Consider the following 60,948-nt stretch of genomic DNA (forward strand, 5'->3'; position numbering starts at 1 on the left):
AACTGTTTGGGGTTGAGACCCAAGTCATGAACGAGGTATTGTCTGTTGCTACACCATCTGGGAGTATATCATTATGTAGTAAGGTGTTAGCAAACAGCTTAGTGATAATGCAAGGAAGGCTTCTACCGGTGAATTCTATGGTATACGACATGTTGGGGTTCTATGTCATTCTGGGGATGGAATGGTTGTTCTCCAGTTATGTTGTGATCGACTATCATAGGAAGGTAGTAGTGTTCAGACCTCCTGGGGAGCAAGAGTATGAGTTTGTAGGATCGTGTGTGTGTTCGACACCACAGATTCTATCAGCATTACAGGTGAGGAGGCTACTTTTGGATGGATGTTAGGGGTACCTAGCTTGTGTGAAGGAATTATCGCAGGGTGAGTTGAGACTCAAGGATATTCGGGTAGTCAGCGAGTTCCTGGATGTGTTTCCAGATGATTTACTAAGTTTACCTTTGGATCGTGAGGTGGAGTTTGCGATAAAGTTGTTGCCTGGCAAGGCACTGATCTCTAAAACTCCGTACCGAATGGCTACAATGGAACTTCAGGAATTGAAGGAGCATTTGTAGGAATTACTGGACAAGGTCTTCATCCAACTGAGTCTTTCGCCCTAGGGAGCTCCAGTACTATTTGTGAAGAAGAAGGACGGATCGATGTGTATGTGTATTGATTACCGTGAGATCAACAAGGTGATTGTAAAGAACCGTTACCCGTTGCCTCACATAAATGATCTCTTTGACCAGTTACAGGGAACGCAGGTCTGTTTAAAGATCGACCTACGGCTAGGGTATCATCAGGTGAGGGTTAGGTGTGAGGATGTAGCAAAGACCACTTTCCAAATCAAAGACGGCCACTATGAGTTCTTGGTTATGCCGTTTGGGTTGACCAATGCACCGACAGTGTTAATGGATTTGATGAGCAGGGTTTTCCATGAGTACCTGGATCAGTTCGTGGTGGTGTTCATTGATGACATTCTGGTATATTTGAGGAGTCCGGAAGAGCATGAAAATCATCTGAGGTTGGTGCTACAGATTCTGCGGGAAAGGAAGCTGTACGCCAAGCTGAAGAAGTGTGAGTTCTCATTGAATTAGATCGCGTTCTTAGGTTATGTGGTGTCTAAGGGTAGTACCTCAGTTGATCCTAGCAAGATTGAAGCTGTGGTTGACTGGACGAGACCAAAGAGTGTGTAGGAGATTTGGAGTTTTCTGGGACTAGCGGCTTATTATCGTCGGTTCCTAGAGGGTTTCTCTAAATTATCTGGACCTCTGACACATTTGACCAGGAAGGGGGTGAAGTTTCACTGGACTAGTGATTGCGAGCAGTGCTTTCTTGAGTTGAAACACTGGCTGGTTACTGCTCCAGTATTGACCATTCCTTCAGGGGATGATGGTTTTGTGATCTATAGCGATGCGTCCCTGAAAGGTTTGGGATGTGTGCTTATGTAACAGGGTAAGGTAGTAGCTTATGCTTCTCGACAACTTAAGGAATATGATAAGAATTACCCTACGCATGACCTAGAGTTAGCTACTATTATTTATGCCCTGAAGATCTAGCGACACTACCTGTACGGTGTTCAATGTGAAATTTTCACTAACCACAAAAGGCCTCAAATACTTTTTCATGTAGAAGGAGCTGAATATGAGGCAGAGGCGGTGGCTAAAGTTGATCAAGGACTATGATTGCACAATTAGTTATCACCTGGGAAAGGCTAATGTGGTAGCAGATGCGTTGAGTCGGAAGTCAGAGCATGCGGCTGTATATGTAGTTGCATCTCAGCATCATGTCAGACGGGATCTAGAAAGCCTTGGCATGGAGTTGCTGTCTAGTGATCATCAGGCTTTCGTTGTTAGTTTAGTGGTCCAGCTAACTTTGTTTGAGCGTATAAAGGCCGCGCAGGCTAGTGATGAGGAGTTAACAGAGGTTATGGAAAAGGTATAACAGGGATTGCCTACAGAGTTTAACATCTCTAAAGGAGGTGTGTTGAGGTTTGGGACCAGCCTGATTGTTCCAAGCGACGATGAGATCAGAAGGGCAATTCTGGAGGAAGCGCATCGTTCTTTGTATACAGTACATCCGAGTAGTACGAAGATGTATTGAGATTTGCATAAGTCCTTCTGGTGGAGTGGTATGAAGAGGGAGATTGCTCGGTTCGTGGAGCAGTGTCTGACTTATCAGTGGTGAAAGTTGAGCATTAAAAGGCGGCGGGGCCGTTGCAGCCTTTGCCTATTCCGGTGTGGAAATAGGAGTACATTTCCATGGACTTTGTAACCGAATTGCCGCCAGCGCTTCACGGGCAGAATGCTATTTGGGTAATTATGGATAGGTTGACGAAATCTGCTCACTTTGTACCGATGAGAGTTAGCTACCCTTTGAGTAGGCTAGTGGACCTATATGTGCATGAGATAGTGAGAATGCATGGAGTACTGGTGTCCATTGTTTCAGATCGAAATCTGAGGTTTACTTCTCGATTCTAGAAGAGCTTGCAGGAAGCATTGGGGATGAAGCTTACTTTTAGTACAGCGTTCCACCCCCAGACTGATGGACAGTCAAAGAGGAGGATACAGATCTTGGAGGATATGTTACGCGCTTGCGTGTTAGACTTCGGTCGTAGCTGGTTACAGTTTATGCCACTAGTAGAGTTTTCCTATAACAATAGCTTCCAGCCTAGTATCAAAATGGCACCGTTCGAGGCTTTGTATGGTTAGAGGTGTTAATCTCCTTTGTATTGGGATGAGGTTGGTGAATGTCAGGTGTTAGGACCTGAACTTGTGCAGTAAGCGTCTGAGAAGGTGGGTTTGATCCAGGAGGGGATCAAATCAGCTCAGAGTCGGTAGAAGAGTTATGCAGATGTTTATCACCATGAGTTAGAGTTCGAGGTGGGGGGTAAGGTATTTCTGCGCATCGCTCCCGAGGTACATCGGACCATTCGAGGTTCTCGAGCGAGTGGTTCCAGTAGCCTACAGGATTGCACTACCCCCAGCACTCTTGAGGGTCCACGATATGTTTCACGTATCCTTGTTGAGAAGGTACGTGTTAGATCCTTCACATTATATCAGTTATGATGAGTTGGAAATTGGGGATACTTTAGCGTATGAGGAGATACCTATTCAGGTTTTGGACCATAAAGTTCAAAAGCTTCGTACTAATGAAATACCGTTAGTGAAGGTATTGTGGTAAAACCACGAGGTTAAGGAAGGTTCTTGGGAACTGGAAACGAAAATACGTCGGAAGTATCCACAGTTGTTTTGAGTACTTGTACGTCATCCTGCTTTGGGTTGGGTTAGGTGGTGAGTCGTCAGGAGTGTGTATATTGTGAACTCCTAAGACAATTTATGTTACCACGGTATTCCTCCACCATAAGTGAGGATATGTATATATGTGTTATAATGGGCCTATGTTGTAGTAGTCACTAGTTTTTTTCTCTAGAGTTGAGTATGTGTGAGTGTTTAATTGTATGTATGAGTTCGTGAATGAGAAATTGCAAATTTTGAGGATGAAATTTTTGTAAGGAGGGGAGGTTGTAAGAACCCGAACCGTGATTGGTGGGTTTAATTAAATAAGAGAGGGGTAAAATTTGGAATTTGAGCAGGCTTCATCGACGAAGCCAGATTTCGTTGACAAAGTTCAAAGGCTTGTTGACGAGGAGAAGCCGAGGGATTTTGGGAAACTGGAGATCTCAGGCTCGTCGATAGGCCACCGTCTCGTCGACGAAGTCACCATTCATCGACAAGGGCGGCCGGGTCAAAGGTGTTATAAAAGATATTTTTGGGTTTCTTAGTTGCTAAGTTAGCAACTTTTCTCTCCCTCTCTCTCTTTAGAACTCATCCTACTCTCTCTCTCTCTCTCTCTCTCTAGATTTCTTCTCCATTCGTCACTGGAATCGACGATCTGACGTTACCACGAGGATCAGGGAAGGATTCTCTACAAAACCTATGGATTAGAATCCCATTTCGGAGATTTTCAGGTTTCAGCTTAACATCAAGGTAAGGCTCAGTTTTCTTTACTGATTTGATATTTTGATAGAGGACGGAGTCATGAGTATTTTTTGTACTTTGTTTTGTAGATTTTGAGAACTTTGTTCGCTGTTTAGGAGCCGTAGAGTTCGGGATCGTTCTTTTGGGGGAAAGGTAAGGGAATACAATTTATATTGGTTATTTTTGAAATCGGACTTGGTAGAATAGTTGTTCACTGTCCTGTGTGCGGTTTGGTTATTCATTTGGGGGAATCTAATGGATAAAATTATGGGTTTTTCATGTTACAGTTTTGGGAAAAAGAGGGTATTGGGTTGCATCCCTGGTTTTGTTGAAAACCGTTGGTATATTGTGATTTATACTATGTATTATGGATGGTCATGCCTTGACTTTGTTTTAAACTATATATGATTGGAAAACATGATTTTCGGATTACCAAATGGGTGTGGTATGTTTGATTATATAAGCATGCATGGATGTGTTATGTTGAAATGCAATAGGAACTGGGTTCCAAATTGTTCCAGGTACTGAAAGAGTGTCCGACTCTATCTCCAAGGGTGTGTTTATCACCTACCATGTAGGCAAGAGTGTCCAGCTTTATATCCGAGGGCGTGAGCCTATTTCAGTTGATCATCGAAGGGTGTGGATCCACCAGTTAGCATCGGTACGATGCCATGGGAGTCTCGGACTAGCCATGTGCCGGTGGCGCCATGTTTCGCAGGTTGGCTACGAGCCAATGTCGTATGTTGCGGACCAACTTCAGACCAAGGGGTGTGACAACACCGTGTAGATTATGAGTTTGCATATGCGTGTATGTGCGTGTATGCACTGTACTAGAACTGTACTGTGAGAATACTGGAATTGCATTAACTATGTTTATTTGTTGTCATGATAACACTCGAATGCCACACACTAATATAACTTGTGTTTGCCTTACTGAGATGTGTCTCACCCTTATTGTACGTACATTTTTTCAGGTCCTTTGAGTAACCGAAACTAGCATCGTAGAGTTGGAAGCGTAGTGGCCAGTGTACTGCGGGTAGCGCTTAGGTAAGTGCTAGGACTTTTGTTTGCGAGTTACCGTTTTGGGGTATGTTGGCACTCAGATGTACGTTTTGTATGTATGGAGTTAGGACTCTGTTTTGTTTTGTATAGACTCTGGTATGGTGTAGTACATGTATAGAATGACCTTTTTCCACTTTGTATATGATTTGTGTATGGATGCGTATAAGGTGCGTGGTAACCCCATGGGGTCGGACCCTTATTCATTGTGTTGTATCCCTTTTCTGGGTTTGGGGTGTGACAAAGGTCATTGCATATGCTTCTCGACAACTCAAGGAGTATGAGAAGAATTATCGTACACACAATTTGGAACTGACAGCTGTGGTATTTGCACTAAAGATCAGGAGACACTATCTGTATGGTGAAAGGTGTGAGATTTTCACATACCATAAAAGTCTCAAATACTTCTTCAAGCAAAAGGAATCAAACATGAGACAAAGAAGATGGTTATAATTAATCAAAGATTATGATTGCACCATCAACTATAACCTGGGAAAAGTCAATGTGGTAGCAGATGCATTAAGTCGAAAGTCATTGAATGCATCAGTCTCAGCAATGGTGACCCAACATCAAATCAGGATGGACCTAGAAAGATTTGGTGTGAAAATAGTGGAGGGAAATCATTAAAGCTCTCATTGCTAATCTGGTAATCCAACAGACCTTATTGGAAAAGATTAAGGCTGCACAGATGGAAGATGCAGAGCTAGTGAAGATTATGGGTAAGGCACAGAGTGGACTGAAAGCAGACTTTAACATCTCTGACGATGGAGTTTTGAGATTCCAAGCCAGATTGTGCGTGCCCAATGACAAAGATGTCTAAGGAACAATCTTGGAAGAAACTCATTGATCTCTTTATATAGTGCATTTGGGAAGCATGAAAATGTATCGAGACTTGAGAGAGTCTTTTTGGTGGAATAACATGAAAAGGGAGATTGTATAATTCGTGGAACAGTGTTTTACTTGTCAACAAGTAATGACTGAACATCAGAGACTAGTAGGACCACTGCAACCACTCCACATTCCCGAGTGGAAATGAGAGCACATCTCCATGGATTTTGTAATTGGGTTACCTCCAGCACTCCATAGACAAAATGTCATATGGGTGATTGTTGATCGTCTAACAAGATCACTCACTTTATTCCAATCAAAGTTAACTACTCTATGACCAAGCTTGCTAAGTTGTATGTTCAAGAGATAGTTAGATTACATGGCGTACCCGTGTCTATCATATCAGATCAAGATCCACAATTCACATCACAATTTTGGAAGAGTTTGCAAAGAGCCTTGGGATCTTGACTTACTTTTAGCATGACATTTCATCCTCAAGTTGATGGACATTCGAAGAGAACCATTCAGATATTGGAGGTATGTTGAGAGCCCGTGTATTGGATTTCAAAGGAAGTTGGATTCAGTATCTGTCGTTAGTTGAGTTCGCCTATAACAATAATTATTAGTCCAACATAGAGATGGCACTGTATGAAGCATTATATGGTCGAGTGTTGATAACCATTATATTGGGATGAGGTTTGAGAATGACAACTTTTAGGACTCAAGATTATACAAAGGACCTCTGAGAAAATTAAGCTCATCCAAGACAAAATAAAAATCGCTCAAATTCGGCAAAGGAGATATGCAGATACTCATCAGCGTGAGTTGGAATTTGAAGTGGGGGATAATATATTTTTAAAAGTTGCTCCAATGAAACGAATCATGAGGTTTTGGAAAAAGGGCAAACTAAGCCCCATGTATATTGGATCATTCAAGGTATTGGAGAAGATTGGTCCAGTCGTTTACAAAATTGCCCTACCTCCTGCACTGTCAAGAATTCATGATGTATTTCACGTCTCAATGTTAAAGAAGTACGTTCCAGACCCTTCTCATGTGATAATCTATGAGTCGTTAAAATTTAGTGATACTCTATCTTATGAAGAGGTACCAATCCACATTTTAGACAAGAAAGATCAGGAATTACGCATAAAGAAGATTCCATTTGTAAAGGTGCTCTAGCGCAACCATGACAGTAAGGAAGCATTATGGGAACTAGAAGCAAAAATACGCCAGAAATACCCACATCTTTTCGATAATAGTAGGATCGAATAAAAGCACAACATTATACAAGATACTTATTTTAATTTTAGTAAATTTCAAGGACGAAATTTTTATAAGGATGGGAGGATATATAACCCCAAAAATGTATAATAATAATAATAATGGTTATCAAAACGAAAGTGTTTCTCTATTTGGATCTTTGATTCGATGTTTGATGCTTAAGAAAGACCTTGTCTAAGCGAGTGCTTAGAGACCATTGCGGTTCAGTCGCTCCCTCGAGGTCGGTTTGGTCAAAATGGAATTTCATATGATAAACAGGGTAGACACCGCTTGTACACATAAATAAGTACATATACATAAAATAATATTTTGACTGACATAATTTGTAATAATAATAATAATAATAATAATAATAATAATAATAATATAGGTATCCTATGCGGGGCCCACATTACCGTGGCCCACGTGAGTCATGAAGCCATGTGGGGTCCACATGAGTTCCGAAGTTATGTAGGGCCCATAAAACCGTGTGAGACCTATTGGAGGTATGTAAGTAGGATCCACTTGAGTCTCAAAGTTGCATGGGGCCAACAAGACCATGTGAGGCCCACATGAGTTTTTGAAATTCAAACTTAATTCTTTTTCATATATATATATATACTAAAGTATAGCTTAAAAATAATAACAATGATAATAATAATAATGATTTCAAAAAATAATAATAATAATAATAATAATATTATTATTATTAATTAATTAATTAATTAAGTAAATTAATCTAAAATTAATTAAATGGGAGTGTCAACAAGCACTCCCATTTTCCCACATGATCCCCATTCCCATCCCATGCCCATTCCTTTATTTTTCAAAAAAAATTATAATTTCACCCCTTTTCTCACACTTTTACAAATTTTATTTTCTTTTCCAAAATTTTCCTATAAATAGGAAGTTCTCAACCTTCATTTTTTACAAAAAAAATTTCAAAGGAAGAGAAGGATTAGTGAGTGAAAGAATTAGTGGTGGAGGGAGAATTTTTGTTATAATTAAATATCTCACTCACTCACTCCTTCCAATTTCATTTTTTTGAGATATTCATGATGATCGTATCAAAAGGTTAACTAAGAGGTAAGTAAATTTAATTATATTAGATTTTTATTTAAAATTTATACTTGAATTTATTTGTAAGTAAATTTCGATTATGTTAGTTTCATAAAATTCTGTTGAATTTATTTTTACTCATATCTAATTATACCAGTTTTAACTTTAATATACTTGCATTTATTTTTGAGTTAAGAAATGTTTTAAATTTATCAAGTATTTTACAACATTAATTTCTATTTAAGAAAATATTTTTAACACAAAAATCGTGTGGTATGAGTTTATTTTTATGTTGCATATTTTATGAAAATATGAATAAAGATGACCTGAGTTTATTTTTATGCTACATATTTCATAAAAATATGAATAAAAATGAGACTTTCATGATATTATTTTAATTGTATAAATTACATAATAAGATGTTTTCAAAACCCCTTTATGGCTCAGATGATACACAAATTACGAATGTTCAGTACCATAGCTTAAAATTTAAATGGATCAAAGTGCACCCACATTGTTTACAAAGTGGTTATGTATGGTAGTGAATTTCTCTTAAGTGCACACCTGGTTCCAGACAAAGACTTAATGAGGAAAATCTCACTTAATGATTATGTATATTGATTTAGTTTGGCTAGCCAATTAGTTAAGTCCAGTATTCGGATCACACAACCCAGTAATGGGGGCAAACATGACTTATGGTTAACAGGCCTAAGAGTAGTTTTTACAATATATATTTATACATATTTAATTACGTGTACAGAGTTATTGATGATTTAAAAAAAAAGTATATGTTTATATAAATAGAGTCATTCTTGTGCCTACATGATGATTTAAAGGAAATGTATAAGGAAAATTATATATATGTATATAATTAATTTTTTTTTTTTAATTTTAAAGTTAAAACTTTAATTTAACAATCATAGTATATGGTTATTAAATTTTACTGTTATAGTTGATGGTAAAAGTTTTAGGTAGAAATTTTTAAATTTACATTTATTTTAAAAGCAGATTTGAAGTTATAATATTAAATATTAGTTTACGAAATTATAAAAACTCATTTTGGCCGCACACTAATAATAATTTTATTTACTTACTGAGTGTCGTCTCACCCCAATCGTATTTTATATTTCAGATAACTCTGAAGGACATCGAAAATCAGGCATAGCAAGCATGCGGGTGGGAATAGAAAAAAAAAAAAAAACTTGATTAGTAATATTAGTATGATGACAGATGATTATGTTTGTGTAATTTTTCTTCTTTTGGAATAAATGATTGTAATATGGTTAATTAGCGCTCTAGTTTAATAATATTCGAGTTTATTTACTTCCACTGTAAATCAATGGTAAAAAGTAAACATTCTAGATCCTTTGGGGTTTAGGGTATTACAGTGCCTTTCCAAATCCATCCGGATCAGATGCTTAATTTTTGCTGCTGACAATGCTACTATCATGGACTTTTGCTTAGTGCATCAGACACCACATTTGTTTTACCTGGATGGTAACTGATGGTGCAGTCATAATCCTTGATGAGTTCTAACCATATTCTTTGTCGCATATTCAACTCCTTCTGTGTGAAAATGTACTTTAAACTTTTATGATCTGAAAATATTTCACATTTATTTCCATACAGATAATGCCTCCAAATTTTCAGTGCATGACTACTGCAGTCAATTCTAAATCATGGGTGGGATAATTCTGTTGGAATTGGTGTGATTCCAAAAGGGGGGGTGAATTGGGAATTTAAAACTTTTCGGCTAATTTAAAACATTTTGTTGATTCACCACAGTTCATATCTCATTCAACATATATACGTGTATGTAAAGTGAGTTTAACAATAATAGAAAACATACATGTGTGCTGTATCTTATTTAAATCAAATGTGTGCATAAGAATAATTTTGACATTAAATAAGCATTCATACAAATGCTGAAATTAAAGTGCAAAAATTTAAATAAGATAGAGGGAGTGACACTAGATTTGTTTTCAAGGTTCGACCAAACCAGCTTACATCCCCGCCTTAGGCATACCCCCCAAGGATTCCACTATACTTGCTTACTTAACCGAGCGGAGTAAAAGCCTTTTACATCCTCTCCTTACGAGGCGAGGAAAACCCCAGCTCAATTACTAGGTTGAGTCGAACTAGTCTCACTTACGGGGCTTAGATTCCCTAGTTCAACTCCGGGCTGAACCGAACCAGTCTCACTTACGGGGTTGAGACTCCCCAGTTCATTTAGCAGGATGAACCCAACCATTACAATAAAATCATTTTTGTACATGAAAGTGCTTCTGAAAATACAAGCTGAGATGTACATGTTTAAGTTCAAATAAATGCATTCTAATATGATATGCAATAATGTTCAGTAGAGTAAGGGTACTTATCTAAATAGTATTTTGCAATCTTTGAAAAGAATGTATATAATAAAGAGCTTCAAAGATTTAAACCCTACAACAGATTTTCTCCAAATAATAATTTTCAATAACGAACCGGAGAACCTAGGGTTTTAGTTTCAAATAAGTTTGCAGAACAAAACAAAATACAAGCATTTTAAAGCTATATGTGCAAATCAAAATGAATGCCCAAACTAAAATATTCTCTTCAAAAAGTTTTTCAAAATTAGGAGTGGAATATAATGGAGAGCATAAAAATAACCCTATAAAAGATTTTGCAATAAACAAGTTTTGGGGGAACTTTGATAAGGATAAAAATTAGAGAGAAAATAGGCTAATCAAAGTTGCTAATCTTGGCTTATGAAGGGGTATATATAAACTTAGGGAAATTTTTGACAATTGGGGACACGTTGGGTATTATTAAAAAGATTTGACATAAGTTTAGGAAATTAACCCGATTTTAAGCCCAATTAACTTCAATAAAAATAATTTAACCCGATAAGGTTCGGGTGGCTGAACTGAGGTTCGATCGCCTGAACAGACTCATCAAAGAAAGCTTTTAAAACAGTTCGGTAGCTCGAGTATAGGTTCGGTAGCCCGAACAAAAGTCAGAAACATTCGTTCGTAGGTTCGGGTGCCCAGTGCTAAGTTCGGTTAACCGAACCAACATGTTCAGTCACCCGAGGCATATTTGAATGTGGGGTTCAGGTCCCCAGTTGGTGAAAAGGTATCTGACATGTGTTCAGTCGCCCGGGGACGCTCAGTTCAATTTGGTTCGGTTACCCAAACTAAGTCAAACTTTTGTGTTCGGTCGCCCGAAAGCCATTTGATTTTTACCTAAGGTCATTTTCTTTGTACAAAAATTTCCCTAATGATATGAGAACTATGTTCGAGCTTTGTGCACTTAAGTGTGGGAACCTAAGGTCTATCTAAGGCCAAAAACCTAGCATGGGTCCCTAAGGTCATTTGATTGCCTATGGTCAATCTACGATCATCTGAGCATTCAAAAGATATCATGCAACATGTATGCATTTTTACAAACCAAATAATAAAAATAAATGCAATACAAATTAAGATCAAAATGTCTTCTTCTCTTGCTCTTCATTTTCAATGGAATTTACTATGAGTGTGTGAGTTTTATGTCCCTGATGGCTTCCATTTTGCGGTATCTTATGTTCGTGCTAAAATGACAACCTGTTCAAACACTAAACGCACACATAAAATACTGGTGGTTTGTCAGCATCAAAACAAAGATTAGACTAAAAAGGCCAATAAATTCTTTTCATATTCTTTCAATTGTCTAGAGTCATATGCTACTACTCTACCCTGGTGCATCAATACACATCCGAACCCCCTCAAAGACACATCACAGCAGAACATGTCGCCATCACCTTCTGATGGAATAGTCAATACTGGTTCTATAATGAGCCTCTACTTCAAATCCTGGAAGCTTTACTCGCAACTGTCATCTCATTCAAATCTGACATTCTTTCTAGTTAGTCGTGTCAGAGACCCTAATAATGCTGAGAATCCTTCTACAAATCGACGGTAATAACCTGACAGTCCCAAAGAAATTCCTGACTTCCTGTACATTCCTCGACCTGACCCAATTCACTGCTGCCTCTATCTTACTAGGATCTACAGAAATTTCATCCCCTGATATAACATGCCCCAGAAATGCAACTTTCTCTAACTAGAATTCATATTTTCTAAACTTGACATACAATTTCTTTTCCTTGAGCATCTGAAGTACTAACTTTAAGTGCGTCTCATGCTCCTAAAACCTTTTCGAGTAGACCAGTATGTCATCAATGAAAATCACAACGAACTGGTCTAAATACTGGTGAAAGATTCTATTCATCAAATCCATGAATACAGTAAGAGCATTCGTCAGATCAAATAGCATAACTAGAAATTCATAATGCCCATACATGGTCCTAAAAGTTGTCTTTGAGATGTCTTCACTTTTAACTTTCACCTGGTGATAGTTTGACCTGAGGTCGATCTTAGAATAGACCCATGTACCCTGAAGCTGATCAAATAAGTGATCTATACGGGGTAAGGGATACCTGTTCTTAATTGTTACTTTGTTTATTTTTCTATAATGTATACACATCCTCATAGACCCATCCTTCTTTTTCAAAAATAAAACTGGAGTTCTCCAAGGTGATACATTAGGTCTGATAAACCCTTTATTCAATAAATCCTGCAACTAATCCTTTTAATTCACTCAATTCTGCTGGAGCCATTTGGTAAGGAGCTCTAGAGATACGCGCTGTCCCAGAAAGTAAGTTGATAGTAAAATCTATCTCACGGTTAGGAGGCAACCTAAGTAGTTCCCTTGGAAAAACTTCCGAAAACTTCTTAACCACTGAAATAACCTACACTAACTGTGGCGAGGTGCACACACGTGATCCTACGAATCCAAATTCCTACTCACTCATGGGTCTAAAGATTACTTCTCTTTAATAGCAACAATGCTGACATAATTAGCTGCCAGCCAATCCATGCCCAATATCATGTGGAACCTCCCCATAAGCCTAACACCACAAGGTCGACTAATAAATCTTTCTCCTAAATGCCCACTGGATAATCCTTCTACAACCCATTGCTAATCCAATCGACATAATTACTAACAACTTTACATCTAACAACTGTATCTCAATCCCAAATAATTAAACATATACCAATAATACAAACGAATGAGTGGTACCTAAGTCAAATAAAAAATAATAGCTTATATGGTAAAATAATAGGAGTACCTGCCACAATGTCTCTGACAGCCTTAGCATCTCCCGATGTCGACGGGTAAACCCAATATTTCGCTGCTGACCTCCATGGGGCACCTGGGTATTACCCCGAAGCTATCTAGGAGCGAATGCTCTAATATGATATGCACGACAGACTCGTGATACATGACCCGGTCTACCACATTGGTAGCAGACCTTCTTCCCTACTCGGCATTCTCCTAGATGTCTTTTCCAACATATCAAGCAAACAGGATAGGTCTGCCCACCTTGAACCTTACAGCTCCCAGTCTCCTACCTCTGACCACCGCTAGGTCCACCTATCCTCCTTGGACCTCGACTGGGTTTCGCCTAAAACCCAGGAGGTGTAGGCCTCTTCTTCTGATTCAATTCCATAAAATCCTCTGCCTGAGCATCCCGAATAGAAGGGAAAATGTATTGCTCATAGAAAATTTCTTTAAAACGATTCCACGTCAATTTCACTAATACCAACTTTTGCTTCACAAGTATCTTCACCGACATCTACCAACGCTTGGCCTCCCCAGTCATGTTAAAAGCAGCATACAACACCTTCTGTTCATCTACATAGCAAAGAATTGCCAATATACCCTCCATCTCTTAGATCCACTCCTTCGCAGTAATTGTATCAGCTCTTCCTGTAAAAGTTGGGGGATCCATACTAGTAAACTGCTCGATAGAGCAGTCCGAATCATCTATTGACCAATATTGTGCCCCAGGATTCTGCACAATTCCAATCATAACCTATTGACCAATACTACACAGCATATTTTTAGAGTAGCTGCCACCAATGCTAAAAGCCCCTGCATTGCCACTACCTCCAGCATTCATGTTGCTGCTACCAGGGTCCATCCTAAAAAGACAATAATCATGACTTAAGGACTGAACCCTTATAATTTACATATCTAATCAAAACTCATATTTTTCCTTTTAACTTGACATTCTTATCCTAATTTAAGATTCAATCTCACACTTTAGAAACACAACCCGACAATAGTTTACTATGTCTTTCTTGAAATCGTCACCCAAGAAAGACACAAAAACCACCACAGAAGTCCTACCTCCAACTACAAAACAAAACCTCAAATCCTTTTCCTATACTTTAGTATTGTTTCTGGTGCTCTCCAGAGTCTATAGAACCTAACAACTTAGGCTCTAATGCAAAACTATAATGACCTGCCTATTTTACCATATAATTTTTTCCACATAACAGCATTTATAATAATCCTAATATCCTTCTAAAACTAAACTAATCATGATCAACCTGGACTCGTCGTTACCGAGGATATACCTATCATAATTCTATGGTACCTAGGCAACGGAAAACATAAAATCTCATACATACCATAAAACACCAAAATCATACTAGAGTTCTACTAAATTTGTTATATATATACAGTCATCCATAAAAGACCAAAAATTATTCCTAGGGTATCAATCTAAAAATCCATTTGACCCTAACTCACTCACTTACCCTATAGACAGGGTAGCTCAATCCACTTTTACTGCTGCGGGGCTCTATCCGCCCTCCTACCTAGATTTCTTGAAATGTTTGTATGGCTGGGGTGAGACACCTCTCAGTAAGGGCAATAATTTAATATCAGTGTGTGGCAACATGAGTATTTTTCGTAATATACTTATAAACAGTACATAATTCATAATAGGTATAAATAGTTGCATCATATTTGAATAAAACATGATTTAACATAACATAGTTTAATATACTAAATTCCTGTGATGGAAAATCATTTTATATAAACATATCATACTTAAATTGTTACCCACAATAGATAGATAGTTAGTTATCGTCATGTCTTACCCTCCACATGACAGGGTTATGTGACGCGAAGGCTAGACCTAGTAATGACTGGTCGATCATACTAAGTCAATATCGGTTATAGTGTAAGTACAATGGGCCTGTTCCACATGTGCCGAACTACTAGGGGAATGATGACACTCCCATGAAGCCATATCGACTACCATCTCCCACACTCTATATAAGATATATGGTAGCACTAACATAAATGTAAACGTAAACATACAGCTACGGTATCGTGCTTCGTGAAACTAAACCAAGCTATCCGAGTTGTGATAACATATAATACATTTCATGATATTGAACATAACAGTTTTATATATCAGGGTAAAACATAACATGATAATATTTTCTTGAAACTTAATATAGCATGCATAATTACAACATTTTATGTTGTCATATCATAACGTAAAAATCATAATACTGGTGCCGACATAACATGATGTACTTGTACATGAAAATCTTGCACTTGTTATCATAATATTCTTAAACCATAGTTTTTGTACTGTTTGTATGGTTTTCTTGAAAACTGCTATAACATGCTTATCTTGGGAAAATCATAATATTTCAACATAACATAAATTTCATGAAAATATTATACTCATGCCACACAAATGTTCATAGCCTTATAAACTCATAATTTATCTTGAAATCATATTTCCATATAAAATGTGTTAAAATCATTTCCTTGTTCAACTGCAGTATTCCCAAACATAATTCTATATCATACACATTTTCCTGAAAATAAATGTTGTTTAATTCATAATAATTTCATGAAAATACTAACTTAATTTATCCCCTTACTTGACTTACTAAGAAGCCCACAATTTGAACCAAGCCTACACCCATGTGTTACCCTAGCTCAACATCCTAAAATTACATTTTTTTTTTTCAACAAAACGTTAGTATTATTCTATCTAAAACATTCTCCTCAGTCTAGAAACACCAAATACCTTATAAAACTTAAAATAACCAACTTACCCTGATTTTGGGATGGTGCCCAAGTTGGCCTAACCAACAGACTACTCTAGCAGACTTGAAAAGAATCTTCTTAGGAGTAGCGTGGCGGCTTCTGATCGTCGAACTAGCAAAGGATGAAACCAAAAATCTAGAGAGAAGGAAGGAGGAATAGGTTTAAAGAGAGAGATAAGGATTTTGCATGAAAATCTCGTTGAAAAATTGAATTTTGCATATTTATACAGGCGGCTTCGTCGATGAGACACGCCACCTCGTTGACGAGTCCAGGTGGGAATTTCGTCGACGAACTCCTAACCTTAGTCGATGAATTTTAGGCTCTACTATAACGTCTCTCAGTATTTTCCCATCGACGAGACACACGGCTTCATTGACGAAGTAAAGAAGGTGGTTTGTCGACAAAGAGAACAAATTCATCAATGAACCCTGCTTAATCTCCCTTAAATTTATCCTTCTTCTCAATTATTTAATTATTACAATTTTTGGGTTTTTACAGAAGTATTCGTGGTAATCACAACGGAAATCATAGGAGTCATGGTGGTTGGACTGGACAAGAAAATTTGACTAAGTTGTCAAGTGATGATGCATCTACTGAGGTACCTTTAACCAATGGACCATTTTCTGCACAAGAAATGCAAAATCTACGTCAATATCTAGCTTGAGATGTGAACTCGAGTATAGCTCCTTCTACAGCCTCAACTAACCCATCTTAATCTCCCTTAAATTTATCCTTCTTCTCAATTATTTAATTATTACAATTTTTGGATCTTTACATAAGTAGTCGAGGTAATCACAACGGAAATCATGGGAGTCATGGTGGTTGGACTAGACAAGAAAATTTGGCTAAGTTGTCAAGTGATGATGCATCTACTGAGGTACCTTTAACCAATGGACCACTTTCTGCAAAAGAAATGCAAAATCTACGTCAATATCTAGCTTGAGATGTGAACTCAAGTATAGCTCCTTCTATAGGTATTACACACCATGCACTTAACTATAGTAGTGTGTCTACTGGACCTCCTTGGGTTATTGATCCAAGTGCCTCAAACCACATGACAAGCCAGTCTAATAATTTTATGTCCTACTCATCATGTTATGATAGGAATGAAGTTTGTATAGCTTATGGCACCTTTACCTATGTTTCTGGTAATGGCACACACCGCACACCCAACCTTAGTCTTTCCTCCATCCTCCATGTCCCAAGTTTTCCCACTAATTTGTTGTCCATTAGTTCTATTACTAAAGATCTTAATTGTCATGTTGACTTTCACCCAAATAAATGTTATTTTCAGGAGTTGATCAAGAGAAGGATAGTTGGAGTTGGTAAAGTGCATGATGGCCTCTACTACCTCAAAAACAAACCAATGAAGAATTGTAACGACTTGTCTAATTTCCACATATGTATATATATATATATATATTTACATATTAACCTGCCAATAATCATAACTACCACATACATAATCCACACAAACTTGTGGGTGCTGGGAAATAAACCTGTCATATGAACCTGACACCCTAGCAGCGGAAGGCTACAACATATACATATCAAATAGTCCAACAAATACAATACCAGAGTTATACAAAAAATCTATCATATTCAAATACACATCCCAACATGAACATAAAGTTCCCTAGGATCACTATCCCAAAATCCATCTGACCCTAGTGGAACGACTTACCCTTCTGGCAGGGTAGATCAAACAACCACTCTCGATGCGGAGCTCTATTCACTCCCCTACCTAGATTCCTTGAAATATTTTAGAGCTAGGATGAGACACTTCTTAGTAAGGGAAATAAACTAATATCAGTATGTGGCAACATGGGTATTTCAAGTGTCATAAGCATACAATGTACATAAATCATATATGAGAAATCTGTCTGATAAATATTGAATAAACATATTTGAAAGTAGCATACATGTCATGCTATATATATGTACATGTTAAACATCTTAAATAACTGCATAATACGTGAAATAAATCTCAGGATGGATAGCTAGTGTAGTGACCTGGAAAATAGTAGTATTTAAATAATATAAGGGAGGAAAATGGGAACATGAACAGCAGGAGGTAGGAAGCGTTCGTCAACGACATTGCATTTTTGAGATAATAACGATTTCAGGAAACTACTAGGTTTCATCGACGAATAGAGGATTTCATCGACGAAGGTCTTTAGGAACTCGTTGACGAAGTCCCTTCTCATCGACGAGAAAATACCGAAAGAGGCTTTTGGGCTACTCTGAATTTCATCGACGAAGGGTAAGATTCATCGACGAATTTACTAAACGACTCGTCAACGAGGTGACATGTCTCGTCAATGAATCTGGCCCTATAAATAGTGAAAACTCGGATTTTTAACCCATTTTCAGTGCTCTCTCTCTCTCCTACGGTCTCTCTCCCTTCTCTCTTCGATTTCGGCTCCGCCAGTCGCCGGATCAACGATCTGAAGCCACCACGACGCTCCTGGAGAAGTTCTCAGCAAGTTTGCCGGAGTGGATCGTTGATGAAACGAAGTTGGATTTCATCCCAAATTCAGGGTAAGGCCTTTTAGTCCTTTTTTGGCTTTATGACAATTATAAGAAATGATTTGGCAGAGAAATACTGATATTCTGTTCTGAAAAATGTTGTTTTCAAGATGTTATGTAGGAGACCCTACGGGTGTTAGGCTAGTAAACCATAGGGGCTTTTCAGCAGTCAGGTAAGGGAAATATGCTATGTTAGGAAATTTTGAAATATTATACAGTTTATTAAATTATGAAAATTATGTATTAAAGTACGGTGTGGCTTGAGAATATGAATATAGTATGGAGATATGTTTTATGAATTTTAGTATCATGATTTTATGAATTTCAGTACCATGATTATACGAATTCTAGTACTATAATTATACGAATCTCAGTACTATGATTATACGAATTTCAGTATTATGATTATGCAGTTTCAGTGTTATGATTATACAGTTCTCAGTATTATGACGTATGAAATACAATATTGTTTATGCAGTATCATGGTTATTACAATTATTTCAGAATCATGATAAATCAGATAGTTGTATATAGAGATATATTATATAGTATCAGACACTGTTGGACTATGCAGTTACAGAGCATGGTATCGTTGCTATAGATATTATGTTATGTTATGAGTGCAACCACCTATTTAGATTATACGTGGTAGTACTTTGACCACCTAGGCCCTTGACGTGGACAAGCTCCCCATCAGATATGGGTTGAGGTGGGTAGATCAGACCGATGGAGTATAGTGATTTACCCTAGTCGGCCAGCCAGTGTAGATCCTGCCTACGGTCCACACAACCCTGTCATGAGGGGTTAAATCATAACACACAGTTATCCACAGGGAAAGTTTTTAGTTACTATTACGTATGTACAGATTTACAGAAATAGGGAACATACTTATGTACACTAGAAGTATTTTGAATAGTAACCTACAATACTGTTATATTAAGTAACATAGTAAGGGTGGTGGATTTTATCACTTGTACTGTATTTACATATTCAGTTATACATGATTATATGAAAACCGATTTTCATAATATTGTAACTCATTTGCCACACACTAGTAATATCATATTTCGTCTTACTGAGTGTTGGCTCATCCCAGTGTTGAATCATTTTTCAGGTGATCCAGGTAGGCGTGCAGACCAGACTCGCAGATAAAGGGGCCACAGTACTGCCCTATCAGTAGAGAGTGAGTATATTTTTTGGGATTGCTTTTGTATAGCCCTCACTAGTTGAGGATATTTTGGAAATAGTAATATATGTAAATTATGGGAAATCTGTTAGCACTTTGGTATTGTATGTAATTATATATGGATATGTATCTTTGATTTCTGCTTCTTGCTACCTAGGCTAATGATTAGGTTTACCCTCAGTATGATATCAAAGCATGTAGAATATCATAGTATAAAAAAATAAAATAAAAAACTCAGTTAATTAAGCAGGTCGTTACAGCTAGCTGATGCCATGTGTTGTCCCCACATGACTAGGTTGTGCGGCCTGAAGGGGGTACCTAGCACTGGCTAGCTGACCATGCTAGATCAATATAAGTTTGTAAGTACGATGAGCTCGCCCCACCCTGGTTCGGACTGCTAGGGGGATGTCTACAGCTCTACACTAAAGACACATTGACTGCCAATCTCCCACAACCCCTTGCGGCATGTGGTAGCACTAACATAATCTGAATACATATATAGCTACAGTACCGTGCTCTAAAAACTGAACTAAACTAAGTCGTCCGGGTTCTGATATCATATATTATATTTAATATGCTGAACATAACTGTTTCACCATAATATCTAACATAATAATATTTTTATAAAAATAACATATCTTTTATTACGGCCCTTGTGCCGACATTTCATATCATAATAATATTTTCATAAAAATAACATATCTTTCATTACGGCCCTTGCGCCGACATTTCATATCATAATAATATTTTCATAAAAACAACATATCTTTCATTACAACCCTTGCACCGACATTTCATATCATACCATATAAATTAATGGCCCTTACGCGATTTTATATAAACTATAGCCCTTGCACCATTTCACATAAATTACGACCCTTGCGTTGTTTCATAAATTACGGCGCTTGCGTCATTTCATAAATTATGGCCCTTGCGTCGGTTTATAAATTACGGCCTTTGCACCGTTTCATATATTACAAAAAATATAATTCTTGTATTGTTTTAACCATTTCCCAAAAGCAATAATAGCATGAAGGTTCTGAAAACATAACATTTTACCATCACATAAATTATAAGATTTTATATCCATGCCACACATATTAGACCATTTTTCCTAATAATATATATATATGGACATTCTCTATAAATAGTAGTAATTTTTCCAAACATAATTTCATATCATACATAATTTTTAGAATAAAATGTTGTAGAATAATAAGTATTTCCATGAAAATTCTGACTTAATTTATTCCCTTACCTAGTTTCTTGAACTACGCCAACAGGAATCCCAATCTAATGCCTGCGACGCTCACTCGAATCCTAAATCAAGAATCCTAATTCCATTAAATCAATCCTAAATAAGATACTATTTTAATATTTCCTAAGCTCATAAATTTCAAATAAATAATCATACCCTCAAATATAACAAATTTACCTAATTTTTTAAATCTCAATCTTGCTTTCAAATGGGGCCTAGAAAACCCTAATTGAAAATTTACTCATATCAAAATGACGACGATCACGACTAGGACCCCGTAGTGGTGCCTAATCGTCGATTTAATGGTAAATTTAAGGAGAAATTAAGGATTTTGAGGAAATATACATTTTTCCTAAGAGTGGTGCCTACTTCGCTCCCACGACAAATCCGCTCCAGTAGAAATGTCGGTGGTGAAGTTAGGGATCCAACAGCACCTTCCGTTTCCCGATCGACTGAATATCCGCCGAGAAATTGAGAAGAGAAGGGAGAGAGACGGAGGAGTGACGTGAGGTGAGAGAGAGCGTACGGAAGCAGAGAGTGAGCTGAGAGTCACAGGAGTTGAATCCAATTTCAAATTGGATTGAAGAATGCTTCTTCAGGAAGCTTTACATTAATAAATAAATATTATATTATATACTTATATATATATATATATATATATATCATTTATCCTTATATATATTTATACATATATATAACCATCATATTACTTTAGTTTAATTAATTCAATTTAATAATAATAATAATTTATTTATTTATTTATAATTTAATTTAATTTATATATATATATACACTCCCAAGCATATCATTTTTTGAGGCGTTACATTCTTCCCTCGTTATAAAAATTTCGTCCTCAAAATTTGTTGAATACAACCCCAAGTCAATTCTATCATTAACCTAACAAGTTTGGAGTTAATTTTGTAAACAAATCTATTATAACTGATAACTAACATAAATTGATGGATTATGCATCATATTCTAATACACCTTATTTCTGCACCAACACTCAACTGCTTCAATTCCCATCTCCAGTCTTCCAAAGATCTAACACCAACATTTCTTGTTTAGCATATAACTGATGCTCTCATAATGTTTGTGTACTTAATCTCATATATTGTTCATGCTCTTCTTGAGCCTTTGAATATCCTAAAAATCATCCATAAAAATTATAATGAATTGATCCAAGTATAGCTGAATAATTTGATTCATTATATCCATAAAAATACAAGGTGCATAGATAACCCCAATTGGTAACACCAGGAACTTATAGCGACCTTTTTGTGTACTCAGTTCTGTCTTTGGGATGTGTAATTCCCAATTCTTAATTGCTGAAAATTAGATTTCAAATTAATCTTCAAAAATTTTGGGATTTTACCAATTAATCAAATAATCCACCAATCCCTAGAAGTCGATACCAATTCCTAATGTAACATAATTTGACTTCCAATGATTTTTGCATAGCCTCGAGGTCCCATTATGTTTATTAGTGAATAACATAGGTGCAACCTATGATGATATACTAGATCGAACAAATTTCTTGTTGTAAAAATCTTCTAGTTGCACCTTAGGTTGCCTTAGTTCAGTTAATGTCATTCTAAATGAAGTAGTTGACATAGGCTCTGTTCCTAGCACCAAATCAATATTAACTTCAATCTCCTTTTGGGTGTAACCCCGATAAATCATTTGGGAAGAATACCTTAAAATTCATCACCTATGGATGAAGAAGTTTAGGATTCGTTAACTCATATGTTTCTTTCATTACTACTACAAACCCCAAACATGTGCCCAAATTCTATCCTTCCCTAAGCACTCAAGACGTCAAGTATGAAAGCATATTAGTTAGAAAGAAAACTCTCACTCCATTTGGATTTCTGGATACTATTTTATTTTAAAAGCAAACAACTAGGTGTATGATCAATAGATGACCACCAATAGTTAGCCTCATCTTTAACCAGAGAACTTGCAATAAGGACTCATACTCATCAAGGATCATACCTGTTGGGACATCTCAGACCAGGATGCATAATCATTTGTCTGTCATATCAAATATATAAAAGTACTTCAAAACTCTTATCATAACTTTGTAATTCGTTTGAGTAAAAATTATATGAACTCCCAAACATTCCCTAGAAATCTAATCATCCAATTTCTTTTCAATATCAACTAATGCACAGGCTTACACTTTTAATCAAGGTAAGGTATCATTTTCCTACCAAATTGGTTTCTAGAGTTTCAAACAGCTTAAGGCTCAACTTTCAACCTATGGTGGCACACATTGAATATCAAAGCATACTTGAAAAATATCCTCAATGATGAACACGAATTGCAATTATGGAAAGTCTAAGTCTGATACTAGCCAACCCCGATCTTACTCTAGTAGCTGGACAAATATGCAATACACATGTGTCTTGATTTTTTTTTTTTTGGTATGAAATACAATACTAATGAAGTTGTTTAGTTAGCTATGATCGAATATTGTCTGGCAGCACAAATCTTGTGTGGAATGGACCAAAAAGGAAAGGATGACGTTTATTTGTACCAAAGAGTTGCTAATGGTAGAAAGATCAGATTCTGAGGATGACTTCAAAAGCCACACTCAATCATAGACAACAATAAAAGACTTCACATTAGGTTGTATTCAAATCAAATCCCAATTGAGCCGATGCTTAAGAGGTTAAATTGGTATCCCACTGTCAAATAAGATTCTCATAGGATAAAACAAAAAGATAAAGCTCTAGGTCCTAACATTTATGGTTTCTTTCTGGATAGTAGATTGCTAAAGGTCTAAGCATCATTATGATTTTTATTTTAGGTAAGTTGCTAAAGATGATTCTATTACGTGTTATTTGATTCACAGAATCCTTCAGGTTAAAAGTATTTAAAACATCTTATATCACTGTATAATACGTGAAATAAATTTCAGGATGGATAGCTAACTGATGTCATGTATTACCCCCACATGACTAGATTGTGCGGCCTGAAGGCGGGGCCTAGCACTGGCTAACCGACCATGCCAGATCAATATAAGTCTGTAAGTACGATGGGTCCGCCCCACCCTGGCCCGAACTGCCAGGGGGACGTCTACAACTCTACACTGAAGCCACATCGACTGCCAATCTCCCACAACCCCTTGCGGCATGTGGTAGCACTAACATAATTTGAATACATATATAGCTACAGTACCGTGCTCCTGAAGACTGAACTAAACTAAGTCATTCAGGTTTTGATATCATATACTATATTTCATATGCTGAACATAACTGTTTCACCATAATATCTAACATAATAATATTTTTATAAAAATAACATATCTTTCATTACAGACCTTGCGCCGACATTTCATATCATTATAATATTTTCATAAAAGTAACATATCTTTCATTACGGCCATTGCGCCGACATTTCATATCATAATAATATTTTCATAAAAAATAACATATCTTTCATTACAGCCCTTGTGATGACATTTCATATCATACCATATAAATTTATGGCCTTTACGCGATTTTATATAAACTATGGCCCTTGCGCCATTTCACATAAATTATGACCCTTGCACCATTTCATAAATTACGGCCCTTACATCATTTCATAAATTACGGCCCTTGCGCCATTTTATAAATTACGGCCCTTGCACCGTTTCATAAATTGCGAAAAATATAATTCTTGTACTATTTTAGCCATTTCCCGAAAATAATAATAGCATGAAGGTTCTGAAAACATAACATTTTACCATTACATAAATCATAAGATTTTATAAACATGCCACACAAATTAGACCATTTTCCTTGATAATATATATATATATATATATATATATATATATATATATATATGAACATTCCTTATAAACAGCACTAATTTTTCCAAACATAATTTTATATCATACATAATTTTTGAGATAAAATGTTGTAGAATAATAAGTATTTCCATGAAAATTCTGACTTAATTTATTCCCTTACCAAGTTTCTTGAACTCCGCCAACAGGAATCCCAAACTGATACTTGCGGCGCTCACCCGGGAATCAAGAATTCTAATTCCATTAAATCAACTCTAAATAAAATATTATTTTAATATTTCTTAAGCCCATAAATTCTAAAAAAAATAATTATACCCTCAAATATAACCAATTTACCTAATTTTTCAAATCTCACTCTCGCTTTGGAGTGGGGTCTAAAAAATCCCAATTGGAAATTTACTCACACCAAAATAACGACAATCACAATTAGGACCTCGTAGTGGTGTCTGATCGTCGATTTAACGGTAGATTTAAGGAGAAATTAAGAATTTAGAGGAAATATACCTTTCTCCAAGAGTGATGCCTACGCCGCTCCCATGACAAATTCGCTCTAGTAGAAATGTCGGTGGTAGAGTTAGAAATCCAACGGCACCTTCCATTTCTCGATCGACTGAATATCCGCCGAAAAATTGAGAAGAGAAGTGAGAGAGACAGAGGAGTGACGTGAGGTGAGAGAGAGCGTATAGAGGGAAGCAGAGAGTGAACTTAGAGGCGTAGGAGTTGAATCCAATTTCAAATTGGATTGAAGAAAGCTTCTTCAAGAAGCTTTACATTAATAAAGAAATATTTTATTATATACTTATATATATATATATATTATTTATCCTTATATATATATATGTATATATTTATACATATATATAACCATCATATTACTTTAGTTTAATTAATTCAATTTAATGATAATTAATTAATTAATTAATTTTTAATTTAATTAATTAATTAATATATATTTACACTCTCAAGCATATCATTTTCTGAGGTGTTACAAGAATGGTCCTGAGTTGGATAGTTGGATGGTCTAACTACGTCATCTTCCTCTAACATGGCTCTTCAAGAATTGCTACTTCAGCACCATCGGCTTGGACATATATCTTTCATAACTCTTTCTCATTTATTTCCCTTGTACCATGCACATTGTGATAAGAAGAAATTGGTTTGTGATGCTTGTGAGTTTGCCAAGCATACTAGAGGCACTTATTTTGCTCTTGGTTCTCATAGTAAGAAACCATTTGATATTATTTTTTTTTATGTTTGCGGTCCTTCCAATGTTACTTCTCTTTCGAGGCGTCGTTGGTTTGTCACTTTTATTGATTGTCGTAGTCGTGTTACTTGTCTGATCTATATTTATTGAAAAGTATAGATGAGGTGTTTTCTTGTTTTGTGAAGTTTCACAAGATGATTTCCACTTAATATGATGCCAAAATAAAAGTACTTAGAGATTTATGGTATACTCTATCAGACAATATGTGTTCACACACTTGCTTAAAATGGGATTGCTGAACGAAAGAATCGATATTTGCTAGAAGTGGCCCGCTCACTTCTTTTTTCCATGAATGTACCAATTTTTTTTATGGAGTGAGGCTATACTAACTGTTGCTTATTTGATTAACCGGATGCCACTTCAGGCCTTACAGTTTCAGACACCTGTTCAATGCTTGACAAGAGATACTACTTTTGTTGTGCCTCTTAAAATATTTATATGTGTGTTTTGTTCGAGATCACATACCCAATGTAAGAAAATTGGATCCCCGAGCTCTGAAGTGTGTGTTTGTAGGCTACTCTACTACTCAGAAAGGATATCGGTGTAACTATCCTACTGAGAATCGGATATTAGTCAACATGGATGTCACCTTTCGAGAATCGGAGGCATACTATAGTAACTGATTTATAGATGACTCTACTAGTTCACCTATTGAATATTATAAATTTCTTGCCTCTCCTAATTCTTCTTCTAGTGCATTAGTCGAGAGGGGGAGACTGGTTCTAGTTAGGGGGAGTCAGTTGATAATAATGAGAAGTTAAAAAACCTGACTGATGGCTCTTTTGATAGTGATGATAGAGATAATATAATTCAGGGGGAGTCTTTGTAGATTGTTCCAGTCATGCACTCTTCAACTCCAACTTTACCAACCCCAACTCCTTCACCTATGGATGATCCGAGATCTCCTTCCTCTACTCCATCTTCTTCTTCTCCTTTTGTGACTGATTGTAATATTTCATCTATTTCCTCTCCATTTATCTCTGATTTGGATAAACCAGCTGCTTTGAGAAAAGGTATTCGTACTCGTAATCCTCCTATAAGATATGTACATGGTATAGGAAATTTTGTGTCCTATGAGTCTCTCTCTCTCCTGAATATAGTTGTTTTCTAGCTGCATTATCTGTTTTTACAGTCCCTTCCAATTGGAGGAATGCTATGGCTGATCCAAGATGGAAGGCAGCAATGCTTGAGGAAATGGGAGCTTTGATCAAGAACAAGACGTGGAAGCTTGTCTCTCTGCCTATGGGAAAACAACTAGTTGGGTGTCGATGGATCTTTACGGTAAAGCAAACACTTGAAGGAAAGATAGAAAGGTATAAGGCTCGATTGGTAGCCAAAGGATATACTCAGATGTATGGGATTGATTATAAGGAGACTTTTGCCCCTGTGGCAAAGCTTAACTATGTGCATACTCTCATTTCCTATGCAGTCAATTGTGGTTGGGATCATTTTCAGCTTGATCTCAAGAATGCCTTTTTGCATGGAAATTTGTAGGAAGACGTTTATATGAAGATTCCACCTTGTTTTTCTGGCCCTTCTACTGCTAACAAAGTGTGCAGGCTATGCTGCTCTTTGTATGGCTTGAAGCAATCTTCAAGGGTTTGGTTTGATCATTTTAGACTAGTTATCCTTTCCATGAATCACCAACTGAGTAATGCTGATCATACTCTATTCTTTCAACACAACCGGGGGAGTTAACTATCTTGGTCGTGTATGTAGATGATATTGTGGTAATAAGTGATGGTCTCACTGAAAGCACATGTTTGAAGGACGGACTTTCAAAAGAATTTGAAGTGAAGGACCTTGGAAAACTTTGCTATTTTCTTGGAATTGAAGTTGCTAGGTCTTCACGAGGTATTTTCTTATCCCAAAGTAAGTACGTGTTAGACCTTAAGATTGAGATTGGTATGTTGGATTGTTGTCCTGTTGCTACACCATTTGAACAAAATCATCGCATTATTGCTGATTTTGGCACCCCAGTTGATCGTGAGCAGTACCAACATCTAGTAAGGAGATTAATTTATCTTTTCCATACACAGCTCGAGATTGCTTATGCGGTTAGTGTTGTTAGTTGATACATGCATGATCCACGTACACGTCACGAAAAAGCAATTAATCGTATCTTAAGGTTTCTGAAGGGCTCACCTAGACATGGTTTATTGTTCTTCAAGCATTGTCACCTGAAGGTGGAAGCATACACTAATGCTGACTAGGGTGGATCATTGGATGATCGTAGATCCACCTCTGGTTATTGTACTTATGTTTGTGGTTACTTGGTTACCTGGTGTAGCAAAAAACAAGATAAGATGTTGTTGCGCGTTCCAATGCTGAAGTTGAATACTGAGCTATGGCTCAAGGTGTGTGTGAGTTGTTGTGGTTACAACAATTGCTCAGCGAATTATGACTTCTCCCACCTTCTCCTTGGCTTTTTTTTTTTTTTGTGACAATAAGGCAGCAATTAACATTGCTAATAATCCATTGCAGCATGAAGGATGAAGCATATTGAGATTGATCACCACTTCATCAAAGATAAATTGGATAGACAACAGATTTGCATTCCTTGTGTCCGCTCCTGCGATCCATTTGCTGATATCTTGAGCAAAGGACTTTATTCTACTGTGTTTTCTTCTATTTATAGCAAGATGGGTCTCTATAATATCTTTTGCCCATCTTGAGGGGGAGTGTTGGATGAATAGTTAGTGTGTATAGTTAGTCCCACATTGGTTAGGCGTTAGAAATCCTCCCCATTCCTTCACCTATAAATAAGGCCTTACATTGTATGAAAGAGTCAAGGAAGAAATATTAAGAAATTTAATATTTCACTTTCAACACATTTAATACAATACATTGCATTTGTAAGAAATCTGTGGGTGTTGTTCATCATAGTGGCAATGGAAGATGTAATTGCAGAGTAAGGTGCAAGAGGTTAATGTATTTTAGAGACTAAATTGATCTTCTCTCCATTTGAAAGGAAGTTGAGATATAGTTCATAGGAGAAAAGGAAGTAGTATGATTGCTCTCTTTGAAAATCTGTCTTCTAAATGATTCTGTTCAGTATAATAAATGTATTTAAATTCTGGATCAAACATTCATATCGCTATACCATTCAAATCCTCCTCTCACATCAGACATTGTGTGAAACAAATCCAATGATTTCCTACAGTACAAATTACATAGGGAAAAGAAAGAAGAAAAGAGCCTGGAGAAACTGGAAAACACAAAGGTAAAGGTATTCAGTTTCAGCTCCATGCCAAATAAACAAATCAATGTTGATACCCCAGAGACAGTAAACTTAGCATTGCAACTGCCAAAAGAGATAGACCCATGTTAGCAACAAGGCCAGTACAGGTGGAACGGTGTGTTTCAGCAGGCGCAGGAGCAAGCACAGGCTCTGAGCCATTGATGACAGCAGTCACAAGAGGCAGAGGTGGGTCTACAACGTCTGAAACATCTAGTGAGGGCAGGGGAGCTGATGCTGGTTCCAGTGCATCTTGTGGAGCCAAAGCAAGCAGAGAACCCGTTTCTACTGGGATTAAAGGATACTCGCTGTCCACATCGAGGTCAGAACATTTGGTTGCTGAAATGATGCCCAGAGAAATTGGAAATTTTGTTATTGACAAATATTTCATATATTAAGCTAGTGAAAAGTAAACTCAGAATGAAGATCTATCTTCATTTCTACATTCATCTTCATGTAAATTGAATTGCTGCATACAAGTTCGGGTTGAAAGACTTGAAAATAATGAAGGGTGTTCAAGGACTTACACAAATATGCATTTGCAGTTGCTGGATATTCGGTCACAACACCATCAACCTGGAGACCCTGAATAAGTGTAGCAAGCTCCACTAGAGGATCTGAGAAGTAGTCCATAGCTAAAGTGACAAACTCATTCCTGAGAACTGAGACATATACAGAGATGTTTGCAGCATGCATTTCTTTGGTGACAGTGGTATTAGCAGAGGTGAAGGAGTTGGAGGTTTCAACCAGGGAGTTTCTGGACAGAGTAACCGCATCGGCATATTGCTTGATCATCTCCACAGGCCTCTTGGGGGCATCACTTATGGCCTCTTTAATTGACAATACTCTTCTGTAACTCGAAACATTCTTGAACACAGACAACACCGAAGTGTCATCCGACTGGATCAAGACCTTTTGGGTGGACTGTTTGTCGAAGGTGGCATTGCTCAAGGCTTTTGTAACTGCATCTGTTACGCTAAGACCCTTCTTCGACGCGAGGTAGGCAGCATTCTGAGAATGCAGTAGTGTGGATCAGAGGGTCAGAATTATTCCATTTGTCAAGCTAAAACTTCAAATATAAATGGAGCATTATGGACAAAGGAAAACAAGCAAATTGATCTGGGATTGTCACAATGGTAAGAGTTTTGCTATCCGTTACAAAAGAATAATGAGAAAATTTTGACAAGTGGGGGAAATCTCATAATTTGTTGGAAGTAGTTGATTTTTTCACTATATGTGTGTGTGTGTGTGTGTGTGTATGTGTGTATGCTGCGGAGAGTATATATATGCCGTGGAGAGCAAGTTAAAATTTAAGTCTACCTCTATGTTGATCAAAATTCCAGGAACTGCCTTGGCCTTGGCGAAATCCAGGAACTCAGCGAATGTCCAGAATTTACCCTTATTCTTGTATGCTGGATTTCTTTGCAAGTTGCTATTTGGGATAGGACTTGTTAGTTGAGCTGAAAATGAAAAGATCAATGTTAGAGCTGTGTTAAGGGATAAATACATAAACTTGCATAAAATCAAATCAATGAAAAAAAAAAAGTAGTTTACGTGTAAGAGTCTGAATCTCGCTTGATTTGAGATTGAATGAGAATATTCCACTGTTCTGTTGAATTTCAGGGATCGTGGCTGATCGAGCCATGAACGCTATCGCACTTGCACTGGCTAATACATCGGGCGAACTTAAACAGAAGGGAACTCCATCTTGTGACATTTGGACCGAGCAATCTATAATGTCTGCCCCATCATCAACCGCTTGCTGATAAGCAAGATCAGTGCTGGCCGCAAAAACCCCACTTGCTCCATTGTGAGATATGACCAACACATTCCCTGAAAAGTACTGCAGAATTAATTATCGTTGGAGGTTGTAGCATTATGCCCAGCACTTGTGTTGCTTAATTCATTTGAGATATATATATATATATATATATATATATATATGTGTGTGTGTGTGTGTGTGTGTGTGTGTGTGTGTGTGTGTGTGTGTGTGTGTGTGTCTCTGTGTGTGTGTGTGTGTGTGTGTGTGTGTGATTTTGAGAGGTAAAATCTTACATTTCTTCAGCCTGGTAGCATTCTTGTTATGGGCTAGGCATCCTGCACCAGAAGAATGATGGTCCATTGATAAGGATACTCTTTTTGAATAATACCAAGAGTGCGTCTCATTTTTTACAGTTAATCAAAGTAAAATTTTGTTTTTTTGTTTTTTTTTTTTTTTTTTTGTCAAAAATCTCACCAATGGCTTCTGATGCTGTGGGAGAGAAATCTGAAAGCACTCCATCAACAGAAAACTGGGAATTACCCACAAACTGCAGATACTCAGCTGTTGGGTCATAACTGTAGTTATAACTTGCAGGAAGGTCATTCGCAAATCCATAGGCATAGACTTCAAGTCCTTGCTTGTGGGCATCAGTCACCAGAGCAGTGGAAGTTTCCAAATATAGGCCGTTATTGACAGGCCATATGAACTCTTTGGGGACAAGAATCCCAGAGGCAAATGACTTGATTGAAGCCAGATTTTTCAACAGAAGCCCATATGTCTGGTTGGTTGTGGGTTCAGCATCATCCTTTTGCAGAAACTTGAAGATTAGCTTTGTTCTTGCTTTGTTCACCTTCCCATTCATATTCCTCAAGAACCCAATCTCAGGAGATGACAGGAAATCCATGAGCATATATCGCTGAGCCTTTTGTAGGAATAATGCTGTGCTGAGTTTGTGTTGGGTATAAAACATGTCATACTGCAATAGATTAAGCTCAGAACAAACACCAAAGACCCATCATAAACAAACTCACAATATTCAATACTAGTGCATAACTAGTAAGTCATGCAGCGGCACAGTTATTGGAGTCCTCATGGAAAAAGAAGCCTACCAAATGCTGCTTTTGTGGGTGTGTATGAGAGAGAGAGAGAGAGAGAGAGAGAGAGAGAGACCTCAACATTGAGCCAAAATTTATCGGGTTTAACTCCAGCTGCATCCCCCACTGTTGTTGGTGGCATTGTACCATCGAACAAACTTGTTCGAGAGTATATAGATTGAACCACTACATGGAAGAAATGACAAAAATCACTTTAGCCTCAGCGGAATTTTTCATGGTGCAGACTCTCTTCTCTTCACTAAATTTTTTTTTTATTATTTATTGATTTTTTGTTTGTATGCATTATGGTGGCCTTTGGTAATTGCCTAATTGGGAATCGAATCAAAATCAGAATTGTTAATTCTACTTCCTAACTTTTAGTAATCTAATTTCAATTCCAATTTTGAATCAAATTTCTCTTTTGGCCCCCTTTTGATTCCTTACATCTAGTTTAAAATCAATATTAGTCACCATATGCTTATATCCAAGTATATATTTACCTATGCACTCACACAAGTATGCATAACATATCTATATATATACATATATTCATGTACATATGCATTTGTATGTGCATACATATATACAAAAGTGTTTACATACTATGTTCATATATGAACATACATACATATTGCTATTGCTATTATAAAAAAATTGCTATTGTAACATCAACAAATATAAATATATAATAATAAGTATTAATAACATTATTATTATCACAAATTTAAAATATAATTATCTACATATTTTTGTTAATATTTATTATAGTAATAATTAGTACATAAATATTACTGATATGTTAAAGCACTAATTATGTTCCTAATATAAAATATTAATATTTATATAATTATTAATTATGTTAATAAAATTTAATGACATTATAATCCAGCTACTTTATAGTAAAATAGAATGCCATTATTGTGGTATTTTTTATTATATTATTATACACAAAATTTCAAATACTTTAGCAAGATAAAATCTTATATTATTACTTAAAATTAATAAATTGCATAATCATAAAATAATAGTTTCAAATATAAAATATAATGTAGTATTGGTAATATAGCAATAATAAAGCATAATGATAGTGAGAAATAACATAGAATATGACACGCAAAAAATAATTATAAAGTACATGATGGTAATGGTATTATTATTAACATAAATTAATTATTATATAATTAAATATAATAATATAAAAATTATTAATTTATAATATTATTATCTTATATTAAATTACATAATTTTTTGTATTATGAAGTAGCAAAGTTGACAAATTAAATTGATTCCTATCTTGTATCTAGAAGAGGCAAAAACAAAACATGTGATTCCATTTTCAATTCTAGTCGATTTTGATTTTGATTCAATTCTAATTCCAATTGCGAACAAAACTTTACTTAATGTGTTTATTTCGATGAAGACTTTTGAATATACCATAAACAATTTTGATACATACTTCTTGTTCCATTTGCTTGCTAATCAAATAGGGGAAAAGTTTTGAAATCTAAAGTTCCCCGTAAAATAAGTCAAGCAGCACTTATTTTATAAAAATGAGTAGCAAGCACGAGATTTTTGTAAGACCTTCTGCTCAGTATTTATTTTCAAACATGACCATAAAAATAGTATTTGTCACTTTTAACACCTTTTCAATTATCCAAATGTTTGCGAATAAGGAAGGAATGGAATGAAAATTTTAATCGAAAACATGTGAAATCAAGTAACAAATTCAATTCCATTTCTCTTGATTTCTCTCGATTTCATTCCATTCATATGTACCAAATATATAGTAAGTACTTGTTATCAATACTTTTCCAAATAATTACTATTTTCCAAATAAATCCTTTTCCATAAGAAATGATCAAATAAAAGTAGCCCAAACCATCTCGTAAGTACTACGCAGATATGTTTTTCTTTGTTTGACTTTGGAAAAAGAAACCCCCAAAAGGGAACACCCAATATATATATATATATATATATATATATATATATATATATATATATATGGAGAGAGAGAGAGGGGGGGGGAAGGAGAGAAAAAAATCTTTTGATATATATATATATATATATATATAAAGAGAGAGAGAGAGAGAGAGAGAGAGGTGGAAGTGGGGAAGGGGAGGATTGTTTTAAGAAGACTTACAAGTGACCTGGTTGAAGAGCTGATCAGATGTGAAGTCCAAAGCAAACCAGCCTTGCATATCCTGCCCATTTACATTGTATCTTCTGGATCCCTTTGGGTAGACATCAGCTATGGTTGTTGAATTCTCCAACCTTATAGCTGACTGGCAAAATCCCTCACCATCTTTGCTCAGTTGCAGGTCACAGTACAAAGCTGTGCCTGCCAAACTAAGGGTCTTGGTCAGCTCATTGGCAAGGGAGCTGGATTCCGGAAACACCCCCGATAACCCGCCCCGCGCTATTACAATGGGCTCATCCCCTGCAGTTTTTTACAATGCAAAAGAATTCCCACCATGTAAATAAGTATAAATATATGTTTCCTGCTTTTTTTTTGATGATCATGAATTGTTGAAGACAATATGAAAATTTGCATATATGTTAGTTACCATTTAGAGTCTGCCATGGTGATGAGGCTGCCCTTGAATCCTTCAGTGCCAAGGTTGAGTGGATCAACAAGGAAACCAACAACAAACACCTGGTGATCATCTTCTTCCCCTCCTGCAATTTTTTCCCAAAGACAAAATTGGGTTTCACTGAATCATCATCTGACAGAAGGGAAATTAAAAACAGCTAGCAACCAGCATTTCTCAATCCATATTCGATATCTGTATTTATTATCACTTTCATGTTAATTAAGGCAGCCAAAAATGCATCCTTTTAATGGGCATCACCATGAAGAACGTAACACCTTTTAAAAAAAAAGTTCAGTTCATCCTAAAAATAAGGGAAGAGAAATTAACATCTCAACCCAATGTTCAGAAAGTAAATCCACCATGTCCTCTTTCTTTCCCTGTTTGGGTTTTGGTTGGGGTATGCCCATAACCTCAAATTAATGATTCTTTCATCACATGAAATGAACACAAATAAAATTTTTCACATAGAGGAAAAGAAGAAAGAAGAAAAAACTTACTTGAATCAAGAAAGATATGATTTATCAGCAAACATCCCCTATGAAGTTTATCCAAAACAAAAGAGGAAACTCTCAAGAGAATGCAATGGAGGGAGGGGAAGAAAGAGAGAGATGTTTGCTTTGTTTTTTGGGGGGGAATAACTCCTACACATTTAATGTATTACCATTTACCAATGGTCGATCATAAATTGCGGTTTCAAGACAAGAGAGAGATGGACAACTCAGACCCCCCACCTAAACAGTCCAACGGTTTTTTGAAATCCCAATTAAGTTCTGCTATAATATTTATTGGCTATGATTCATCAATTTATTAGGTAATTTAGGCTTTTGGGTTAATAGTATATTTGATCATGTATGTATAAATATTAAATAATGTTTGGTTGTGAAGGGCATTCTATGATTATGATGAATAAAAAAGTACATAAATGGGCAATGAAATGTTTTGTTGAATGTGATTAAAATGGAGCCAAAAGCTATAGATCGAGTCGAACCCAAAATCCCAAAAAAATAGAAAGGAACATAGAGACTTAGGTACCCTCCCATAATATTGTTTCTCTATTTATGATTTTCATAAAAATAATATGTGAAAGTTAATTATCACAAATTAGGAGGAAGAATAAACTGCGTTACGTTCAAATCCAAGACCTAAATCCGAATTTTCAAACACAATCCCGTAGCAAATAGTCATAAGTTAGGAGGGGTGAGTTATTTGTTTGGCAAGAATTTTTTTTCTGAGAGAAAATCACATATTTTAATTCATTATATGGAAAGAAATCAAGGTAATAAAATAAAATAAATTCATTAATTGTACTCGCCAGGCGGAAGATACATCTATCAATAAATTTATATGGCATTCAATATATTCAAAAGGAAAGAAGAAAGATAAGGAATCAAAGTTTTATACATGTATACATAATCATTCGCCAGGAAAGAAGAAGAAGAAGGAGTCTTACCCTGAGGCAGTAGATGAATCCTGAAAGATGAACAATCTGTGGCCTGCAAAAAATGAAATAAAGGGCCTTTGATGAAACTGAGAAAGCAGATGTATGTCTATAAGAGTATGAATGCGATCCAGAGTTCTGCACTGGTAAAAGAAACCCAATTCCAAAATACCAGCCTTTCTCTGGATTTGAGCAAAACCAAGTTTCTAAAAGCAGGCAAGCACTAGAACGCTTCTGGTCACAACTTTGAACCAAATAAATGCAAACTTTCCATATATACATAGAGGCCAGTTGCCATGCATGAGAGAGAGAGAGAGAGAGAGAGAGATGACGAAAAAGCTAGCCTAGAATCAAGTGGGATCCACTCTGTATCCACACCATTCCCAATGAAAATTAACATCACACAAAAATTAAATCAAAGTTGAGAAAGAAAGGGGTAGACTTCAAATATTTGCCTATTTTATTTTAACTTCGTGCTTTATATTTATTTTTTAATTTATTAAGCGATAAATTTTGTAAGTAAAAAGGCAAAAGCGAGGAAAGGAAATATCTGTCATTTGGTTGTGCAAAGAATGAGACATAATTGTCAATAACACATTAAAAATAAATGTAATTTATACTGCACTCCGTGTTGCTTATAGATAATGACAAATAAATTTTAATTTTCAATTTTTGAAAAATTATATGAGACTATTTTGAGGAAAGTATGTATGTGGGGCTTGGAGTGCTATTAATATTATGGTAAATCATATTCTCTTTTGCCCTTAAAAAATATTTTCATGGAAAATTTAAGGTTCTTAAGCGCATAATAAAATAATTAACTTTACATTAGGTTCATTCATCTCTCTCCCTTGTTCTCATTCTAATTAAATGACCGGTGAAATTAATTTCTATTTTTTAAGAAATGGTAAATATTTATCTTGAAGATATTAATTAGCCGCGTGTTTAGATTTTTGTACACAATAAGAAATAACTCAAACACATCTCCCATGTCAGAGCCGCATTTTTAGATTAGTTCTTTTAATTACTTACATAATATAGAAAAGTATGAATAGTGCAAATCATTTTACCGAAAGGACGACCCGGTGCACAAAACTCTCACGCATGCAGAGTTCAGAGAAGGAATAGACTTTGATGGGTCTACAATATACAGTCTTACCTTACATTTCTTTGAGAAATAAATTTCTATTTTTTATATATAGAAATATGATTAGTATAAATTATTTAGAGACAACTTTTAAAAGTAAGACCAATTATTCTTAAAAAAAATGTAAATTTAATCAAAATTATATAAAATTACATATAGAATCTGGACTTTACAAAAGTTAATATTCGAACTTAAGAAAAAAAATTCTAGTTAGCGAAAAAAAATAGACAAACAATATATATATATCACACACATACCCACAAACATACATACATACATACATACATACATATATATATATATATATAGTAGAAATATCCTTATATTTTACATATATAACGAAATACTCCGAAGAAAATAAATTTAACTAGAATTGCATAAAATTACATTTAGAAAATCTATCAAGTTAAACGTTTAAATCTAAACAAGGAAACTCCATTGTCTAAAAAATGAAAAAAATTACTAGTTTTTGTGTGTACGCTTGTGTCCTTTATAAAAGCATAGATGGTGTAAATCATTGTAACAAAAATATTATTTGTTTCTTAAAACTTAGATAAAGAGTTTCTGAAATGAACAAAATTCAATAAAATTTAGATTAAATTATGTGTAAATTTTTGGCTTTTAAGTAGGTTGAGATTTGTACTTAAAAATTCCATTTGACTAAAAAATATAAAATTAATGTAATGATATTTCAAAATGCTAATAAAAGGTATATTTGAAAATAAAATAAATAAAATAAATAAATTCATATAATTTCTTTTAAAATTATGATGAAGTATCGAATACCTTTTTTAGATAAATAATGACATAACGCCTAAAGATAAATTTAGAAATAAAATTGTAGGATTAGAAGTACTCTCTAAATAATTTAAATTAATTTTAAATTTTAAAAACTCATTAATTGGTCATTAAGTAAACATTATATATATATATATATATAATAATAATAATAATAATAATAATAATAATAATAATAATAATAATAAAGAGTCATTGGATCTATTTTACAATTTTAAATTACTATAACTTAATATTTTTTCTTCCATAATAATCAATTTGTAAATTTCAATTTGTTTTAAATATTGATCTTAGAACAATAAAATTTCTTCCTAATTAAATAATTATGATTATATATAATATTTATTTTTATATATTTATAAAATATTTTAATAAATTTTTTAGACAAAATTACCTTAATAATTAAAATTAAGGAAGTTTACAGAATGAACATTGCAAAAATGCTAGTAAGGAGAAAAAATATTTTAAAAAAAAAATCCATTGGACTACAAGAATAAAAAAGGGATAAAAATTTTAAAAATTAAATGATTAATTCTATAAAATAAAAATACAATGTATCATAAATAAAATAGCATATATACATTGTACTATCCAAAAAAAACTTAATTCAAAGAAATAATTTAACTGAACAAATTAAATAATTTTTTTATTTATTCATAAAATTTAATGCATTTTGTACATAGTGAGCATCAATTATATTTAAAACTTCACTATAAGTCCAACAGTCTTACGACTATTTGATTCTTGCAATCAAAAAGTCATTAAAAAATTAGATGAAGTGGGATTAGTCATGACCGGGCGGGCTTGGGATTTCCTTTCACGAGGTGAGCCTAATCCTAGCATCCCAGGTTTGATTCCTACGGCGGGCTCCTGATTTACGTCCTCGTGGTGGTGTGGGGTAGTCATCACGGGGCGTGGGATTAGTCATGACCAGTGCGGTGGACCATAAAACGGACGTCGTTGACGGTCGTGGACACCCGGCGATATTCAAAAAAAAATTAGATGAAGTGAAATTAAAAAAAAAAAAAATCATGAAAATATATTTTTATTATTTTAGTTAACAGATGTTAGCTTGGTTACCCCTTTAATTGTCTTGGGGGGGGGGGTGCAAGCGTTGTTTCTAAAGTTTAGGGAGTCATTTGCGACAAACAATATTACTAGTAATACGTGTATGCCCATTGATAGCAAGAAAGAGAATTATATAGAATTGTTAGCCATTTGGGAGGTGAATAATTCCAAATTTATTACCTGAATTAATGATTTTGTTGATCAGTCCATTGGTATGCAGTTAGCTAAATTTTCTACAGCTAAACAGGTTTGAGATCATTTAGCAAAATTATATACGCAATCTAATTTTGCTTAAAGATATCAATGAGAGATGGATATTAAAGCAGCAAGACAAGGAGATCAAAGTATTCAAAAATGTTACGCTCTTTAGATAAGTTTTTGGGAATAATTGGCACTAACTAAACCTACATATCTTAGTTTGAATAAGTTTTACTGCACTTATAGAGAGGAACAACGACTTATTTAGTTTTTTATGGCATTTCGAGATGAATTTGAGGCACTTTATGGTTCTATCCTTCATTAAAGCCCTCTTCTATAGGTTGATTCAGTTGTTAGTAAACTAATGGTAGAGAAAGTGCATCTCAAGTCACATGTAGGTAAAGGTCTTCTCTCAGTTCCTACTCAGATTGTTTCGACTGTCTCATCTAAGTAATCTTCCAATGGTCAAAATCAACATCAAAAAGTTGTCATTGATGAATGTAGTTTTTGCAAGCAGAATGGTCATTGGAAAACTCAATGTCCATTATTATTAAGGGACAATAACAGACTTCGAAGCCTAGGTATTATCATACTACAGAGCAGTTGCAAAAGCTTCTTTCTACATCAAAGTCTAATGCCCTATCTACTTATCCCTTCATAGGTTTTTCCTCCTCATCCTCTTCAGGTATATCTCCTTCCACTTGGATATTTGATTTAGGTTCTACTCATCATATGTCAAATGATATCTCAATATTTATATCAATATCTTCTACATTGACACCTTCATCTGTTTTGGCTACCAATGGTACTCTAATGTCATTGGTAGGTACCGGTTCCATCATTTCATCTTGTTTGTGTCTTTCTAATGTTTATTGTATTCCTCAACTTTCATTGAATTTTATTTCTATTAGTCAACTATGTGATTCTAGATAGTGTGTTTACTTTACTCCTCTTCATCTTCCAATCAAGTGGACCCTACATCTTCTTATTATCCAACCCGACTTTGTAAGTCCCATTCTCATCTTAATTCATATGTTCTTACGTCTAATTCTTGTTATTCTTCTAGTTTTGCAACTCTTTTAGTTTCTCTTCATTCCCATTGTGAGCTTGCTTCCTATAAGGAGGCAACTCTTGACCCTTTTTGGCAATAGGCTATGAATGATTAACTTGCTGTTTTGTATAAGATCAGCACGTGGGAGTTGGTACCTCTTCCTCCTGGTAAAACGGTAATAGGGATGTCTCTAGGTCCACAAGATCAAAACTAAGTCTGATGGTTCTCTTGAAAGATATAAGGCTCGTTTGGTTGCAAAAAGGTTTACTCAAAAAGTTGGTTTTGATTATGAGGACACATCCACACCAGTTGCTAAGATGACATACATACGTACTTTGATTGCAGTAGCTTTTATTAACCAGTGGAACCTCTTACAGTTAGATGTAAAGAATGTCTTCCTAAACAGAGATCTCAAAGAGGAAGTTTATATGTCTCCAACCTTTGTGTTCCTCATCATTCAGGGGAGGTCTGTAGACTAAGAAAAACTTTGAATGGTCTTAAATAAGTTCCCAGGGCTTGATTTGAGAAGTTCTTTGAAGTGCTTTGTTCTTTTGGCTTCCGCTCAAATGATCATGATTCCGCCTTGTTTACTCGTTCTACATCTGTTGGGCATATTATTCTCCTTCTTTATATAGATGATATGATTTTAACTGGGGATGATACATATGAGATTGCAAATTTGAAATCAGTGCTGCACCACCACTTTGAAATGAAATGTTAGGAACCCCTGAGATACTTTCTTGGCATTGAGGTAGCCTATTATCCTAAAGGTTATCCCCTCCCTCATTCTAAATATGCAACAGATGTCATTCAAATAGTTCGTCTTACTGATACTCGAACTATAGAAATTCCTCTTAAACTTGGTGTTCATTATACCTCTTTTGATAGGGTTCCATTGGCGAATCCAACTCTATACCGTACTATTGTTAGCAATTTGGTTTACTCTCCATCACTCAACCTGATATTACATATACGGTTCATATTTTCAATCAATTTGTTTCCTCTCCCACAATGATCGATTGGGTTGTTGTTCTCCAAATTTTATGTTATATTAGATCGACATTGTATCATAGTATATTACTCTCTTCTACATATCTTTAGAACTTCGTGCTTATTTTGATACTGATTGGGCTAGAGGTCCTATAGACCGCAAGTCCACGACTGGTTTTTGTATTTTTCTTGATGATTCTCTCATTTCCTAGAAAAAGCAAGAAGCAATTTGTAGTTTCTTATTCTTTTACTGAGGCTGAGTATCATGTCATGGTTTCAACTACTATTGAAATAGTTTAATTGCGTTGGTTACTTGCTGACATGGATGTCTTTCTTGCTGAACCCACTCCTACGTATTGTGACAACACCAATGCTATTCAAATTGCTCATAATTCTATCTTTCATGAATGCACTAAGCATATTGAAATTGTTTGTCATCTCACACGTTATCATCTTCGCCTTACTACTATCTCTCTCCCATTCATTTCCTTTACTATGCAGTTGGCTTCTTCACAAAGTCTCACACTATTTGTCGTTTTAAGTTTCTACTTGGCAAACTCTCGATGCTTCTCGGTGCGCCATCGTGAGTTTTAGGGAAGATGTTAGATAATATCCTATATAGTTAAGAGGCACTTTAGTCTTTGTATCATTATTAGGATTAGATTTATTCATTAATTCAATTGTATAGCATAAAGGCAAAGTATTCTTTGGCCTCTTGTGTGACAACTCTCTCTCTCTCTCTTTGTATTGGATCATAAATGCTTTCAGTTTGGTTTTGACTTTTTTAAATTAGGCAAAAGATTGAACCGATTTTGTTACTTTACCCAAATGATAAAATAGATAAAGGTTTGACTATTTAATTGACGCGGTCATCTAAATTTAGAAATTTAGTAATAAGAATATCTTTTTATATTAAAAGATAAATGAATTTAATTTGAAATTAATTTTATAAATTTTTAAATATATTTATTTATGTTAAAAAATAATAATCATCTACACTACACGGGTCTCTTTACTAGTCTAAACTATGTAGTGGTGTTTTTTTAATTTGGCAATACATATGCAGATCCCATTTTATCTTTTTTCCTAACATGATATTTTCCAAATTTTATAAACAATTTTAATTTTGGAAAATAAAAATGAGCTAAGGTTGCCTTTTTTGTGATTTTTTAGAAAAATAAAAATAGAAATAATACTATTTTTTTAAGCGTGCCCTAATTATTTGGCACTATATATGGTTCCGTATAATGTAGGGACTAAGGAGAGTCTCATAGGAGATAGGAATTAATTATCATGTATTAATGATAAGAAATCATTTTTAATTAAGTAGAATTTGAATATGGCACAGCTAAGCAATTATTTATGTTACAAGGCATTGGCTGTATACAGTGCCTGTTGCAATGTTGGTTTTAATTCTTAAAAAATCAATTAATTTTTTATGTTTTATATTTTATATTTTATCCATTTTGAAATTTGATTAATTTTTTTAAGTCTAATAATTATTTTTTTTCATGTTAAATTATCATAAGTTGTTAGACAGGTACAATTAAATGACGATAATTTTTTTAATGATACGTTGCTCAATAAATAAAATAAATCTTTTTTTTATAATATGAAACACTAAATAAAATAAAGTTACCCGTATTGTCAATCGCTTTAAAAAATTAAAATAAATAGTGTCAATATATAGTTAAAAGGGAAATTGAAGCAAATTATGTGGCCCTACAATTTTGTCATCCCTAAGATTTTTTTATGATTGTTAGATGTTTTGAGGGCATCGGTGACCTAAATGTATGTCTGTATGCCTTTTTTGAGAGAGGGTAAGTAGAAAATTATTAATGAAATATATCTATGTAAAAATATTAGCTTCATGATATTATTAAATTCTATCTAGTTTGAAATGAAGCAAGACTAATATTATTTTACTCGATTTGATTTCAAATTAATGAGAGACCAATTTTAGAAATTGCTAGAAAAAATATAGCGAAAAAATGAATGAAATTTGTTCAAACTTGTTTATTGCTCAACCACACATCATCGAGTTTGACCTTAACATTAAGTTTAATTTAAAGACATAATTGTTAGGAAGACCTATTAATAATATGCAAATTATGTCTTTTGAGACTTAAAAAATATGGAGGAAAAGAAATATATATATATATATATATATATATATATATACAAAGGAATTTTTTTTTCCATGCTTGCTTATCGAGGAAAATAATGAGGGAAAATATAATATTTATAACTAATCAATAAATAAAATTTTAATCTTGCACATAATTAACATCTATTTTTTTATAATTTTAACATATTATAATAAAATTTTAATATAATTTAATATAGAGATAAAATAAAATGGAAAATAAATTTTTTTTCCTTTCTTTTATTAAAAAAAAGTCCTCAATTGAAACAAAAAAATCGTTCTCGGCATGAGAAATCAAAAAAAAAAATTGAAAGAAATAACCATTTGCATTTTCTTTGAGAATGTCATGTTATACAAGAGTCATAATCATAAATCAAACGACTCACATTTGATTATCAAAAATAATTAAACTTTTTTAGATTTTTAAATTTATTATAATTAACAGATTCTATAAACAATAAAAAATATTGTTCATTTTATACAAATAAAAAATATTATGTATTTTAAGGCAAAGATGGTATTCAGGTGTGAAGAATAATTAAGGGTTGGTTGGCTCCATATCAGCACCAGTACCCCTAAGAGAAGCAAGCGCTTCTAAACTGCTTAGTGGGGAATAAAAGCTTTCCACTGCTATCAAAGAAAAAGAACTTATCCTAAAAAAATTCATGTAAATTCAAATTTTGAAATATTAGATGTCCACATTTAGAACTCTTGGTAATTCTATATAATATGTGTCTTTGGATTCTCTAGGAATGAAAAAATAGAGTAAAACATATTGGACCTATGAAAAAATAGAGTAAAAGATACTGGCCACTTTTAAGATTTGGTGAAAAGATATTGATTTGGTCTGAAATTTGACAAAGAAGACATTAACCTCCCTTAAGGTTTTAAAAATTTTAGGGACCTCCCTTAAGATTTGTCAAAAGAATAGAAACATCTTCTTATATTTTGTAAAAAATGAGTTTTTTTTAGAGAAGATTTGTGTCTTTTTGTTAAATCTAAGCGAAGGCCTCTGACATTTTTGAAACCTCATGATATAGGTAAATAGTCACGAAATTCCCAATCACTTGTGAGAAACAAAATAGAAGAAAACACACACCAAAAGAAAAATAATCACACGCATAAGACAATATTTACACGGTTTGGTAAATTTTGCCTACGTCCATAAAGTTGTAAAGATTTCACTATTATGAGTGAAAAATACGGTGTGTGGCGTCTCTCAAAAACTGCATCAAAATACATAAAATAAAATAAAATAAAAACCTTAATCACCAAAAACAACAGTTTTTATATATCCTCCGCTCCATGGACTAAACCTGAGTAAGAAATCTCCCATTAAAAAATCATGCAACTAGGCTCCACAAAGCTTAACAAATCTCCCACTTAGAGACTAGTTCAATCACCAACATCAACCGCAATCCTCCAAAAGAACAATCCCTCATCCCTGCAACTCATCTTCCTCTCCTTAAGCTAAAAGACCAATTGAAGTTGCACACAGTTTCAACTTCTCAATAGTGACACCCTTAGTCAACATGTCTGTCAGGTTCTTAGATCCACAAATTTTCTCAAGAATTACCAGCTTATCTTCAAAACGGTAATGGATAAAGTGGTATTTTGTCTATATATGCTTCGACTTTGAATGAAAAATCAAATTTTTAGCTAGAAAAATTGAACTCTAACTATCATTGTGTAGAATGCTCATCTCCTGCTTCCTACCCAATTCATCTAAGAAGCCATGTAGCCAAATAATCTCCTTTCCAGCTTTAGTTGTTGTGACATAATCAGCTTCTATAGTAGACAAAGTAACAATCTTTTGTAGATTTGAAGCCCAAGTTGTAACACCCCGACCCCGAAGGGCCTGGGATATTAACTTTTTACTACTGATTTACAGCAGAAGCAAATAAACTTCATTTTTATTAAACCAGAGCGCTAATTATCCATATTACAATCATTTATTTTTAAAAAAAGAAAAATTTCACAACATAAATATCTAGTATCATGCTAATATTTCTAATCAATCTTTATTTTTCTATCCCCACCCGCGTGTTTGTTAAGCTTGATTTCTGACATGCTCTTCAGAGTCATCTGAAATAAAAATATGATTGGAGTGAGATGACGCTCAGTAAGTAAATAAGATTATTATTAATGTGTGGCCAAAATGAGTTTTTAAAAAATTTCGTAAATCAATATTTAATATTATAACTTCAAAACTGCTTTTAGAATAAATATAAATTTAAAATTTACTACATAAAACTTTTACCATCAATTACAACAGTAAAATTTTATAATCATATACTATAATTGTTAAATTAAACTTTTAACTTTAAAACTGTAAAAATATTTAATGATAAACATACATATACTTTTCCTTATACGTTTTCCTTAGATCGTTATTTAAGTACCAGAATAATCATTTTCATGTAAACTTACACTTTTCTTTTAAATCATCAGTAACTTTGTACATATAATTAAATATGTATAAACATATATTATAAAAACCACCCTTAGGTCTATTTGCCGTAAGTCATATTTACCCCCATGACTGGGTTATGCGGACCGAAGACTGGACTTAGCTGGTTGGCCGACCAAACTAAATCAACGTACGTAAACTTAAGTGAGATTTTCCTTATTAAGTCCTGATCCGGAACCAGGTGTGCACTCAGGAGAAATCCACTAACATAAATAACCACTCTGTAAATAGTGTGGGTACACTCTGATCCGTATAAACTTTAAGCTGCGGTACCGAGCATCTGTAACTTTGAACTTTCGTTGCCATAAGGGGTTTTAAAATCATCTTATTATAATTTATGCAAATTTAAAATAATATCGTAAAAATCTCATCTTTACTCATATTTTCAAAAAAAATGCAACGTAAAAATAAACTCATGCCACACAATTTTTGTGTTAAAAATATACATAATTTTATTTTTGAATAGAAAGAAATGTTAAAAATTTACCCGAGAGGATTAGAACATTTCTTAACCCAAAAATAGGTGCAAGTATATTAAAGATAGAACTGGTATAATTAAATATGCGTAAAAAAAAACTCATAGAAATTTTGTTGAACTAATTAACATAATTGAAATTTACTTATAAAATAAACTCGGGTATAAATTTTAAATAAAAAAAAAACTAACATAATCAAAATTTACTTATCTTCTTCTTTACGAACACTATAACTATCTCTAAGAAATGAGATCGGAAAGAGTGGGTGATTGAGAACTTATTCAAAAATTCTCTCTCCACCACAAATTCTTTCACTCACTAATCCTTCTCTTCCTTGAAAAATTGTTGTGAAAAATGAAGGTTGAGAGCTCCCTATTTATAAGAAAATTTTGGAGAAGAAATGAAATTTATAAAAGTGTGGGGAGATGGGTGAAATTATAATTTTTTTTTTAAATTAAAGAATGGATAAGGGATGGGTAAGGTATGGGTTGAGTATGGGATGGGGATGGAAGCCATGTGGGAGTGCTTGCCACCATTCCCATTAAATAAATTTTTAATTAATCACTTACCTAATTAATTAGTCAATTAGTTAATTAATTATTTTATTATTTTATTATTTTTCTTAATCATTATTATCATTATTATTATCATTGTTTTTACTTTTAAACTATTTTTATTATTTATTTATTTTATTATTTATTTTTGAATAAGAATTAAATTTGAATTTTGAAAACTCATGTGGGCCCTACATGGTCTTGTGGGCCCCACACAACTTCGAGACCCGAATGGATCCTACGTAACTTGAATAATTCTTATACGATTTTATGCATCCTACATAACTTTGAAACTCGTGTAAATCTCCATACGACTTCGGGACTCATGTGGGCCCCACACAGTCTTGTGGGCTCCGCATAGGATACCTATATTATTATTATTTTATCATACATTTCTACAAATTATATCAGTCAAAACATTATTTTATGTACTTATTTACGTATATAAACAATATCTTGTGGCTCTAGGACTCATGTGGACCCCACATAGTATTGTGGGCCCCACATATGATACCTATATTATTATCATCTTATTATATATTTTTACAAATTATGTCTGTCAAAACACTATTTTATGTATATATACTTATTTACGTGTACAAACAGTGTTTATCCCGTTTATCCTATGAAATTCCATTTTGACCAGGCCGACCTCCAAGGAGCGACTGAGCCGCAATGGTCTCTGAACACTCGCTAAGACAAGGTCTTTCTTAGGCATCAAACATGGAATCAAGGATCTTACAGAAAAACACTTCAGTATTGATATTAACTTAATGACCATTTTTATTATTTTATTATTATTGTACTTTAATTATATATATATTTTTAGGTCATCACACAAGTTATAGCTATACCACCTAGAGTAAATACAAACCCAGTAATACTTGAAAAGGAAGGTGCACTCCAAAGAGGGGGGTGAATTGGGATTTTTTTAAAAAAAATTATACCCTCTTTAATTAGTTCTTCTCAACTCTTTATGGTTTCAAAATCTTACATGCAATGTTAATTTACAATCACAAACTCAGTAGAAAATTAATTTAGTTATAAACCTTTATGAATGAGAATTCCAATTTGAATACTTCTTTCAGCAATTTAAACCAGCACTCAATTAACTTGATTCAATCAGCCAAGATAAGTTTCACAATATGAAACAATATAACAATTTCAGCAATTGCTTCTAAGATTCAGCTTTTGCAATTGCTTCTAAGATTCAGCTTTTAAGTACATAACTAATAAATGCCCTGTATTAATAGACTTGATTTCTCAATATGAAGCAAAATAGAAATTTCCAATCACTCTTCCAAAACTCAAAATTTAAACAAACCACTTTTAATTAATTAATGAGTCTTGGGTGTTAATCAATCAACGTACTCCCTTACGACTTCTGCAATAAGTATTGATCAACTAACGTTGTAGAGACCTGAAGAATTTTAGTAATTAAATAATAAAGAAATGAGAGGAAAAGGAATTTGAAAAAGGGATTTCAGCAGGGTTTCATTGACAAGTGTAGAAGTGCTCGTCGACGAGCAAGGCTTATGGACTCGTCGACGAGAAATTACCAAGAGGATTGTTCCAGGCCTGAAACTCATCGGCAAGTAGAAGGTGTTTGTTGACGAGCTCCCTTCATTGACTCAACGATGAGGCGACGTGTCTTGTCGATGAGTCCACGTGGACAAGCTTTCTATATAAGGCCGAAAATCATTTTTCTGCAGGAATTTCAGGTACAATTTTCCCTCTCTCTCTCTAGAAAACGTATTCTCTGCCTTCTCTCTAAGTTTCTGGCTCTATCCCTCCCTGGTTCGACGATCAGAATCTACCACGATGATCTTGGGGAGATTTTCCACAACATAACTGAGCAAAATGTTGATTTGAGAAGTTTGGGAACCATCCCAAAACTAGGGTAAGTAGATTATATGGATATTATTAGTATTACCAAGTGTATTTGAGCTTAAATTTTGTATTATATGAGAATATACTGGAGTTTTGTGAAGTAAAATCAAAGTATTATATTTTCAGGAATAGGGTGTTTTGGGGACCCCAGTGGGTGATATTTCAAGAACCCAAGTAAAATGATAAATGGTTTATAGTCTAAAAATTATGCATATAGGGATTTGGGGAAAATATGTATGTGATAATTATCTAGGTGAATTCAATTGTTTGATTGGGAAATGTACATGTGTTATCTTAGGATGTTGAAATTATGAACGCCGCACGTGTGAAATTGTAAATAGCATTTAGTGCTCAAATAGTCAGGTCAGGGAAATATTCTATGCTAGGAATCTTTAGCATGGTTATCAGTAAAAATTATATGTTTTACCAGATTATTATTCAGATCATAAAATATTAGTATAATAGAAATTATATATTTCAGAGTATGTGAATCTAATTATTTAATTGTGTGGCATGAGCTCGTAATAGATCAGTACAGTATTTATACAGTTTACAAATACCAAGTTTTACAGTATATTAGCAAGAAATATCATGGAATATACATGTTCTAGAGAATGATGAATTTTCAATATACATACAGATGGAAATTTTACAGAATATTCAGAAACATGATTTACAGTATTTCCAAGATACCATGATTTATAGAATACGTATAGAAACATATATTATCAACATTTTCAAAATACCATGATTTTACAACCATGACACCTAGTTCATAAGATATTCAGATAGATATTCAGATATACAGATATTAAATACTCAGTCAGCTATTCAAATTTTCAAATTATTCAGATCAGTTTTACAGTGTTATGGTTATTTCAAAATCATGGTAAAACAATAATACAGAAATATCAATCATATATATATAGTATCAGACCCTGATGTACCATATTAGTTTCAGAGCACGATACCGTAACTATTTTCAGCTTGGAGTGCAACCACATAACTCAGATAGTATGTGGATTTTCAGTAGTCGATCATGCCTATGCTGTGGCCAAGCTCCTCGTAAATTAGGGTTGAGGAGGCCAATTTGACTTTCAGAGCTTAGTTGACTCAACCTAGTCGGCTAGCTAGTGATAGGTCTCGCCTGCAGGCCACACAACCCTGTCATGGGGGGTTAAATCATGACTTTCAGATATCCATTAAAGGAAAATTTCTCAATTATTATATATATATAGATTTACAGAAACCGTAGATATACCTATGAATATTAGAAGTACCAAGATTCAGCTTTTAAGTATGTAGCTGATAAATGCCCTATATTAATAAACTTGATTTCTCAATATGAAGAAAAATGGAAATTTCCAATCACTCTTCCAAAACTCAGAATTTAAACGAACCACTTTCAATTATTTAATGAGTTTTGGGTGTTAATCAATCAATGTACTACCTTACGATTTTCGCAATAAGTATTGATCAACCAACGTACTCCCTTTCGGTTTCCACAATCCCAATATTTATTTTCAGCTTATTTAATATCCAATCCACGTAGTTCATATGAGCAGAAAATTAAATATCCAACCACACAGTTTATATGAGTAGAAAATTAAATGAGAGTAGGGAAGAAAGTGACACCACGAGTTTTACGAGGTTCGGCTATCCCCGCCTACGTCCTTGTCTTAGGCAACACACCCAAGGATTCATTATTCCACTCCTTTACGGTTAGGAGCAACCTTACACACTCCTTTAATGGGTAGGAGCATCCTTTAACAATCCCTCCTTCAATAGGATAGAGTCCTCTTCTCCAAGCAATACCCACGCTTGGTCCAATCAACGATTCAAAAACCTGAACCATCAACAAAAACAAAAAATAAATTTGGTGTACAAAGACACTCTCTACAAGAGCTGATTAGTACAACAACAAAGCACAACTATATACTTCAATTCAAAATAACAAATAAAGAGAATTTGAAGCTTTAGAAAGTATATCATCGTGAGCTTCTTTCTTGATGGCAATAATTCAGTATATGCTCAAAGATTTATGAGAATTTCATAACAAAACTAAGTAGAGAACTTCAGCAAGTATGTGAGCAAGAGAGCTTTGAAAGTATTGTAAGCAAGAAAGCTTTGATTGTTTTGTATTGCATGGTGTGTTCAAAAACTTTGTCTTAGGGGGTATTTATAGATGTAAAAAGGTTAATTTCGTGTTCCCTAAGTGACTTGGAGTGTTTCCCAAGTTTTCATAACAAATACTTTACAAAAACTCAATTTTGGAAACTTCCCGTTAACTTTAAAATTTGAATTTTTGAAGAGTCAGTCGAATGGATCACGAAGGGTCAGTCACCTGGGTCATTAAAAATACTAAAAATTCAAAGGCAATAAGGTGTCAGTCAACTAGGTTGTCAAGAGTTAGTCACCTAGGTCCTCTCAGGTTTTCCTAAATTCATTATGTATAAGTGTCAGTCGCTTGGACAGACAACTTTTCTGATTTTCAAGTTTGTTTCTAAATTCTTTTGTGCTCTTTTGTTTTCCCCGAAGTAATTTAAGTGTGACGACCTACTTAATTTCCACTTATTTTTTTTTTTATATTATAGAATCACAAAACTCAACTCAGTAGATCATAATCCACCTGGATCCATAGGTACCAGGGATACATTAGAACACTTAACGGAAGCCCAAGCAGCAGGAAACATACAATCACAATATTACAAATACGAAAATATCCATCACATTACCATAAATATCAGAGTCACTATATCCACTGTATTTCAGTATATACATCCCAAAAACAAGATCTATGAACATTTCCAACAAAATCCAAATGTCCCTACTAAAACTTACCCTTCAAAAAGGGCAGACAAACAACACTAAATCAGCGAGGTTTTTCCCGCTCTCCTATCTGGGGCTCCTGAAAAGTTTATAAAATTTTGGGGTGGGACACCTCTCAGTAAGGGAAATAAACTAATATCAGTGTATGGCAACATGAATATTCCATGATATACATATACCATACAGAACATATTCAATAACTGTTATGTCAAGTCTGGGAAAACATATATATCATTAATACATGGTAGAATATACTACATTTTCATAAACATATTTCATCTCATATAATGATAGTAATAAAACATTCCTGGTAGGTTAGCTGGTTGTTGTCATGTATTACCCCCACATGACTGGGTTGTGTGGCCCGAAGGTGGGACCTAACAATGGTTAGCCAACCACTGCCAAGTCAAAAGTACAGTTTGTAAGTCTGATGGGTCTGCCTGACCTGGTCCGTACACTAGGGGCGCTCACACACTTCTTAAAACCACATCGACCATCCAATCTCACACCACTCCATATAGTGGCGTTAACACAAATATAATAATCATGATGACCATGGACACATAGCAATGGTACCATGCAAGTACTAGCCTAGACTAAGTCAACCAGGTTCTGATATCATATAACATATATTGAAACTGTGATACATGGATATTTCATATCATTAATTTTCAAATCAATCATATCATTTTGCATATATACATATATCATGAAAATCATCGGCCCGTACACCGGTATTTCACATTTTATTATAGCTCGGCCCGTACGCCAGCAAATCATATCATAGCACAGCCCGTACGCTGACAAATCACATCCATAGCTCAGCCCGTATGCCAGCAAATCATATACATAGCTCAGCCTATACGCTAGCAAATCACATCCATAGCACGACTCGTACGTCAGAAAAATATATCCATAGCTTAGCCCGTACACTGGCAAATCATACATATAGCACGGCCCGTATGCTGGCAAAACATATAAAAGTCTCGGCCCATGCACCGGTTTTCCATTATAAAAATCCGTATCATAATCACATTTCTATAAAAACAGTATTTCATAACAATTTCTACTCATACCACATTGAATAGAACATATATTCAACATATCATCATTTTCAACAGTGTTTTCTCAAATATAAATCATATATATAGACATATTTACTTTCTTGAAATCAAATGCTATATATACATACATTTTTCTTAAAAGAACTAACTTAGTTTATCCCCTTACCTGATTCTTGAAAAGCTCCTAAGAAAATCTGTCCTGTACCCGTAGGGTTCCCAACTCAACACCCTGGAAACAACATTCCCCAGAACTAAAGTTCAGCATTTCTACGTGTATAACACTTTCTACAACTGCCAAATAACCAAATACTGAATAGAAAGTCTTATCTTGGATTTGGGATGGTATCCAATTCAGCCCCACCGACAATCCACTCCGGCAGACTTGCAAAGAAATTTCTCAAGAGCGTCATGGTGGTTTCAGATCGTCGAACTGGCAAAAATTCGGCCCAAAATCTTAGTGAGAAGGAGAAGAAACCATATGGGGGGAGAGAGAGAGGGATTCGGCGCAGGAAAATGACTAAAAATTTTCGTTTAACCCTATTTATATTGCGGGATTCGTCGATAAGTCATGTCACCTCGTCGACGAGTCCTGTAGAAAATTCGTCAATAAACTTCAACCCTCGTCGATGAATTTCAAGTTTCCACAAATCCTCTCTCGGTAACTTCTCATCGACGAATCCTATCCTCATCGACGAGCTCTTGTTATACCCTCGTCGACGAGTCCCCTGTATTCGTCGACGAGGAGCTAAAAAATTCCTTGAGATTATCCTTTCCAAAATGCAACGTCATCGACCGCCTCCTTTTGTTTCCGGTTTCCATTTCCCTTTCTTTTATTATTTAAATATCATTATTCTTTGGGTCGTTACATTATGACTTTTGAAAAATATTTTTCAGGGGTTTTCAAAATATGATCTCTAAGTCAATGAATTTTCTAATAAGCTTCAAATCCAACCATATCATCATTTGAATGAAGTACTTACATGGAGACTCTCTTAAGACTTAAACATATTCTAAGCTTGGAGTCTTCATGCTTGTCATTTGCTGAGTCCATCTTACCTTTAAGCTTCAATTCTCTAAACTTTCATCAAGTCATCTTTGGAATTCATGCTTTCATGTCTTTTAAGCTTTCATTTCCTTTTCATGTAGTCTTGCAATGAGCTTCGTAATTACTTAAACTTGAGTTTAAAAACCTTATTTCTGAAGTATCATCACTTTCACCAAAACATATTAAATTACCTTTGATTTTTTATCATCAAAATAAGATTAGTAAGCCATGTTAGGCCAACAATACTCTTTCTACTATCAATATCACCAGCAAAATCAACATCTATATAACCCTACAGTTTCAAACTTGCACTTGTGAAGCAAAGACTTGTATCTTATGAACCCCTCAAATATCTCAGATTCCACTTGACTGCCTCCCAATGCTGCTTTCCTAGCCTACTCATGTATCCGCTCACAACTCCCACTACATGTGCAATGCCTGGCCTTGTACATACAATAGCATACATCAAACTGCCGATTGCTGAGGTATAGGGCACCTTGTTTATATAGTCCCTTTCTTCTTCTATCTTCAGTGACTGTTCTTTGCTTTGTTTGAAATGACTACCCAAGGGTGTGCTCACAGGTTTAGCTTCATTCATGTTGAACTTGCTGATAATTTTCTTCACATATTTTGACTGTGAAAGCTTCAATGTACCATTAGATTTGTCTCTAAGGATTCTCATACCAAAGATTCGCTTTGCAGCTCCCAAATCCTTCATTGCAAATTGTTTTGACAATTGTTTCTTTAGATTATTAATCTCCTCAATACTAAACCCTGCAATTAGCATATCATCTACATACAATGGTAAAATGATGTAAGAATTGTCAAAGAACTTAACATTGCAATAGTGATTAGCTTCACATCTCTTAAACCCAATTCTATGCATAAAACTGTCAAATTTTTTGTACCACTGTCTTGGAGCTTGTTTTTGTCCATACAAGCTCTTTCTCAGTTTGCAGACTAGATTATGTTGTCCTTGAACAATGAACCCTTCTGGTTGAATCATGTAAATGTCTTCCTCCAAGTCACCATAAAGGAATGTTGTCTTCACATCTAACTACTCAAGATGTAGGTTTTATGTAGCCACCATTCCTAGTACTAGTCTAATTGTTGACAACTTCACAACTGGAGAAAATATTTCTGAGTAGTCCATGCCCTTCTTCTGTGAAACCCTTTTACAACTAATCTATCCTTATAACGCTTGCTGCCATCATGCTCATTCTTTATTCTGTATACCCACTTGTTGTGCAAAGCCTTCTTCCCTACTGGAAATTCACTCAGTTTGCATGTTTGATTCCTCAACAAGGAATCCATCTCATCCTTCATGGCTAACTCCCACTTGCTTGAGTTTTCATCCTGCAAGGCTTCATCGTAACACTTTAGCTCACCACTATCAGTCAACAGGAGATAATTTAGAGCGGGTGAATAATGTTGTGGAGATCTAATGATCCCGGAAGATCTACAAACTTCAACTACATATGTACTCTGATCTCCCTATGATTCTACATTCTCTTTATCCTCTTCACCCATTTCCTAGACAATACTTTCAGTCAATTCATCTAAGTTGACGAACTCAAATTTCTTCTTATCTATCTCTATGAGATCTGGCACTATAGTTGATCTATCCTTGTACATAACCTATTTATTAAATATCACATTTCTACTTCTGATGATTTTTCTGTTTTGTTCATCCCAAAATCGATAGCCAAATCTCTTATCACCATAGCCAATGAAAAAACATATTTTAGACTTTGCATCAAGTTTACAACAAACATTGAAATTAATGTGAACATAAGAAACACAACCAAGAAATTTTACATGGGAAAACTTTACCTCTTTATTGCTCCAAAACTTCTTCAAGAAGTCTAAACTTCATAGGAACTGAAGGTCCTCGGTTTATCACGTAAGCTGCAGTACGAACAGCATCAACTTAGAAAGTTTTTGGTAGTTCAGCATGCAACCTCATACTCCTAGCATGCTCTCAAAAGTTCTTTTCATGCGCTCAGCCACACCATTTTTTTGTGGTGTCCCAAGAATGGTCTTCTCCATCCTGATTCCATGTGCAGCACAATACTCATTGAACCCTCCATCTATGTACTCTCCTCCATTGTCTAACCTCAAAAATTTTACTTTAAAACTTGTTTTTGTCTCAACCATAGCCTTCAACTTCTTAAAAGTCTCAAATACTTCAGATTTATTTTTCAGAAAATAAACTCATACCTTTCTGCTTGAGTCATCAATGAAAGTGATGTAATACCTTAAACCTCTAAGAGGTGCAACCGGAGAAGGTGTAACGACCTGCCTAATTTACTACATAATCAACCATATTAATTACCATTAACTTAAATAACAAAGTCAACCCGAACCCGTGGGTAACGGGGACACACCTGTCATATACAGCGGAAACCTAAGCAGTAGTAAATATAAATTTCATACACTCAACCATAAAATACAATATACCAGAGTTACTGTAAGGAACCGAACCATGATAAATGGGTATTCTTCTGCATCAATATACTGTACTTCATTGTTCATAAAGTCATCTTATATAACTAGTAATTCTGAAATTTACCCAGGATTTATAGCTAACTGATGTCATGTATTACCCCTCATGACGGGTTGTGCAATCCGAAAGCGAGACCCGATAATGGCTGGTTGACCACTGCCGAGACAAAAATGTCTGTAAGTACAATAGGTTCACCGCACCCTAGTCTGAATTGCCAGGTGGACGTCTTCAACTCTACACTGAAAGCCACATCGACTATCCATCTCCCACCCCCTCTACTAGCAAGGGCAGTTAGCACAAGTCTGAAATGAACTAAACTGTATAGCTACAATAACGTGCTCTTGATAACTAATATGAACTATCATCCAGATTCTGATAACATATAGTACATGATAATAGACTGTTTAACGTAAATAGATTGATATCATTTTTTTGAATTCTGTAATAACATTAATAATTGCGGCCTTACGCCGAATACATTCATAATTGCGGTCTTGCGCAATAACATGCATAACTGCGACCTTGGACTGGCTATCAATCACGGCCTTGCGCCGAACATATCATACATACTAATCTGAATAAATGTACTGTTATCATATATTTTGAAATCATAGTTTACCGTATAATCACGTTATTCCTAAAATAATTGAAACATGTTTTTTCTGTAAAATTGGCTTAACATAATACAATATGCATGAAATAATATTCATGTCACACAACACTGAATAAAATCATGAATTCTGTTCTGAAATCACATTTCTTGACATTTCATACTTAAAAATATATATTTTTGTGTAACAGCAGTATTTTCCCAAATATATATTTTCACAAATATGCTTATATATAATACATGCTTTCTGAACATAAACCTGCTATTAAATAATAATAATTTTCATGAAAAATTACTACTTTAGTTTACTCCCTTACCTGACTACTGAAAAGCTCCTACAGTGTCTAGTCCTACACCTGTAGGGTTCCCCGTTTAACACCCTGAAAACAAAATTTGCCTGAACAAAACTTCAATATTTCTTCGAGTACTACATTTCCTACAACTTTGTAAAAGTCAAATATTAAATTAAAGGCCTTATCTTGAATTTGGGATGAAATCCAAGTTAACCCCACTAGCGATCCACTCCAGCAGACTTGAAGAGAACTTTCCCAAGAGTGTCGTGGCGGCCTCGGATCGTCGAACCGGTAAGAATCCGGCCCAAAATCTTGGGGAGAAGGGGGGAAGGGATGAACAGGAGAGAGAGAGAGAGAGAGAGAGAGAGAGAGAGAGTTTCTTCGCGTAATTTTTGCAGAAAAATCAAGTTTAAGTTATTTATACACCTGCACTAGTTGAAGAGCCACGTCACTTCGTTGACGAGGCCTCGAAAAAAGTTCATCGACGAACGCTTATTTCTCGTCAATGAAATTTAGAGCGGAAAATAGCCTCTCGGTATCTTTTCGTCGAGGAGACATGTGTCCCCATCGACGATCTACTCAAGCATGTTCGTCCACAAATGTGTTGTGTTCATCAACAAGACCCCTATTGAAATTCCAATCACAATTTCTTTTCCTCTCTTCTTTCTATTATTTAAATACCATAATTCTTTGGGTCTCTACAGAAGGCCCTTATAATTAGTGTGTACTAACTCCAATTTTTTAACCTTCAGTGTCCTGCTAGTTTTCAAGAAGCTAACCTTTTTTTTGCTTTCCTAAGATGCAACTTTCACACATGTCAAAACCAACAGACTTCAATTCTGGTAGTTTGCCTTTTGACAGCAGCATCTTCTTCCCTTTCTCACTCATATGACCAAATTTTTGGTGTCATAAGCTTGTATCACTACTTACTTCAGCTACTGCAATTGTGTCTCTTAGACTTGAGGTCATATATAGAGTATCAGTTTTCTTTCCATAAGCCAATACTCTGGCTCCCTTTCTAATTTGGAAATCGTTGAATTCAAATTTGAAATGAAATTAGAAGAAATATGAAATGAAAGATATAATATCTCTTGTTAAGTCTCACTAGTGGTCATTTAAATGAATTGTCTCTGTTAATTTACATGATTGTGGCCCATTTCTTTAAATAAATAATGATATTTAAAAAATAAATAAATACAATGGTATTATAAATACTAAATAAAATTTCTATCTCAAAATAAACTAGTTATATTCTTTTGGTGTCTTCTAAAATTATTGGCAAGTGTCTTAACATCATTTAGATGGGTAATAATATAACAACTAAAAATAAATTTTAAAAATAAAATTAGACCTAGAAGTACTCCCAAATAATTCATTTTAGGACAAAAGAGACTTATCTCCCTGAGGTTTGGCAAAAAGACATGAACTTTTTATGAGGTTTGAAATCTCATTCACCTTACCTAAGATTTCAAAAATGGCACATTCCTCCCATAAGATTTGTAAAAGAGACAAACATTTCCTCAAGAGATGTATCTTTTTACGAAATATAAGAAAATCTTTGTGTGCTTCTAACAAATCTCAACGAAAGTCTTTGGAATTCTTGAAACCTCAGGGGAGGCCCCTAGAATTTTTAAAAACTGAGGAGAAGTTCCTATCTTTTTTACAATGTCTTTTGTCATTTATTTTAGATTAAAAAAAAACAATTATAAATATTTTAGGTAGAAAAATCATAATATTGCAATAACTTTTTTAATATTTTTTTGTTGAAAAAAGGTTATACTAGGATTTTTATACCATAAAAGATAATAAAAATATTTTTGTTAAATTTTTTTTATCTATAATTACATTTAAATATTTAATTTAATATTTCACATTTATTTAAATGATTCTTGCCATATCAATTCCTATATTTTTTTTTAAAAACAATTTCCCACATTTAGGTAGCATCATAATAGTATCAAATGTTATAATTATAAACAAAATATATTTTTTGAATAATTTTAAATAGCCATACTTGAATAATTATAAATTAAATTATGATAACATATTATTAATTTTTTAAAACATATATTTAAACTTTATTAAGAATTACAAACATGATTTCCATAATATCATTTACATGCGTGCAACGCCCGTCACACATTTACCAGTAAGCTTAAACTGAGAGTCCAAAAAAAATTGGCTAGATGATCCAACTGAGCAAAAAAATACACACATTGTCAGCCATTTGGGAGGCAGCCAAGGCCACATTGACAAGTGGAAACAGTTTAGGATGAGATCACGAGGGGATCCTCTGCCTAGTCCATTGCCAAGCCGTTGAGTTGACTCAGCTTCAAAGTGCAATTAAGAAGCTCACTGGGGATTCAAAACCCAAGCTCTTGATCATGCACAAGCATGCCTGAAACCATCTGGGTTTCAGTTCTTACTGTTAACCAGGAAGAGAGAGAGAGAGAGAGAGAGAGAGAGAGAGGTTGTCAAGGCTACTGTATCAATTATCTCAAAAACATGAGTGTTTACATTTATAAACCCCAACACCTACACCCTCAAAAGAAAAAATATAGAGGAAACATAAAAGGGGTTTTGGGAAAAGCTGAATGGCAAATACAATCTGCAGCATAAGCCTGTTCATCAGATGGAACAGGAGAAAAATAGAGAAGAAAGGGTATATGGAAGAAGCAAAACTGCGGTTTAAAAACTCGAAGCTGCCCTGAAAAGAGAAAGGCTATAGCTTGCACACAAATATCGGACAACATCCTGAAGGCAATCAAAGAAATGAGAGATGTTGATCTTTTCTTTGCCTGCATAAATTGCTTCTGCTCCCCCACCCTGTTCTCCTTGGGCAGCCATCTCAATTAGCATGTACAACTTCTTGATTGGAATCTGCGAAACACAACAAATTGTAGCAGTCAAAAAACCCAGGCAAATTTGCTCCTAGGAGATTGCTTTAACAAAACTAGAGCTGGGTGTTAGAGGCTTAGCCTATTTTAACTTACATCATTCAGAGCCTCAGCAGCCGTATCAATATCATCATCCAAGAAAACATTTAGCTGTTGCAGCACCTGTTGGGAATTATAAAAACATGAATCCAGAACTTGAGAAACGTGTTATACAGAAACATATTAGGACGGAATGTCCTGCTACCAAATTGATTGCTCCCAAAAAATTAAAAAGAAAGAAAAAAGAAACGAAAGCGTTTTATAGCAACTTAGCCAGCATTTAAAAGTTTCCTTGCATGGTATGAAGAAATTCTTCTAAACTTCTACCCACTAATATTCCCAGTTAACATATTTTGTTAAGCAAAAAAAAAAAGGTATAAAATTCACTGTATTTAGGCATCTCATTTGCCTGACACCAGATGATGATTCAGTAATTGCAGAATTATCATTTAAGAACTTCATTAAGCATTGTAAAATTCCATATTGCATTGTTCCCAAGTCCAAGGTTAGTGAAAGCATGATAATAAATTATAACTTAGCTCCCCAAACAAAAAAATGCAAAATCTAAATTCCAGTCAAACATGCCAATTAAGTATT

At 34.7% G+C, this 60,948-nt stretch overlaps 1 protein-coding gene across 3 annotated transcripts; it reads right to left on the reverse strand.

Annotated features, from left to right (window-relative positions):
- Nucleotides 1-29,231: 29,231 nt before the first annotated feature.
- LOC131152133 (glycerophosphodiester phosphodiesterase GDPDL6-like) lies at nucleotides 29,232-36,697 on the reverse strand. 3 transcript variants are annotated; one of them, XM_058103814.1, is made up of 11 exons: nucleotides 36,453-36,546; nucleotides 36,293-36,335; nucleotides 34,816-34,927; nucleotides 34,392-34,688; nucleotides 32,328-32,437; nucleotides 31,632-32,133; nucleotides 31,451-31,492; nucleotides 30,950-31,228; nucleotides 30,716-30,855; nucleotides 29,923-30,406; nucleotides 29,232-29,734 (listed from the first exon to the last, which is right to left on the reverse strand). In XM_058103814.1, exons 3-11 carry the CDS (start codon nucleotides 34,913-34,915, stop codon nucleotides 29,421-29,423), a joined length of 2,268 nt encoding a protein of 755 aa, XP_057959797.1. In that variant the 5' UTR covers nucleotides 34,916-34,927; nucleotides 36,293-36,335; nucleotides 36,453-36,546; the 3' UTR covers nucleotides 29,232-29,420. The 3 variants fall into 3 exon arrangements, with proteins under 3 accessions (XP_057959797.1, XP_057959789.1, XP_057959781.1); XM_058103806.1 differs by having other exon boundaries at nucleotides 36,457-36,500; XM_058103798.1 differs by having other exon boundaries at nucleotides 36,293-36,697.
- Nucleotides 36,698-60,948: the final 24,251 nt, after the last annotated feature.

Source organism: Malania oleifera, chromosome 1 (assembly GCF_029873635.1).
Source record: "Malania oleifera isolate guangnan ecotype guangnan chromosome 1, ASM2987363v1, whole genome shotgun sequence".
NCBI classification, from domain to species: Eukaryota; Viridiplantae; Streptophyta; class Magnoliopsida; order Santalales; family Ximeniaceae; genus Malania; species Malania oleifera.

Excerpts from the sequence above, each read along its gene's own strand:
- LOC131152133 (XM_058103798.1), bottom strand. The coding sequence starts at position 36,562 with ATGTATATATGGAAAGTTTGCATTTATTTGGTTCAAAGTTGTGACCAG. Across the intron at positions 31,493-31,631 it reads CACAGCATCAGAAGCCATTG|GATGCCTAGCCCATAACAAG; the intron begins GTGAGATTTTTG and ends CTTCTGGTGCAG. Across the intron at positions 29,735-29,922 it reads AACTGCAAATGCATATTTGT|CAACCAAATGTTCTGACCTC; the intron begins GTAAGTCCTTGA and ends GCATCATTTCAG.